Raw genomic sequence first — 72,089 nt, 5'->3', positions numbered from 1 at the left:
AAATCCTTGTTCCCCCAAATTATGTCCTTGAAAAGTTTGACTTTTTTTTGGAAGAACATATGGTTGAAAATAATAGTTTTGTGGAGGCATGGAGTTGCAAAATTGAGCCGAATGTCCTAATTATCCACATTGAGTGCACCATAGTCCTATTGTATGTCTTCCTGATTCAATAGGTGGTAGAAGAGGATTGAGGTTGGAATTTTTAGCCAATCTTGCTGATTGTTTTGTTATTAATTTCAATTGATGAAAGATTTGGATTTGAAATTCTAACTCAGATGCCTTCATCTTTTTTTGAAAATTCTCCTTCCATCTATTATCTTCCTAGGATAAATCAAGGCTCATAAAGGAGGTAGAGGCCTCGTATTTAAAGATAAAAAATAGGCTCTTGGGATTGTAGGAACTAATAGTAGTTATTCATGTATCTAAGAGCTTGATGCATAAGAAAGCTTAACATATATGAAAATGAAGCTAGAAATATTGTGATCTTCTTTATGCCATAGCCTTTCATACTCTCTATTTATTTGTTCTACTTTCTTCACAACATTTTTGGTTACTATAAGATCTTTAAGTTGTTCATGGAGGATTTCTTTGATTGTCTCCTCTTTAGCAAACCTTTGAATGAAGAAATACTTCAAGATATTGTCAGTGAATAAGGTTCCTACAAACCTTATTACCACTAATTCAAATCATTAAATATATGATATAATGTCTTTGTCTTTCTCTTATCTAAGTAAAGATAAAGCAATTAAGTCTACGCTTTATTCTACTTCAGATCAAAATTGCTCTAAGAAAGTATAATAGATCATATTTCAACTTAATAAGATATTAAGAGAGTGATTGCTATACCACTTATACGCCTTTTTTTTTTTTTTTTTAATGTGGTTGAAAATCACACTAAATAATAATAGCCATCTATTATTAAATATTTAGTGAGTATTTTCATAAAAAATTCTACATAAGCTAAAGGATCCTCATCTCTTGTATCTTTGAAGGTGAGAAGGTTAAAAAGCATAGGAGTAGTACTAAGTTCCTCTAAAATTCAAATAGATAAATTCTTTGATTGAATCAAGGAGTTAATTGATATAGATAGTAGTTCTTTTCCTTCTGCTCTATTTGGATCTATTGTCTCTTATCATTAATATGAATGAATACTCCCTTTGTTTGAGTTACTTCTACTATCTATCAAAGGTTTTGATAATACTTTTATTGAATCTTCTTTAAGATCTTTTAAAAAAAGATCTTCTAAAGAAAGATCTTTAAGTTCTTCCAATAGATTTCTAAGCATATTTAAATCAAGTTTATGAATTGAAGTTCTAATATTTGGTAAAAGAGGTTTAGTAGTTCTTAATGATTCAAGATTTTTCAAAGATTGTATTAATATGGATTTATGGCACCTAGTAAAATGTTGCATTAAACTTTTATAATTACAACGTCATGTCTAAAAAATTTAAAATAATTAAATCAAGCCAAATTAAATAACCATAGAATTTAAGTTTTTAATATTTTGTACTTATCAACATACATCCCACTTAAATATTTTTGATAAAGAAGAAAAATCCAAAAAAAATAATCTAAAAAGAGAATGCTTACTTATGTATTACCTCAAGCAAGTCTTTTCTTCTTTTAGACTATTATATGGAATGACCTTGTATGGAAGTGATTCTAAGCAATATTTAGTACAAAAATATATCGTTTTCAATAGAAAGTCTAAGTTTTATTTTTTATTTTATTTTTTTATTTTATTTTATTATTTTTTATATTAATGTAATTAGAAAATTATCCACTACTTAATTATAAAAATAATTATCAAACAAAAGAATTTCTTACATGCATAAAGCCATTTTGAAAGAAAACTTACTTGATTGTACTGCTACCTATCCTATCACTTGTTAATAAATTACCACAAGAAATTTCTAAATAATTTGTTTAATTTTTTATAAGTTAAATCTAAAAATTATAAGGTCAAAGATAAAGAATAAGGTCAAAGATAAAGGTTCTATTTTATTCTACTATACTCAAGTTCTAAAAGAAAAAATAGATAATTACCTCTTTTGCTTCTTCTTCTCAGGTTCTATCCTCCAATTCCTTAATCTTTGCTCTAAGTATATGTACTAAAATTTGAATAATTAAAATAATTAACAAATATTAAGAAAACTATTCAAATTTTATTCTCTAAATGCTAAGTTTCTTCTTCTAGCTCCTTACTCCTTAACTCACAATCAAGATTAATTTAATAAAAAAATTATATAAAAAAAAAATTGTTCTAGGAAAACTTAGCTTAGAATGTAGCCTTTAAATTTTGAATTTTTTCCTTCTTTCTTATTCTTCTCTTTTACTTCTTGTTTATTTTTCTTTTCTTTTCTTTTCTTTTTTTAAAAACTTCTTTATTTATTAGTAAAGTACTCTTGAATAGTATTGAAGAATTCTTTTTTATACTACACCTATGAATAGAAAAAGAATATTAGATAGATATGGTGATTAAATCCCTCTACTACTAAAAAAATTTCCACCAATAAAGAATTTATAATTAAATAAAAAGAGAAGATATGATGGATAGAGAAGGTGATTAAATTCTTCTACTTACTAGAAATGGGCCCTCAATAAGAATTTGACAAAGAAGGGAAGTAATGACCAAATTTGAAGAATAGTTCTATCTTTGATGAAGATCCTTGTTTAATCCTAGACCACTTTTAAATCTTAAAATAATTATAAATCTGTAGTTAAGCTTCCTTCTACTCTCTTAGTAAGGATCGACTTAACACTATAGCACCTCAGCCACTTGAAAGACTAAGCAAGTCTAAAATTCTCAATTTGAGCACTCCTTCTTATTGTTAAGAAGATAGAAGACTTCCTCTATGATCATGCACAACTTCTTCAATTATCTTCATATTACAAATATATATTTATTATTATTATTACTTGAGTAATATGAATAAATAAAAATAAGAAAAAATAGATTAATTTCATAATATCTTTTATGAAAGCTTCTTAGAAGTTTTAAAGACATTGCTTTGATTTTATATGTGTTTGTAGTTGATTGATAGGTTAGAAATTTGGTCAATAAATTAACCACATGCTATACATATTAATAGCTTGTAGAACAAGCTAACTATATAGCATCTATATAAAAAAATTGTCTTCTAAGTTAAAATACATATTGCATAAAGTCAATACATTTTGAGGTATTATAGAATGTTGCCATGTAGATCCTAGGTAAATACATATAGATACAAGAGTGAAGCCTTTTTCATTCTTATCAAATCTTTTTTTGCTTTTAATCTAATTTTAAGAAGTTTCTAATATTTTTTTTTTTATCTTTTGGCAATAGCCATTCTAGTTTTTTTTAATATATATACTTCTTTATTTTTATTTTATTATAATTCTTTAAAAAATTCTCACTTGTTTATTTGTTTTAACTGAATTCTTATCCTTAACAAATTCATAAGAGTATATTTATAATATTAGAACCTCACCTTTTCTTGATTAAGAATAGATTATCTATTTTTCTTAATAAGATATTAGCATATTAGAAATTACGTATTATTCTCTTCTAAGCTAATATCATTTTTTTTGTTCTCAAGTTTTTTTTTTTTTTTTATTTGTCTTGAGTATATTAGACATCTTTTTTCTTCTAATTGTTATTATGGTAGAACTTGTCAAAATAAAGAGTGCAATGGCACAAATGTAAGAACAATTGAGTGAATTATTGCTTGTAATGCATCAATTCAATTTACCACCACAAAAAAGAACAAAAATGATAGAAAGTAGAGATATAGAGATGATTGGAGTTGCTTGAACATCTATATTAAATCATATTCTTTCTTCTATGGTAGAATACTATTCAAATAGTAGAAAACCAAGAATTTTCTTACTTGAAAAGTTTAATGGCATAAAATTTAAGTTTTGAGGATTCATCAATTAAGTACAATTAAAAATTAAACTTCAATTCCAAAGCTATCCAACTCTAGGATCATAAGTTAGACTTATTAAAATATTACTTTTTGATTTAGTGATATTATGATTTTCATCTTTTTTTTAACAATGTGACTAAATATTGGACAATTTAGAAGCTATTTTTATAGATTTTTGATTTATATATGAAAAACATGATGTATTTTATATTACAACAAACAAGTTTCATATTTTCTAACAAAGAAATCAATCTATAACATTATATGCTTTATGATTGATATAACTTGTGATTGATATCAAATAGAATGATACTACACTCATTAGCTAATTTTTTTATAGATTACAATATGAGGAAAAAAAAATTTATGTTTAGTTTATACAATCCTCAAATATTGAGACAAGCAATTGATTTTGTTATAAAGTGTGACAATTAATTTTTTAAATTTTGGTTTGAAAATTGCATAAATAAGCCTCAATATTATGATAATTCAATGGAAATACTAATATCTTTTCAACACATTCCTTTGAAAGTAGAGGATATGCAAATTGATGTGGTGTGTTTCATATTTCTTATTGAGTAAGAAAAAAACTTATTGTTGTTAAGAAAGATTGTGTTTATATTACGGAGAATCAAAGCACACTACTCAATATTATTTAAAGAAGCAATGCAATCATAAAATATAAAGTACAACTTTTAAAAAAGATAATTTATCAAAAAACGAATTTATCTAAGTATAATAGGAAGTATACAATTGAAACCTTATACAATACCTAATGAAGTTCATATTTTCTCCTTAGAATCCTCTCCTTGTTTTACAATAGACATTAGTTTAGGATCTAAATATCACAAAGTCTCTACTTTGCTAGATTCAAGAGCTTCAATTTATTTTTTAGATAAAGACTTTGTCAAAAGCCATAATATATTTTTAGTAAAGAAAACAAAACTTATTCATGTAGAAATCATAGATGGTCGTTTGTTGTCATTTGAAGATGTTATTTATGAAATATTTCTTTTAAAAGTAATAACTAATGGTCATAGTAATTTTGTGGTATTTACTATCATTAAATCTCTTTTTAATCTAGTTATTTTAAGTTTATCATAATTAAAAAATACAATCCTCAAATAATTTGGATTTCTTGTAATTTCAACTTTTCTAAAAGTATAACTAAGACTCAACAAGATCACCATAAAAAATAAGTACGTGCTATCTTTTATATCTAGACTTCTTGATTAGCTGAATCAAATTAAGATCTACACAAAAATAGATCTATGAGGGATATACAATCTAGTATGCATTAAAAAAGGAGATGAATGGAAGACTGAATTTTAAATTAAGTATGGACATTTTGAATATAATATCATACCTTTTGGACTTATAAATGCATCAATAGCTTTTCAAAATCTAATGAATGATGTCTTTTGAGAGTTTTTGGACGATATTATTATTTATTATTTAGACAATATCTTAATCTATTCTAAAAATACAAAAAATTTAAACTTTATATTCATTATGTATTGCAAAAACTAAGAGATGCAAGATTCTATGCCAAGATAGAAAAGTATGTATTTTATATTAGTTAAGTTGACTTTTTAAGATATATTATTTCAAAAGATGGATTTGAAGAAAATTTAAACTATTATAGATTGAAAGATCTCAAAAATAATAATAGATGTCTAATGCTTTTTGAGATTTACCAAATACTATGGGATCTTCATCAAGGATTTCTTTCAAGGTACAACTCCATTTATATGTTTGACTTATAAAGACAAACTTTAATGGAATCAAGAAGCAAAAGTAATATTTGAAGCTTTAAAAAAAAAGCTTTGTTTCTATACCAATCTTATATTGCATTTATTTTTTTAAGTCAGTTTTTATCAAAATAGATACATTAGAATTTTCTTTAGGTGCTATATTATGATAAATGGGAATTGATGATAAACTTCACTTAGTGGTTTTTCATTTTTAAAAATTTTTAGTAATCAAAATCAATTACAAGATCCACAAAAAATAACTTCTTGTAATTTTGGATGTACTTTAAGAATGGCACCTTTATTTAGAAGGTGCTCTTAATCCACTTAATATATATATGGATCATAAGAACCTTGAGTATTTTATATTAGCGTATGTTTTGAATTATTGCCAAGCTTGTTAGAATATGTTTTTATCAAGATTCAAATTCAAGATTACTTATCAATCAAAAAAACAACAAGGTTTTTCAAATACACTTTTTGGACAATCTTACATTGTATTAAACAAAAGAAATGTCACTTTTGATTAACAACAAATAATTCTTTTGAAACCAAAGTATCTTCATCTTGAAGCAATGAAATTAATACTAATTCTTGATTCAACTTTCATTAAAAAAGTTTAATCAAGTATATCTTTTGAACCTCTTATTTGTGATATTAAAAAAAATCCTTCAAAGTATTATGATACTTCTAAGTTTGAATTCAAGAACAATCTATTATATTTCAAGGAATGCTTATATATTCTAGAAGGTGATGTTTAATTATAAGTTCTTTAAACTCGTCATGATTTTCTAGCAGTAAGATATTTTGGATATAATAAGACTTTAAAACTAATATCCAAGGATTTTTGGTAGTTCTAAATGTGGATGGCAATCAAAGATTTTGTACAATCTTGTGATATTTGTTCAAGATCAAAAATTTCTTATCATCAACTTTATGGACTTTTTCAGCCATTATCTATTCTGAAACGACTATGGTCTTTTGATTCTATAGATTTTATCATAGATCTTCTAGTCTAAAGTTCTTGTGACTATATATTGTGATAGTAGATCATTTCACTAAGATGGTACATTTTTTTTCATGTACAAAATCTATCATAAATGAGGAAACAACCAAGTTTTTTATTGACAACATTTATTGCTATCATAGATTGTTTAAGGATATCATATTGGTTAAAAAAACTCAAGTTATATTAAGATTTTAGAAAATAATTTTTAAGATTCTTAAAGTGAGTATAAAACTATCTTTGACTTTTCATCCTCAAACTGATGGATAAACAAAGCATATGAATCAAATTTTAGAGCAATATTTGAAATGTACCATCAACTACCAATAAGATGATCGGACATCTCTTTTGCCATTAGCAAAATTTTCTTATAATAATATGGTATAGTTTTTTATGCAATAAATATTTTTTTTTCCTAATTATGGTTATTATTCATGGCTTGATGCTTTTGACATTTCAAAAGTTGATAATCTTATAGCAAAAGATTTGGCAAATCATTTATCTGAGCTACATATAACAATGAAGGTGCAACTAAAAGAGGCTCAAGAACAACAAAAGAGCAATGTGGATGCTTATCGTAAGAAAAAACCTTATTTCTACTTTGAGATAAGAATAACTCTTGATAGTATTACAAATATTTTGTTTGAAGGAAGTTATAAAAGTTTCAACAATGATTAAATAACAAGGTGGTCTTTCTACCTTAGAATTGAACATTATTAATGGTTGAAAAGATCCATTAACTACTTTCAAAGGAAAGAAAGAACAAAGTATGCCACAAATATAATTTTTTACATCTTAGACTTCCTTGACATGTGATCACTATTCCTTGTAGAACTTGATATTAGAATAGAAGATAATATTATGAACATATGTTTATTATAATTTTTATCTATATAATATAAAAAGATACAAGTAAGTAAAAAAAGATTAATTTCATAATATCTTCTAAAATAGCTTTTTAGAAGCTCCATAGATATTACTTTGACTTTACATGTATTTATAGTTGACTGATACATTAGAAACTTAGTCAACAAGTTAATCACATGTTATTCATATTATTTTTTATTATTTTATTTTTTATTAAAACTCATCTATTAACAAAGTTTCATCCAAAAATGAGAATTCATCCTTAAATAACAATTCATCTACAAATATTATTTCATCTAAAAAATTTAATCTGTGATTGAAATTCATCCTTGATATAAAAAGGTCATCCAACTATATTCATCCATTCTTACCTTACCTTCATTTACTTCAAGATTCGTCCATGTGCAACTGCAATACACAGGTTCTCGCTACTTACGGATTGCCTACAGAGCAACAATTCTTGAAGGGCCTCCGATCCAGTTTGCCATTCGATCGAAAATCCACCACTCCTAAACTGCAACTTCAATTTTTTCAACTTGTAGCAGCTCCACAACTCCAACCCTCTCTAATTCTTGACCAGTCAAAGCACGCTCCCTTCAAAATTGCACCCGCTATAGTCGACAAGCCATGAATAAGTGGATGTAGTTATCCTCAGTCACCAATGATCCTGCAAGGTTCACGAGGCATCAATTGCCAAGGGTTGTCGATCTCCGTGTATTCACTGGGTAACTCGAAGTTGTTGCTCCGACTTCTAGATCGACTGAACATGAACAGATCCACCTATCTAATGAACTGATCCACCTACTAGATCCTATACTGAGGCGGTAACAAGCTCATGTGCTAGATCCTTCGACCGACTGCGATAGTGTCAACGCCTTCTAGCTCCATGGACTCGATATTGGCAATTGTATATGCAGCAGCGATTTCTGCTTGTGCTCTCTTAAGTCAGGTGTCATAAACGATTCTTTTTGCTTTTCACAAAATTTATGAAGCTAAAGAATTTTTAAAGGAATTAAATATCAAAATCTAATGACCATTAATCCAATTCAATCCATTTTGTTGTAGATTACAAAAAAAAAAAAAAAAAAAAAAAAAAACGTGTATGTTCATACGGCAACATTAGTAGAATTGCCGAGAGCTCCACTAGGGGAACTCTTCTAGCTCACTTCCAGTGATTGATACGCACCAACGGTTCGTCGCAAGGAAAAAACAACAAAAAAACCAGAATCCCTTGGCTTCCACCTACTCCACAACAATTGATGAGTTTCGCCTAAGGAGGGACGATAAACCAACTGCTTAACAGTTCTCTACGTAAGTAATCCCGCCACCGCCCGCACCGCAGTTGATGAGGCCGCGGCTTTCGCAAGCAACACACACTCGAGGCCAAGGAAAACAGGGATGCTTTGCATGTGCGAGCTCTGGCCGCAATCCACCGTTGCAACAGTCGACCATCTTGCCTGAACCGCTGCACGCCACAAAAAAACTAGAACATACACAGCTATAGCAGTATAACTCTTGCCGCACGTTGTAGGAACCACCAGGCTCTGCTCCAACCTCGACCGTGCCGCCACCGACGAAACCAGAGAATTAAGAACAGCAACCCCCGCAGACAACAACCACCTCCATCGCAGGACCAAAAACGGAAGACGACGCCGCTCTTTGCCACTTATAACGCAGCTCCAGCACTTCTACCGTCGTAGCCCCACTTCAACGATAGTGAGATTACCAGCAGCGCTATAGTTCCAGTTAACGAATGGAAAGGACTAAACCGTCCGTCAATCAACTATAACTAATAAGAATAACAGAAGGAAGTAAAACAAAGGGTTAGCGTAGGAGTGTCACGACTCCTTTGCATGAACTAAAAGAATAACCAAAAATTGAAGGAGATCGCTTCGGTGCTCCATCGCAACCGACGACGAGAAAAACAGAATCAAGGGATAATGCCACAACAACTAAAAACTGTAACTCTAGATTCCCAAAACTCCACAAGAGAGAAGCAGGGTGACAATTGTCAGGGAGGTATAACCCGACAAATGACGACAAGAGCTGCAGGAGAATGGCAGCTTGATCCCGCTCCCTTCAGCCGCAGTTTCTATACCACCACACACTGCGCTAGTCCAATCCAGCGACTAGCACTCCGCATTGCTCCGCCAGCTAACAACAACAGCTTCCTGGTTTCACAACCAGCGCCTCATCGAACCCGTAGAGCCAGAGAGCCTTGAGAACAAAAAAACGCCGTAATCGCAGGGCCGCCGAGATCAGCAACCAGCTTAACAGGAAAGACCTGTGTTGACACGGCCGCCAGCTTGCCGAAAACAACACAGGCCGCACCGCAGCACAAACTACATAGAACGCACCTCCGCTAGACAAGGCTACACATTTCCGCAGCCAACAATACCATCACAAGCTAAAGTCAACCGCCGTACTGCAACGTCATCCCCCGTCCCTCAGCAGTTCGAGCTCCCAGCTACAAGCAAGAAGGAAAAAACAGCCTGCACAACGCGGAGCTCCCGCAACAAGAAAAAATCGAGAGAGAGACTACACTAAGGCTGGGCCTCCAACGTCTCTGGACACCGTCAGCTCCCTCCTGGGAATCCGGCAAGCACCTCCTTTGAGGATTTCCGGATCAAAAGCCTCTTCCGAAAAGATCAATTAGTAGACCATACTTTATTTTTTTTACTACGTTTCTTTTCTAGTTTTCTTATTATCGTTTCCCACTACTACTCCTACCATTCTACTACTATTTTTTTTCTTCCTACTACTCTCTTTTCTAAGAAAGACAATCTTCCTATATTTATTTTATTTTATTATTGAGATGTAAGTATCATAGGATTCTTTCAAGGTAAGCAACTCCTTGATTTTTAATTTTGATTTCTAAATGTCTTTGATTTTTAGCAATTCTAATAATGAATAAGACAATTGTAGAAGTGTTGTGTCCAAATAATTTCATCTATTATTACCTTTCTATTACAAATACTAGATCTTTAATAAAATTTGCTAATTTCTATAATAATTTATTTAATTACTAATTTTAGGTAATAAAAGTATATTTTTTATATAAAATTCATAAATGAGTCGATTTTGTGACTTACAACTACTCAAATTCTATTACCAAGATGTTGTTATGTATGTAGAATTGACTTTATAAGTATCATAAGTGGTAGTAGGATGCATTATATCCCTTGGAAAAAAGACAAAAATTTTGTTTGAGGAGATAATGACTTGCCAATTGAAACAATGGATGTTGTTTATGTTAATGAGTAAGTAAAATCAAAAATCATTGAGCAAGCCATGAACTCATCTTTTTGCAAGAAAAAGAGTTATGCCATGAAGAAAGAACTTGATTCTTTCAAAGATCGTAGTATATGGAAATTTTTATTTTTACCAAATGATAAAAAGGTTATAAATTCAAAATGAGTATCTAAGAAGAAATTTGCTAGCAATGGCTCCAATAAGCATTTTAAAGCATAGTTAGTTGCAAAGGATTTTACTCTAGTAAAAGGTCTTAATTACTAAGAGACTTTTGTACTAGTTCTTCATCTTATAACAATTTACATATTTTTTGTAACTTTTGCTACTCTTAATTGGAATATGTTGCAACTTGATATTATTTCAACTTATTTAAATGGTAAATTTATAGAAAAAGCCATCTATATAAAGATTCCAAAATGATTAGAAGTTCTATTTGAGTACAAAAGCAAGGTGTTGCAATTGCTAAAGACTTTGTACATTTTGAAGCAATTTGAATATGGATGGAAGAAGAGTTTAAATAGACCTTTATTGAATCTTCGTTATGAATGTTCAAAAACAAATTCTTCTCTATACAAAATTTATATTGAAAGCTTATTCTTTGCAATAATCATCTATGTTGATAATATACTTATTAGTGGCAAAAACTTTGAGATTCCTATAAAATGAAAAGATGAATTGAAAGAGTGCTATAAGATAAAAGACCTAAGTAAACCTTATTATTCTTTGCATTAAATTTTTATAACATAAGAAGAATGATACTATTAATTTGAGCTAAATTAAATATATTTGTCAAAAGTTGGAAGAAGTTGGAATGAAAGATGCAAAGGCAATTGCCACATGGTAATGTATAGCCATTAAGTGAAAGAAGAAAGAAAAGATTTTATTATAGAAGAGCTTAAATAAAAATATTTTAGCATATTATCTTTAAAATGTTTTTACAATCTTGCAACATCCTCCAATTTAATTGAGGTACAAATTAGTGAGAGCAATTTAGACTTAGAAATCTATATACTAGCCAATTTTTTAAGCAATTTAATAGTTCAAAAAGAAGAAATCATTATTGGAAGATCAACATTCAAATTAAAGAAAGAAAGGAGCCAATATCTGAAAGATTTTGGAGGTTTTTCTTTCAATTGATGAGTTTAACCAATTAAGATCTATTAGTAGAACTTATGGTATTGGTCATGGAAATGAATTTATTATAAGAAATATTCTCATAAAGATATTGATATCAATAGATGAAGTTAGAATTTAGATAAAGTTAGGTTTTTAGATGAATTAGGATTTGTATGCAAATTGGTATTAGATGAGAATCTATTCTTGGATGAATTTTTATTTTTGGATAATTTTTTAAATAATAGATTAATTACATTAAAATAAAAATATAATATAATATAATAAAAAAATTATTATCAATACATGAATTTTTGAATGACTTTATTTTACAAGTACAATTAAAGTGATGGTTTTTGTTGACTAAAAGAGGTTAATTTAAAGAAGATATAGAATAATTTAATCAAAATTTAATCAATAGATACAATTTACAAAATTTCATAATTAATTCATTTATGAATTATAAAGAACTTCTAGCTAATGGAGGTTTATTTTAATTCATACATAATAAGACTCTACCTTAGCCATAAAAGGTCTATGAAGATAGAAGTGGCTTAAATTGAGTCATTGATTGGTGGGAGAAATCATTGGAATTTAGCAACAAATTGGAAACCATAGGATTTTGGTAAACATGTTGGAAATCATAAGGTTTTTATAATATGTTTAAAATCACTAGATTTTGACAATAAGTTGGAAATCATAAGGTTTTTGCAATATATTAAAAATCACTAGATTTTGATAATAAGTTGAAAATCATAATATTTTTGCAATATATTAAAAATTATTAGAATTTTGATTGATAAACCATGGTAGTTTACTAATGAGGCCTCAACAACTTCAATAAAATAATTGTATAAAGGCTTAAAATAATTCTAAACTAGATCTACTTAGAAATGTGGCTAAAAATAGTATGTCTTATTTAATTCTTAATTTTCTAGAAATTAAAGAATTAAGAAAAAAATAAAATAATTAGTGATTAAAGGCTAACTTGTGATAGTAGAATAATAAAGACTACTAGAAATATAGAATCACCTATAATAAAAGAAATTAATTATTTATTTAAAAAAATATATTGGTGGTTGTACATTAAATTTCAATAGCACAAAAAAAAATAGAGCAAGTTTATGGAGCCATCTAAGAAAAATAGAGGTTTTTTGGTATTGTAAACACCATTAAACTTGATGACTTTATCATTGAATTTGGAGCTGAGTATAATAGCCAAGCTAAGAAGAGATTAGTATTCAATCCTTACAACACCTAGCAAGTATTCTTCTAATACTAAAAAGGTGCTTCAAAGTACAATCATTCAAAATTTAAAGTCCAATAAAAAGTAAAAATCAAGATGTTCAAGAATTATTGGATGTCAAATTCTAAGAACTCATTTTGAGGACCAATAAAAATTAGTGGTCAAAGAGTTGATATTGGCACTTTATTGATTAGAAAAAATATAGATCCTAAGATGAAGATTAAAGATAGAGAAAGTTTAGAAGGAGATAAGTATAAAATCAAAGTAGATAAGAAACAACAATCATTATTTAACTTTATTTTGAGTTTGTTTGAAGTGCTTTGATTGAACTAGTGAGGCTAGAAGTTGAATAAGATATTAAAGCTCTAATAATTTTAATTGAAGAAAAAATAAACCTATTGTGATGCTTATCATCGGCTCAAGAGGCTGTTAGAAAGAATTGAAGGAGTATTAATTGTATAAGCCATCAATTATTAGTATAATATCTTTGATTTTGAATTCAAGGACTTGGCTAGAGGTAGAATATTGAGATTATCTTCTAGTAACCTACATACAATGAAATATTAGTGAGAAATCCCATGGCATACTTTTACCCTAAACCCTAAATCCTAAATCTTAGTTACTTGATAGTTTTATCTATAAATATCAACAATAAATGTTATTTTGACAAGCAATGGATTTGAATTTTTTGACATAAATATTAGCTATTTTTGTAGAAGAGAAATAATATTTTTACATTACATAGTCATATGTGTCATTATATTTAAAGCTATAGGCTGCAATACATAATCTACCACATCTTAGAATAGATGATATTGTAGCTAAGAGCAAGAAACAAAAGCCATTATAATCTTAAAAATAGTAAAGTATAGAAACACCACTTGAGGGATATTTTGCTATATCTTCCAATAATAATTTTTAAAAATTATTTGTCAATAGAAATGCCAAAACAAATAATGGTATGAGATTTTTGTTGGACATGTTTGCTATAGAAAAGACAAACCATGTATCTATTGAGATTACATAATAACCACTAAGAGTGTCATCTACTTCAAAGAAGGAAAAGCTACTATTAATAGCAGAGAATTGGAAATCAAATATGAGGCATGAAAAGGGAATAGAAAGGCAAGACAAGAAAAAAAAATTAAAAGAATTTAAAGATTTTTTTACTTTTAGATTGAAAGATTTAGATATTCTTAAAAGATAAGAAGTAAGGATTGAGTTGGTAGATGATGCTCCTATTTTTTACAAACCTTATAGGTCTAGTATAGTAAAAAAAGAATTAATAAATCTATAATTAAGGTACTTTTAGATGCAAAATTGGAAAAAAAAAATAATGAAAAATATGCATCAACTACTATAATATCTTCTAAAAAAGACATCTTTAGATATTGGATAGAAGAGTCAATGTATAGCAAGTATATATCTACTAAAAAAAGAAAAAAATTAGATAAATATAACATATCTATTTTTAAAAATATATTTGATATTTTTAGATATATAAAGAACTTCAATACATTGGATTTGATATTTGGATATTATCAACTACCATTGAAAGAAAGAAATAGACATAAGAAAATATTTTAGAAGATTGATGTATTTAAAAAAGATAGATTATATAAATAAAATTTTCTACTATTTAAAATAAAAAATGTACCTGCTAAATTCCAAAAGATGATTGATAGAGTGCTTATGGAACTATTTTTTTGAGATATTATATTTATGATATCTTTTTTTTTTTACCAAGAAAAAGAAAGAATATTGAAAAAATCTTAAAATGATGTTGGAATACTTAATAAATCATGGACTAAAGTTGCATCTAAGTAAATATATATTCTTTTATTCACATGTAGAATATTTGCGGTACAAAATTTATTTAGGAGGCCTTGGTTTTGTGAAGAATAAGGTAGAAGCCTTGGCAAGCATTCCAGGCTACAAAGATATGAATTGAATGAGAAATTTTCTTGGATTAATTAATTATTACTAAAAAATTGTTGCAAATTATAGCTGCATATCAAAGTCTTTAATTATGCTTATAAAAAATGTTCAAGAGTAGATATAGAGTGATGAACGAGAATCAGCTTTAATAAAACTTAAGATAAAATTGGTTAAAGCACCAATCATGCAAAGGCCTATTTCAAGGAGGCCACATCAGTTGCATATAAACTAGATTACTTTAGGTATAAAAGAGAATATTTAGGTACAATATGGGAAATTGTATACTTTCAATATTATTTATATAGTAGTAAATTTTTTTAATAATAAACCATTAACTACTTAAATGGCTCATAGAATCTAATAAACTGATTGAAAAACTTACAAGGTAGGCCTTTATGCTATAAAAATAGGACTTCAAGGTTGTGCATATGGCAAGATTGGTAAATATAGATGCAAATGGATTGAATAGAAATCCATGCCTAAGTCAAAGGAATTCTATATGAGCTAGGTATTGAATTAGAAAGGATAAGGTAGAGGTATCTATATAGCATGCATTGTTGTATCTTAGTTTATTAGCAATAAATGAAAATTCATCAAAAGATATTTTTAATGAAATAGAAGATAGAAAAGAGTCTAAAGGCATCAAAGATGTTTTTAAGGATAGACAAATTTTGCATTATCTAAAGATCAAAGAATTACCACTTGAAATAACTTCTAAAGAAAGAAATAGGATCCAACAACAAACCAAATAATTTAAATGGAAGGAGGCTCATTTATTTAAGAAGAATCCAAATGAGAAGAAATGTGTGATACTAAGGCCACAAGAACATGAAAAGTTAGTACTACACATCTGTAAAGAGTTGAGATATTTTAAGATGAAATAAGCTTATAGTCTTCTATAGAGTTAATATTGGTGGGTTGGCATGCAAGAAGAAATACATCGGATTTTTTTAGGTGGTAAATGTGTAACAAGGTCCATACTTTATTTAATATACTAATGCCAATTTTTCAACCTTTATTTATTATGGGGCTAAGATATCAATCGAATCTAGATTTTACAAGACTATTATTAATGACTAAGAGGCATAACAAATATATATTAGTAATGATTGAATACTTTTCTAAATAAATAGAGTTAAAAGTATTTCTTCATAAATTTAGTAATTTTTTTTTATTAGATTCTAAGTCAATTTAGAGTAAAAAAATTAAAGACAAAATAGATGCACAAACTCACAAGTTTTCACCTATCAAAATATTAAAATAATTAAAAATTCTTAAATATATAAACTCTCTATTATTTTTTTAAAATACAAACCATTTTAAACCCTTTTTATATTAAAAAGCTCTAAAAAATTCAATATTAATTTGAATCACTTAATATTAATGCTTAATCAAATCCTAATAAGTTTGCTCTCTAATTTATTTTTTAATTGATAAAAGAATCACAATTTAGTTGTAGGGGTATGTTTTAGTGCTTGGGATCATATTTCTACCCAGATTCATGACTAATTCTCTTCAAGTATAATGTAATTTTTTCTTCTTTCTTTCATCCATTAGCTGTATTACAACACAATATCAAGTGAATCAAATGTTATAGCAGTTCTTATGATGTACTATCAACTATTATTAAGGTAATTAGAAAATTCTTTTACCAATATTAAAGTTTGCCTATAATAATATGATAAATTATTCTACTCAAAAATCACCATTTTAAGTTAACTATGGTTTTCATCTATGATTTGATCATTTTTTATTATTTTTAAATTGATAGTCTTTTAGCAAAATATTTGGCAAATCAATTCTTAATACTACATACAACAATAAAGGTATAATTAAAAGAAGCTTTAGGATAACAAAAGTTCAATGCAAATGTCTATTAGAAGAAGCAACTTCAATTCCAAGTTGGTAATAAGATGTGGTTATTTTGATGTAATATAAAATTAATCATTCTAATAATGAATTGGATTATTATAGACTTTTTTTATTTTCTATTAGTGAACAAATCAACTTGGTTGCATATTAATAATATGTACTAGAGTTAATAAAGATTCATCTTATTTTTTGTATGACTGTTTTTAACTATATAAGATAGTAGATATACCATAATATAAATAATATGAATATTAAAATATAACCATCATAAAAATAACCAACATAAAAAAATCATATAAATAATATAAATAATAATATATGAACCATCAAGATATTAAAGAATACAAATAATAATGTCTTTAGTATCAAAATTCTATTTAATTCTAAAGTTTTGAACAAATGGTAATGTATAAATCAATTTATTATTTATCATAAAAATAAAAAATGATAAAATAATAAAATATATGTAATATATTTTGTAATATTTTAAATAAATTTAGAATTATTTATTTGATGATATTATTTTTTATAATAAATTATAATATTAAAAAAATAAGTTCGTATAAGCATCAAGACAAATATTCTATATCATATTTTATATTTTTAAAGATTTGATTATAATTTTAAAATTTTAAATTAATATAATTGGTACAAAGTATTTATCATTTGAACATATATAATAATTTTAAAATATATATATTTAAATTTGACTTAGTTTAAATTTTTTGTGATATAAAAAAATAAATATGTATAAGTAAAGTCGTAAGTATGTAATTCAAGAGCCTTTGTTTTAAAAGGTTTTTATAAACTAGATTTGTAGATGAAGAGTTCTCTATATATATAAGTGCCACTTATTGAGATAATTTTTTGACTCCTTGATTGTTATTCATTACAAATACAATTGCAATCTCCATTGTCTTTCATTGTTATACCACTTCATTTATTTTTGCACTTCTTTTGTTTCTTTAATATATAAGGCCTTGTTGCACTCTTCTACTAACATACATACATACCATTATTGGTCTAAAAATTGTACCACACTCACTTAGATTGTTTCATTATTATTATGCATGTTGTTGTATTAAAAAAAAAAAAAAAAAAAAAAAAAAATTATTGAAAGATGGGCTTTTAGTACATAAGGTGTCAATTCAACTTCGTATTAGGTTTGAAATAATTGGTTGCATTTCCAATAGGTGTACCTTATGGGGTTTTGATGTCAAGACAAATTAATTGCAAGTTTTATCTAATGTCAATAAGCAAAAAATCTTATATGATATTATAACATATAAGGTAGATATTTTTGTTTAAGTTTTTGCAAATCATGCTAGTAACACCAATATGGTTATGTATGCCTAAATAGTAAAGTAATATGCTCAAGAAAATGGATTATGAGTGGCATCAATAACCAAAAAGCCATTGTTATCACATTTTCACTATCAAACATATTTGGACTTTGCCAAATAATTCAAGCACTCAATTATTAAAGACTAGCAAAAATTTGTATAGTCTAACCAGACCAAGTTGAGGTTGGATAAGAGAGAAGAAAGTGGAAAGTAATTTGATATTAGAAGCATTGTTGAACCATACTTGTTGGACAATCACCTAACACGGTAGTGGTTTGAAATTGCATGACCACCTATATCATATGTTATTTCACCAAGATTAAAAAGAATATGGATGCAAACTTCTATTACAAAATTTTATTCAAATAGTTCATAGAGACCTTGGATTATTAAAACATGGATATCAATAATGTGATTTTTTAGAAAGACAATGATTTAAAGCACACTTTCAAAAATAACAAAAGAATATTTTGATAAATTTGGCTTGTTGTAATAGCTAGCGCATTCTTTGGACCTCAACTCAATTGAATATTTGTGGGAGCATCTCAAATATTGTTTGAATGCTTGACCAACTCAACTATCTAAGATATTAGATTTATAGGAGAAGGTAGAAGAAGATTAAGAAGAAACAATTAAAAAGTCATTCTCAACCTTGTAGATAGCAAGCCATGTTGTATGGAGGCACTTTTGAAGGCAAAAGTAGAGCCAAGAAAGTATTGACTTAATAGTCAAAAAATTGTTGCAATAAGTTAAGATATGGAATAAGTACAAACATTAAGACAATTTTTAAACTCATTACATGTATACATATGCACATTAGAATTGAGGTCCCTTGATTTGCTTTTAAAATAATATGTAATCCAATGGAATCCTAAATACTTTTGTGGGGATGGAAATCAATTGCTACAAGGAAATTTATTCTTTAAAATAGGATTAGAACAACAAAATTGAGTGGCATGTACATAATAAGTCTTGACTATTTATGAACCGCATCATCATTCCCCATCCTAAGAATATCACTTGGTAACTAGCCTACAAAAGTTATCAATTGAATACAATCTTTCTACAGTGTTCGTGATTAATGCACAAATATTACTTATCTTTCACATCTTACTCATGCTGCACAACATCCACCTCTAGAAAATATCCTATAAACCTTCATACGTTTGAAATGTTCTGTAAAATCTAGACTTGCCGTGACCAAATCCTGTTAAAAAAATCCTACTTCCAAATCATTTCAGTCTTAGAGATATATTTACCTTCATTTTTCCACTAACGCAAGAATGAATAATCCTCTGTCCACTGATGAAACAGAAACAAAGAACACCCACCATCTGTCATCAAATTGGACTAATAATGTATACGAAAAAAAATTCATTATCACACGATAAACGGAGGTGTACAGCAAATGTAAAAAGCCAAGCTAGACCAATCAAAAACTAGATCTTGATTTCAAGTCACGATTGGACGTGACTTCCTAATCTAATGCCTGCAAAATCATCACAAGAAACACATCAATCACTGAAGAAATTCAAGTACAAAATGTAAAACATTCGTGTCTCAACATGATGAAGATGAATATATAAAAATAAGTTTCCGTGATGTGATAAGGCACAACACATCACCGCAACTCCGAACAGTTCTCGAGCATTGAGGGGACTTCAAAAAGACAGAAAAGTAAGATGGCATACCTACCAGAGTAAATTGTCGCAAAAATATCCTGGTTCCAACTTCCGGGTCCAACGAGGACACCAAGCCAAGACACTAATCATACCTTCAAATGAGAAGCCATGGATACTATGCACAATCTCCGAGGACAATTATGAAACTCTTTGACTTTCTGGTACCCACATGCCTGGACCTCTACCGGTCTGCTCCAACCTGAAAACGAAATATCACAGTTAGTGCTAGACACTGCAGGGAATATTGCAACACCTCCAAGAACAACCTGCAGCTGATATAAGTAGTAACAAATTTCACTTTCAAGCTAACGAGGAAAACGCTGGGCTCGTACGTTGGTGCCAGCCGACCAAGACCTTTAAGTTCAACCCCTGTTTCTGCTTCTGTAAGACGTCCATCAATATCCACATTATAAGATTTTCCGGGAGTTCCTGGTAAACCACGCTTCTTCAGCAGCTCCAAGTCTTTATGATGTAGTTCTCTACCGTTTACCAATACTCCAGTTTTCCCATGAGAACAATGCCTAGCCAATGTGAAGTTTAATTCCTCAATGAAGGGCTGCACACATGCGATACTTTGTGAGACCTTGTAACCGATAACAGCTTCAAGAAAGCACACTAGCACTGCACAAGCTTGAAACTTCGTTGAAGAATTTATTTTACTCACCGGAATCATCCCAAGACAAGGTCCCCCCATGACCCCCCAGAACCCAGCACGAATGTCGTACCTGCAAATATTAACGGATCGCGAACTCAGATACTCTCACAAAATAACAGACCTAGCTTGACAGCATAATTTGCTAGCACTTCAAAGATAATCCAATGCTAAACAAGAATTAAATGCAATATATTGACAGATTCTGCCAGAAACGACTCAAACCAGACCAAATCAGCTATGGAATCAAATGAATTCGTACCAATCGACTAAAGAATAGTGAATAGTTAGAAAATGATGATACAATAATAATGCTTCCAAGCACTATAATTGCATCTTTATTTTCTACGGTTTGCAGACAGTGCCACAAGAAGCAAATTCAATGGTGGCAACAAACCCACAGATATTTCCGACTTCAATATCAATAATATTCAAGGAGAAAAAATAATGAAGTACAAGACTTACAATAATCAGACCAATTAAGCTCTAAACTATAGGTGACTTCGAAGCTAAAGTACAAACTATAGTACATGTAATACGTATGTGGTTTAGCAACTGATTATCAGAAGCATACCGAATCACCAAAACTTCTTGACCACATGAAAAGCTATCATGTATGACGGTGAAGCAACTTACCAGTAAGAGCCTGGATGTATGAATCCTGCGTACTCCTCAGCTTTTTTGACTACGTCATCAGGAAGAGCATGACCATTCACTACAACCTTGCGACGATACTGATTGGCTTTTTTCCCCTTTGTCAGTTCCTTGACACTTCGTTTGAAGAACGCTTTAAGACCTTTCAGCTCCTGTCCATCATCAAAGTCAGGAGTATCAAGAGGCCATGCACTCATCGGTGTAGGTAAAGCACTTGGTCTAATTTTTAGATGAACCGAAGCTTTCTCTTCATCAGAATCACTGCTAGATTGCAACAGTTTGCGATCTGGTGATATCTTCTGCTGACGACTTGTCCCTACATCCTGACTTGTGCTGGAGAATGTAGGTGAGAGTGTCGTATGAACTAACTCAGCCTCACTTGATGGAGGCAAGTCAGCATTCTCCTTTCCACTTCGCATTATCTTCTCAGATGGGCCCAAGTCTCCAGAGGTATTTGGAGATGAGGTTTTAGAGGTTTCGGATGGTAGGTTTGAACCCAAAACCATGTTTACTAACTTAGATCCTGAAGCAGCACGTGGATTATGTCGCCCTGAAGGTGGGACGGGAAGGCTAGCTCCTGACTGTGTACGGATCACCACTCGATCCTGAGATCCAGTTTCTCGATTGGACCTTGTGCCGGAATACCCATCAGAGCTGTTCGAACCGAGTCGGAAAGAAGATTCGGGTGAATTGTCACTTGCAGCTGGGGATGAACCTCCACAAAGTTCCAGTAAGTGATTCAAGCGAAAGCGTGATATTTTCCAGCACGAACCACAGCGAAGTTTCTGTACACCTGACTCGCTCGGAGAAAGATTCTGCGGTACTTCCAATTGCAGCTTACAATGTCGACACACAACATGAATACGATCAGGTACATGGAAATTAATTTGCAATCTAATTGTTTGAGATTTCCCCTTCAGCAAAGAATAAGCTGAACCTTTCACCTTCTCTTCGCCAAAACCAACACTATTTGACGATTCTGAAGGCCCATTGAGATTTTCCTGCACCGGTTGCTCCCGTTGATCGCGTGCTTGAAATTGATTGGCACTATAAACTGATTCGGGAGAAAGATGAGGAGAGAAACGAGGAGAACCACTAGATACAACGGGTCCAAATTTACCAGTGACGTCCAAGCGCTCTTCAGAGCTCGAATCAGATCTCGTCTCAGCAAGATCTTGCTCCTCTTCGTAATCCGATCTGCCACTGTCACCACCAACCTCAACTACTTGGTCCCCTTGTCTTTTATGAGAAAGGGTGGGTGGTTTAAGCTCTTCGGAGTGCAGCTTTGAATCAATCGGGTAGGGGTCAGGGTCGTCCACATTGGACGAATCATCACTAGTATCATAGTCCAAAACATCAGGTAGACCATAAACATCTAATTGAATCGAAGGAGTATCTGAGACCTGACGTGAGCGCTCTTGTGATTTCGAGAAGTGCTCTGGATGTAGCTGAAAACCTCCACCTAAATATTTAGGAAAAGAACCAGGTGGAGACATCACTACATTTCGAGAAGGTGACAAATACATTCTGCCCGTTCTCGAGGACTGACCAACCAATAGTTCTCCAGATTTGCGCTCGTCGTCAGAAGGATCCCTTTTGATAACAAGCTTTTCTTTGTGAAATTCGTCGTGACTCAGATCCTTTTGCTGCCTCCACTGGACCAAAGATATATCTCCACCAGATGGCAGGCCTTGTTCTGATGGAATTGATAATTCACTATTTGTGTCGTTCAACTGACTAATAATATCAGATGACGAGATCCTTGCAGTCGAATTTCGACCATGTACTTCCGGCACTTCCTTTACTCGACCGCTTGGTGAATGGTCTCTGCTCTTCTGTTTATCCACTGCCACCCCTGCACTTTGAATAACTCTGTTCATATTTGGCGATAAACGACGCACAGACGACTCTTCCTCGGGGGATTTATCTATTCCCGTGACATGATCTTCAAACCCCCGTCTCCTGATGGTATGGAGACCTGGATGGCCAACGAAGATATCATTTCCAAAAGCGCTGATGGCCACACTGTCTGAGCTCTGTCGCCGATGCAAACCAGGCTTCTCTTCTGTTGGTCCACCTGAGGAAGGACCAGACTCTAGGTTTTTGTCATGAACCAAGTCAGTATGTCTTCCTTCCAAATATTCGTCCCCTAGGGACTTATTCCTACCCCTGCTGCTAGGACCTCCTAGAGAACCACGTGGTGAAAAACTGCTTTTAGGTCCCGGCCCAAGCTTTTGTCGCTCCTTCAGCTTATAAAGTGGACCTGCATTCTGAATCGCAGAAAGAGCTCTCGTGGGAGAAAAATCATTATCTCCTTCATCATCTGATTTTCTCTGCTTCTCTTTCTCCCTGTAATTTGGTGACTCGCTCGCCATATTCGCTGGTTGAGGCTTGGGGCAAGCTCCCTCAACAACCAGGTCTGTAGTTGAAGTCTCCAGACGAGAATTAGTGTTTACATAGGTATGTGCATTTCGAGATAGCAAATCTATACGCCCCATTCTTTCGCCTGTTAGATCATCTACGGCTGAAGAATTCACAGGCACTGCTCCTGGAGGAGACCGGTCCTTGTGATGCACGTGACTGAATGGGCTTCTACCAGAATTAACATCTCCATTCACTGGACTAGAAGCCTTAGTTTGAGGCACATTTGCTGGAGCCTCCCTACCACGAACATCATCATCTCTGTTTCTACGAACTGTCAATGGGTTAGGTGGAGAAAGACTGCGATCATCATGCGCAGACCTGTGATCGCTGTCGTGGTTTACATTCATGTTGTTTGGCATACGTGTGGGAGGTCCAGGTCCAGGATTACCATGGTGTACCGAGTAACTAGGTGAATTTTTTCGAGCAGCGACCGCAGTAGGTCTGTTCATTCCAGTTCCACTTCTAATATCATTACGGTCGTTTAAATTTGCGGGACTTGACATGTGATCAGGTGGCATTGGTTTAGCGGGCAACGACCTAGCATCAACACTATCAGGATGTCCAGCTGGATTACTCCTATTATGCCGTTGCGGACGCTCCGATACTCTTCTAGTCCCAGAGCCCTCAGTTGCAGCATGTTTGGCTGCAAAACATTGAGAGAACAATAATAGACCAGGCTTAACATGCGAATGAGGAAAACACACATTTTCAAACCGAATGCCAGGAAAAAGTGGTATTCAGTACTCAGTGAAGGTCACGAGTTAAAAAACAATTCTGTTGAACCCCATGAGAGCACGAACTCATAATAAATCATGCATGCTACTTATTTCGTCCAATTCACACAATAAAAATAGCTTAATATCGAAATAGTTACTGAGTCTTTGATGAAGATGTTAGGACTGACAACGTTACGCAAAACATTCAAGTGACAAGTTTCCTTTTGATAAAAACAGGTGTTCTCATAGGCCACGTCTCAATGAAGAAGAAATACCTCTCAGGACAGTGGAGCAGTTGCCACACTTGTATAAAGGGGTTCCTGGAGGAGGCTCTTGCAGAAGTGCAAGACACCTAGGACACCGTACAATCCGAGGTCTATCCATTGTAGCCATTGCCCAGCTACAAATCTGCGTAAGAAACCCGAAAAGAGCACTTGAGCTTCCCTAGTATCCCTCGTTGTGCAGGTTTCAGTATACATAGAGAATAGAAACAATTTTAAGAAATCATCGCATCCAAGAAGAACTAGAACTTCGTCATTTGCTAGGATACCTGTTTGCCCTTCACCCGTAGCTCAACTCCACCGCATTTCTTTCAAACTTCAATCCCAGCGTACATCAGCACAGAGCGATAGGTACACATTTCAACCCACCACATTCCTAACAAACTTGACCGCCTGTATAATACTCCAATAATTCCCTGATTGTCCCCATCGCGTTGACTGCCTCTCTTCTGAACATCACAAGCCATTGCCTTCTGAGGAGGTTTGCAACTTGCTCTGCCTCGCAACAACTCGAATCTAAGTGAAAAAATCAATTCAAGAGCACTGATATGGTGACACTAGTCCATTAGAGAGAACTATAAAACAGCAAATTGATCGCTTTAGGAAAAGCAGTAATGAAGTATGTATCATATAAACACTACGGTCTTATTTGTAAGATTTGGATTATACGATTCAAGGATAAAAAGCTGCAACACTCCAGGGAATACACAAGCACTAATTTAATTGCAGTAGGAGTGTATCTAAGGATGTCGGAACCAGAATATGTCCTGACTATTAAATCCATAAATCCGGCAAAGTATGACTACTTACGTTCCGCTATGCTGAGGATGGAGCTAATGTATTAACAGAGGTTCATAAATTGCACGTAACCTTTGTTCAAGCTACCCACAAAACGAGTCGACAACTTTCTTACTCTGAACTTCGATGTATAAGCCGCCCCACGTAAAAAGGAATCAGATAATGACGAACAAAAGTTCTATAACTATATATACTTTGTCGTGTTCTTTTGGATTCAGTATCTAGATTATGCTACGATTCTTGTGCAATGATTACAGATCTTAATCATTCTTCATGACCATTCTTCGGCAAGCTTAGAACATGAGATCTTTAAACGTCCATACATGCATTCACTGCATCAGTTGACAGTTACAGATCGCATTTCATGATCCCAATCCAAGCTGCGAAGTCGACTTCAATGCCTCACTTCTCGAAACCACAACGTACAAGTGGAATTATATAAGGGACATCTAACAGGGATCGGCACCTACAACCTGCCACAGAACTCAAGTGATCTGAAGCATTTACTTAGTTAAACCACATGCTAGATAAAAGCTAGATATGTTGTAAACAATCTTTTCCAATCACCAGCCTGTTGATCCGGCTCCTGGCTTGAACTTTCCCCTCGGAAAACGGAGGCTGATAGGGAGGGTTAATAACAGCGAGGATAAATGAACCTTCCATTTCATCGCTGCCTCGTTTCAAAAGGCCAGGATTGACGTAGGGGACTTCTAATTAAGACAAAGTAAGCTCCATTTCCAGAGCCCAAAACATAACGGAGGTTTGATTTAGAAAACGGATTCACGGCCGGATATGTCGTGGGAGGTATCAACTACAATCACAAAAATCATCGAGAGCCTCAACAGTGAGCAGTGATATTGTTGTCTCCGTCGGGAAGCTAGTGTTGTTTGGTTGACCACACGTTCTGAACGGGAAACCAGAATAGAATAGCTCAAGATGTACACAAAATCTTACATACTTCGAAGCCTAATGTTATTGTACAAATCCGTTACTCACACATAAACATGACTACAACCAACATCGAGAACTAATTTTATCGAACCAGACATATAGACGTCGTGCAGGCCTAGCACTGTCTGATTTCTCTTCGATTAAAACTCACTTGTAGAATTGCAGTGAACAGAAAAATCACCTGATTATTTATGACAGCAGAGCTAATCGCTGTGCTGTAGAATCCGCCTCACACAGTCCTGATCCAAAAAGCAGCCTCCCAGTCGCAACCACATTGAATAGAAGCAGGATGAAAGAAGGGGGGAAAAAATCTAAATCCCTTCAATCTGCTGTGCCACGATCTCCTGGCACAAGAAAATAAGAATGTCGGTAAACTAGTCCGGCAACCAGAAAGACTATGTTAATGCAGCCGTTTTCAAGCACAATATCCCAACGCTCCAGAAACTGCCGACCAGCACCGAATTCCCAACCAATGCGATACGCCCCCCACTCACACCAACGCACTCAACTCAACATCGCATCAACCCAAACCTACCTTCCGCGAAACCATCAATGCCACAAACCACTACTTCCAATCCATCACCCGCCCTTGCATACTCTTACCATGGCGTACTCCACCTGAATAAAACATTAAACCTTGAACCATGATCTAAATCGACTCCAGATCTCCACACCGTAGCTCCCTAAAAAACTTGATCACCGCACTATCCAACACACCTAATTCGAAACCCGTGCTACGCAAAGAAAAACTTGCCGCACCTTCTTTGCCCTACACATCCCGACGCTCCATCTCGGCTTCCCTCACCACAGCTCCACCTTCTTCCTACCTTCCGTCACTCCGCCTCTCCCGCTCTCTCTCTCTTTCTCGCTCTCTGTCGAGGCCACAGACATTAGAGTACCATTTCCAAGAGCGAGAAATTTACACCCTGAAAAGAACGCGAGGGAAGCGGGCTTTAGCGATCTAGCGGTAACCACTCCCGACACGGAAACACGGTTTGGGAGCAAGAGCGTCGCAGAAAACCGAGGCAATGCTTACGACCTCGTCCTCCTCCTCCTTCGTCCTCTCCCTCTCTTCCTCTTCTTCCTCCTCATCGTCTCCCTCCCCACCCGGTGATGCCCGATGACAGCCCGACTCCCCTCGCCCGTGCTGGAATAAAGGTACCCATCCCAGCTGCCCCGTCAGATCACCTCCCCATTCCTTCTTCTCCCTTGCTCGGCTCCATCCCGGTCTCTGGGTTCGGTGCCGCACTCCATCTGGGTCCTGAACGTCCTTCCTGCCACCTCGATGCCACTCGCTCCACCTCTTCCAGGATGATTAGATGTTTCTAGATTTATGCTATTTTGGTAATTTGCAATTTTGAGAGAGAAAGCCATTTGTAAATGTGAGCTTGCTTGTTCGAGATTGCGATGTCGTTTTGTGATAAGAGATTCATTGAGATCTCCACTTTCTATTTTTTTTATGAAAGAATATACATATTTGTGGTTTTGAACAAGTTTGGATATGTTGTTAGTTTCGAAAATAAAAACACGGACAGTTAATGATTATTTTAAGTGCGGTTGATTGTATTTGTATTTACCACTGGTTACTTTTTGTATAAGTTTGTATAAGAAGAGTGTTTACTCTTTTTTGTGTTGTGTACAATAGATAATCACACTCTGATTAGTATGTGCATCACACTTATGTAAAAAAAAATTAAAGACCCACTACACCACCAAAAACAAAGGAAATTCTAAGGTAAAAACTAAAAAGGAAAGAGGAGTTGATTAATACAATCCCGGTTGAATGGGGGAAAGTTATGCAACACTATATCGTCATTCTAAGCCGGCTTCCGTAACGGTACAATACAGTGCGATTACATCTACCATTAACTTTTTCGTGTTATGTACAAGCTATGAACACAAAATATACTGCGAATTAACAGAAGGTGGCTTCCCCCTCAACCTTCAAGGTCCATGCCATCCACAAAGTCGAAGTCCCACTCGGCAGATCCATCATCGCTTGAAGTCATATCCATGGATAACTTGCTGCAATCAACAGGGTAACCAGACACATGTCATCTCGAGAACTTAATCATAAAATTCTAAAAAAAGGCCTGGAACTGCTTTCTGCCCAATCGACTCTGCTGCAAGAGCAATTGTGAAAACCCATTATCCCCACATTTCAACAACAACGTTGTAATAAAAACAAGTACTACAAAAAATGTTAAGCATTTAATAATAGCATACAACCGATGAAATAATGACAGCATATAACTGAATAATGTCTATCCAGATCAGGCAATGCACAATGAATGAAAACTACCTTGCACATCGTGAACTGAAATAGAGTATGCGCTTCTGCTTCTTGTTGTAAAAGAAGTAGTTAAAAGACCATCTAGAGGCCCACGTAACCATTCAGCATTAAAGTGCAATTATATTAAAATACAATTGACCTAATCCTATGCACCATACTTTAGTCGACTGTTTTCTGCTCAACAAAAACAAGTCAGCTACAAAGCAGACGATCTGCTAACCTGCATTACAAGAACTTCTGTCTGAGCTTAATCCCATGGATTGAAGCGTATGGTTATCAAGGTGCATGAAATCATCAGTAATCACTGACAATACTCGGCTAATCAAAATAGGCAAGGTCCAATGTAAGGCTCAACGTAGACTCAAGGATAGACTCCTAGGGAATTTAAAGATACATTTAAAAGTCATGTTTAAGTCTAGCACTCACATGCTGCCAGTATCAGCAAAAGGATCCCCTTCAGCATCAGGAGAATAACTGTATACTTCACAATCCTCCAAAGTCATCACCTGCTAGATGGGGAACATATTAAACTAAGAAAGATGCCGCTACACGTCTAAATTTGTTAAGATCGGACAGAAACAGGAGCTTTATTCACCCTCCGATGATCTACTTCAACGTTGCAGAATTCAGCCCACGAATTAAAAATTACTGCCAACTAATATGGTTTTTAACTTTGACACCTAGACAATCCACAACTGTATCTTCGCTTAACAACTACTGTTTCATCGTAATTTCTAAAACATCCAATACCGTTCACTCTTGAAGCGAAAATCTTTAACTGCGTAAGGTATTTAGTGCATAGTGCCTCAATAAGACATAATGCATTTGCGAAATCAAAATGCTGCACAGAACACGCATGCTAGATCCTGAAATAGATTTTTTAACACTAAATGCAATGTGTGATAAAAGCAAGCATAAACTGAGCTACATAGTAGCTCTCTATAGGACGAAGATGATTGAAGCTCGATTAACTATGAATGTGGAATTGAACCCCAAATGATAAATATTATAACGAAATGGCTTCGACCTAGTGATAGTTGCCAATCTAACAGTACTCCACTCACCTCATCAATGGCATTCCATATGCTGTCCATCAATGTTGTTTCTTCGCCAACTTCTGTGAACCAAATCTGCTATTGAAATTGTGTTAAAATGTACCCACCCGTCGGAAAGCTTCAAACTCCAGTATATTGCCTATCCACTAATCAGTAATAGGAGGCATCGATTGGAACATCAAATCATGTTAGATTCCACTTAACTATAATTACATCGGAAACATGTTGAAATTTTAAGGGAATCCATCAGATCAACCCGTGTGATTCTTTGACAGTAATCATAACGCAGCAAAATTTTACTCGCTCATGATTAAAGAACACTATCATTGGACTTGCCAATTTATTTAATGCGCAATGGAAATAACAGCATTAGTTCACCACGAAACCATTAAAGAATACAAATTCTCCACCAGACGATAGACGATGGAACAATTGATGTTCTACCTTGGATGCCTCAACCAAAGATACGTCAATCTTTTGCTTTGCAGCAAAAACTCCATGTTCTTTAATGAAGTGCTGGGGTCGCAACATACTGATCAGTATATCGACATAAGCATGTCAAAGTATTAGTCAGATTAGCTTTCGACTTCTCCCCGATGTGAAGCTGTTTATCATTATAACTGCTCAACAAGCTACGTATAGGAAGTAATAGGAAATGGAGAGACTTGAACTCTCAGCTCCTTCGGGAGCAACGGTTTTATACCGCTTGTCAACCATTGACAACACTTCCTAATTCCTTTCAACAAAATGGGTTGCCCGCCAAGTAGGCACTGGCAGTACCCAAAGAAACCTAACTAAACCCAAACCAAAAAAAATCGCAAAGCCTGAATGACCAAAGCCTCCTCTGATGACCGTCCAGAGATGCATCATAAAATGATCATAGAGGACTAAAATTTGAATGATGTCAATACCTGAAATCGTAGTCAGGATACATATGATTCAAGGTCAAAATCAGGTAAATTAGTGTCCTGCGACTGAAAACAGATGAACCAAGCGGTTAACATTTCCATGATCACAAAAAAATCATTAGAGACAAAATCTCGCTGAGCCATATAGAAAGAGATGCCTCTGCATCCAAAAACATGTAATCTCACATAAAAAACATCCCACCCACAGGAAAAGAGGACTACGCTGCCATTAAGCTAAATAAAAAGGGACTTTATGAGCACTCTTTCTCAATTGTATACTTAGATACCTCTTCTAAAAAGGAGATTAATAGCATCCACAACAACTAGATAACATTTTTTGTCAAATAATAACTCAAATCGATGGAGTTGTGCACGCTGCATGGTGGTAGACACACAAACTTGCTAACATATCCTTCGAGACGAAATAGACCCCAGACAACGCGCACATGCCAAAATGATCAGGCTCAAGTAGTATAACACGAGTACTTGAGTTTCGAAAGTCAATCGGACTTTGAGATCGATCGTAACTGAGGATAAAATTACCTTGCAGTACTAGAAAGGGACCCAACAGGCGAAGTGGAGAGGTCAAAGGGTAAATATGCCAATGAATCCACAACCTGTAAAACAGCCCGCTCATGATTGAGACAGAAGAGGCAAACGAGACCAACATAAATATCAAGAAATTGCTGAATAAATCATACTAATTATGCAATAATGAAGGGAGAAAAATAAATAAATAAATAAATAAATAAATCGAACACCAACCTCTTGCTCCAAACTTCGTGACAGCTTCTTATCAACTCCTGCAAGCTTGCCTGCACAACCAAAAGAACTAGCTACCTGAGTGAAACCGCTTACCACTATGAAGGATGTTGAATGCACGCTTTAAGTTCGCTTTTTCACTTCATCAAATTTCGAGCTGATAACATCCAGCACAGTGCAACTATTCAACCTACTTTATTTACTAATCACAATTTTAACGATTACACCGTCGCAAAAACAGAGTGTATGTGTATGTGTGTGTGTGTGAATATATATATATATATATATATATATATATATATCCTCAATACTCACGGAAACATTAGGTTCAAAGAGAAAACTTACATGAGTATGCCTCCAAGCCACCTTGAATCATGCATCCTCCCACATCAACATGCGAGAGAAAAGCGTTTATTCTGCCAACGTAGGGTTTACATTGCGCAAGTGACACGGCGCAAGTACACAGAACGGTTACGGCACTAGGCGTCGGGTACGGCAAGGCGAAAAAACACGAAACGAAACGAAGGAATTACGAGGAACGGGAGTAAGAGATAGACGGCAACAATACCGAGCAAGCGGGGTATACTCGAGGAACTTCATGGTGCAGCAGCGTAGGGATGCAACGTAGCCTTCATAAATGGGAAGGAAAGGTGCAGCGGATGCGCCAGAGCAACAGAATAACCAAAACCAAACAGCGGCACGATGCGTCGGAGCGGATGCCTCTACGTGCGTACGTGCGTGCCTGCGTTGGACTGGGCCAAAACGCGATGAGGTCGAGATGATTTCTGAAACGATGACGACGACGAGAAGAATGCCCAATCCTTGGCTTCAATGTCCCCGAACCTCAACCCTCACCTCAGCCTCGGTACCGTAGCAGAGGTTCGGCGGCGAAGATGAGGGGGCACGGGCACATCCACGTAGGTTATCTGGTAACCAATCCACGTGCAGTATTTGTTGGTTGCTATTCCCAGTCATTAGAAGAGAGAGCCTTGACCTTGTTTATACAACTAGTGGGTGTCATCGAATCCCATCGCTTACTTTGTACTTTTAGTCACTTTTCATTGCATGTGGCATTGCAAACAACTTTCCCTTTGACTTTTTCTTTGCATATTAATTCTTTATGTAGAAAATTGGTTTTTTTCATGTGTTATATTATTGACACGAATTCAAATAGCCCTGCTCATTCCTTTATATTAGAGCCACACACTCAAATTAAAAAATAATAAGAATTTCGTTATTTATTTATTTATTTTTGTAAAATATTTAGTATTAATGTAAGCATTTTAAATATCTATAACAAAATTCCAAAGAATATATAAAATATAATAATTCTACTGGTGTATATAAATATTTTAAAATGTGTATTAATTCTACACATTTACCAATTCTATACAAATCATGTATACACGAAGTCAAATTTCAATTAGTATTTTGATTGCATTAGTTATAATTTAACATTTTATTGATACCTATTTTTTCCAAATTATTCACTATTTTAATCAAAAATTTTGTAGAAGATTTTATTTCAACTCTAAACTAACTGATGTTGCTCCTGTATTAGTTTTGTGGGGCCCACGGAACCAACACCAACAGTTGCCCCCATCGTCCACGTAACTCGAACATGTTCATCGGAAAAAGACAAATATGAAAAGACGAAACACAGCGTGAAACAAATCGTGAAAATCGAACTCAACAGACAACCAATTCAATACAGACTATACCAACCATTCATTTCAGAATGCATGTGTGTTCTGTGTGCAAGCTGAAGGACTCAACAGACAACCAACTATTAGCGTGTGCTGCCTTTTTACTACGACACTCCCATATCACATCATCCACAAATAAAGAACTAGATGTTGGAAACCAATGCGTGGCAAGAACCCTTTTTGAAACCTCGGAATATAACAAAATACACAACCTCAACTGCACAGTTGAGAAAAGAATAGCGGAGAACTGAGAGAGTAACACCGCTGCACAACATACCAAACCTCTGTCAAACTATGAGTGTAAACCCCTATGAAATGGTTGTTGACCCATATCCAAATTCAGCATCTAAAAAGTCAAGCAAACGTTGGGTGCGCTGCGCAACTTCACAGTGAAAGGGAAGGGGTGATCTACGCTGAACGCAGGTAACGCCAACGTTAAGCCAAGACAAAGCATGCAGATCTGAAGCCACAGTTTGTAGGATTCGTTGCACTTCCAGTGCTTGTTCCTTCGATTCCACGACTGCTGGCTTAACGCCTTTAGATGACGTGGCAACGCCAGAAGAGTCTTGGGCCGTAGTGGAGGTACCGTAATGGGCAACCAATCCCATGCTCATAGTAGAAGGCCAGTCCTCCTTACTTCTTTGAGCGAAGTCATTAATAGTGGAGCTTGTACCTGCTGAAACAGTATAGGCGGTGGAGACTGGACAAGCAAGCCCAGTGCTTTGGAGCAGCTGTGCCAAAGGGGATTGCTCAGTATGTGGGCATTTCAAGAGAAGCTCCACCGAGGAAGTAGACAGGGGTCGATTCACGTGAGAAGGAACAATCGAATATGACGCCCCCGTCCATGCTAGCGTTTTCACCGTATTTACACCCACGCTCACCACTCCACTTAAAACGGAGCCGGAGCCTGCTGGCCATGAAGGTCCTGACGAGGAAGTTCCCTCAGCAGGTCCTGCAGAAGTATGTTTACGAATATAAAAGATTAACTACACATCCCATAATATGTACCAAAGTATTTTCAAGGACTTCCCTAAATCTTACAAGTAATCGAAATAATAATTGTTACCGTGTTTTGGAAAAGGTGAACGTTGTAAATAAATGAAAATAAACTAGGAGAAGTCCCATGTATTAGGTGTCATACCCTCAGTAGTAGAAAGAATCTGTAGACTCTGATCCACACGCACAGAAACCAAGCTTACACTGTGAACCCATTTGAACATTTCCATGGTAGACTCAGTTGGTCCCATTTGATTCGAAGCTTGATTCTGCCGTCGGTTTAGCCCGGAGCTCATATCTACTCCAGGTTTACTGGAATGAGAAGTCTTCTCGCGTCCACCGAATGAAGAGGACGAGGGAATAGGTGAGGTTGGTCCACTGCCACCAAGGCCAAGACCTCTGTCAGACATCAACCCCATGTCCGATAAACTTCTCGCTCCTCCCACACAACTGGAAGTATGACAGTCCGGGTGTCCTATCTGGACCGGCCACTTTCGTACTTCATCAGCTCCTGCTGCCATTATGACCCGATGCCATTCTGTTTTAGGGTTACAAGACACGACAATTGAATCAGATAAATCGAACACATATATCTGTGCATCCAATGCACATTCCCCCCAAAACAAATCATTATAAAAAGTATGAGTTCTCAAGTCCAAATCAGAAGGTGTTCAAGCGCCCAACTAAATACCATGACTTTCTTTGGCATAAAATCCACCAAGGCGGGTGATATTCAACCCTCGAGATCTACAGCTGCCTGCTTCAACCGCCAAATTCAACAGCTGTAGGCCTTGCTGTAAAATCTGATGAAATAATATCTGCAGACAATTCTCTCTTGTAGTATCAATTCCAGTCAAAGATAGCAATTGGGTGTCCAAAAGTTCTCCTCTAGCATCAGTCCACACTGACACCAACCAATTCCAATCCACTGACCAAGTATAGCAGCAATAAAGGTCAGCAGCCTGTTCAGCAACACCATTTGCATCCGCATCCATTCTTTCCGTTATTGCAGTAGAGTCTACGTCAGATCCGCTACTCGCATTACCAGTAGCCCTGGGGTTGCAACCAGCCACCGCATCACGTATGGCATCAGAACAAAAGGCTACGGCTGAAGCTTGAGCACCACTTCTAGCGAGGATGTACGCAGGCTCATACAGATATCTTACATTTTCATCAGTTACTTGATTAATTGCGGTACCTGCTGGCACAAGAAACACCATTAATGGCTATGAAAGACACTTCATTTTTCATTCCCATCATCTGTGTCGCGGAAATGAAAAATTCAATTTGAACAAGATTAAGACAGAGAAGCCACGAGGGACTGTATATATCTATCTATCTATCTATATATATATATATATAGATATATATGGTGTTGCAATCTGCACTACCTGCACAAGAATACTAAAACATTTACACAAGACTATTCGAAGTGAGCAAATACCTATATCAGTTTGTGTAGATGACTTCCAACCACCATCCCATATGTTGTGGTTCTTACTGGAATTCAATGTAGCAATTGTAGCATGGCCGCTGCCTCGTTGACCGCTACAGTCTTTCCAAAGACCAGGCATGGGGGTATTTGATTGCAATCCCGAAGGATTTACAGTGTTCCCAAACTGACCACGTGCATCAGAAGCTCCAGAATTCTGCAGATACTCTGCCTTTTGAGAGTGACGTGGTATGCGACGAACTTTATTGTACACACCCATTGCAACCTCTTTTAAGACATCTACACATGAGGCTTGGGGTCCACTACTCTTGAATATTGTTTCAGCGGTAATCAACTGTAAACAAAACCGAGGGTTTGAAAATCCTAAAAGGCTGGGGGGCATGGTGTCCTCTCCTGATGTCGATGGTGCATGACGTTGAGAATCAGCTCCTGTTATAGCAGAGCCTAAGCTTGCACAAGCATCAACCATGGTTTGAAGTATCCCAGCAGGGTCCGAAACAGGACACACAACGTAAACAACCTGAAAAAAAATTACGGCCAAAGTTGTGTGATAGGTTCATACACGGTGAAAAGAGTTGAATAAAATTGTTGCACACTTCCAGATCTAGTTCATCACACTTTAAACTGTTCAACTCATGATTGCATGCAGAAATGAGCTCCACTCAATAGACTGTAGAAATAAGCAAATATATGTTAGATAAGCGTGACAAAATACGTACCGTGGACGGGCCGAGTTCTAGTTCCCTCTGATTAGCTGAGGATCCAGATGACAAGGGCAATGCCTTACAAACTTTCCTGAGAGCCTTCCTATATTCCGCCATATTCCAATTCGCAGCCATATCACCCATAAAAGCCTTAGCCAAGCTATAGTTAGATGCGTTGTGGAACTCCCCACGTGCACCTGAGTGAGATACACCAGGCACATCCACAAGAGTAAAGCCAGATAGCGACTGTTTGCTAAAACTTCCGACTGAACCAGTTGGCCCAGCGGCTGTTCCAGACGGCAGGTGAGAGCCAAGCCGACAAATTTCATACACTGCATCCAAAACCAACATAAATACATTATGATTTATTCACAGATAGAGTTGAACTGAACCAAGGCTTGCAATTCAATAGCTTCAATTCAAAATACTCAAAGAGGTATTACCAAGAGATCGATTCAAACTGAAGTCATCTTCATTACTAAACCGAAAGATAAAGCAATTAGGCATACAATAAAATGTACATATTCCAACCAGTTTAAACAGGGAAAGATTAAGTTTAAAGATCACACTAGAGCAAATCTCCGCACTTAAGCTCGCATGGGTATCCTCCCTAGAGTACTAACCACTTAAAATAATTACAAATACACGAGGACATACCAGAGCTGAGTTGCTGGAAAAAATCCGCAGCAGCAGTAACAAGCGGTTCTGAAGCTAAACATATCACATGATAGTTCACCTGGACAACCAAGAATATAAACCGTGATCAAATCAAAGAACTTGATCCGAAAAAAATAAGGCGACCAAATGCAATATAACCACATGAAAAAGAAGAAGAAATCCCTAAATTTGTTCACATCTACACACAACAAGTCTACGATTTTGTCTACAAACCTCGAATGTGTGATTTCAGAAGTTCGAACATAAAAATTAGTTACCTGTTTAGCAAGTGCATATGGTTCAAGCGGAGCCTTCTCCCAGAGATGAAGAGCACTGCAAGATGTCTTTAACCAATCCTCCTGGTAACTGCCACGAAACCATCCAAAAGCTCAACAAAGGATAACGTAATGAGCAATTATCATGCGCAATATGTGCTCTTAAACAGAAGACCGAGCAGATTATTTTGTGTGTGCATAAATATATATATAGATATATCAAAACACGAGTTGATCGATTACGACATACGACCAAAACTATTGGATACAGGTGCACAATAAGGAGTTTTACCACAATCTTGCAAATTCAACATAGCAGCAACCGATAAACTTACCCAACAAGCAAGGATGGTGTGGGAAGAGCGAGAATAGAGGTTTCATTGTAGCCGAAGGCATCAGCGTGACTAACAGCAGAATCATCGCTCAACCCTCTCCTTTGAGAAGGGTCAGTCTGATCCGAAAGAGACGACGAATCAATAGCACGACTACTGCTGCTGTTCCGCCTTATGTCGTCAATGTCAGCCCCTTTCAAACCCCCACCAGACTGGGACGGAGTCATAGATTCTCCCACAACAGTAACAATGCTATTCACTTCTGTATTTGTACTCTCTGCACAAAGTCCACCATCTGAGGATTGCACAAAGCCTTTACACCAATCAACAAGAGCCAAGGGTCCATCGGCAGCACCATCTCCAAAAGCGTTGGCCATTGCCACCCTCATATCAGACTGGAGAAGGTTGGATGCTGTTGCTGCTGAAATCTGATCAGATAGTGGATCAAGTATTTCCATTCCTGACTGGTCAAGACACCTCGTGAAAGACAGCATGCCCCCTCCTCCTTCTTGACTGCAATCTGCACTGCTCTTGCGTTGCTGCCTCTGCACCTCTTGTGCAGCTAACCAGCCAAATGGTCCATCCCCATATCGCCCATCCAGTGAAACATCCACTGCTATAGACGCTTGCTGCGCCAGCATCGGAACAGCTTCTAGAAGCTCCCGCCATTGTCTCTGACTTTCGCCAGAAGCCGTAACATCGTCCATGTCCAGGTCTACAGTAGAGGTCGAGTTTGACACACGCGAGGGAAAATCTACAGAATTTGCATATCTGGAGGTGTTGGTTGATCGCAATGGTTTCGAAACACCCACGGGACGCCACACACCAACCTGAGCAATTCGGCTTCCACCATCATGCATGTCACCATCCGCAAAACCAGCGATTCTCTCTGGTACTTTCTTTTGCCGCTCTCGCTGAGTCTTAGGAAGGCCACTCGCAGACTGAGCTAGAAGGTCGAATTGTACCTATTGACAGTTCACAGTTAAGAACATAATGGTGGTCACCTCAAAAGAAGACAATTTTATCGTGAATTCTGTAATAATAAATACAAATTTTCATTTGAAGAATATGACAATCAAGCCAACAACATCACGAAAGCTTCAATATATTAATTCAATGAACTTGAGCTAAATGGTATGAAGTTAAAGCGATACCAATATCAATTTCCAAGAATAATTGAAAAGCAGTTAACACACCATGAAGAGAGACAGGCCAGATAGTCACGGTGGTAGGAATTGCACCTGAGTGATGTCAGACCCACCATCTTTTGACGGCAACGGAAAAGATCTAGCTGCCTCAATTCCTGGGCTTGCTGCAACTGAATTGCCAGAAACAGAAGGGGGAGAATCCTCTGTGAGGCATTTCATCACCTGCAGTAGAGCACACTCCAACTCGGTTGCTAATACAGCAACAGGGGATCGAATGGATGATTTTGTACTCTCTTTAAGTTTCACAGTGGATGGAAATTGAGCAGAGAAAGGATCCCCTGGAATCTGAGGTCCTTTGCCACCACCACTGGTATCCGCTGACTGCTTGTTAGATTCCAGAGTCGTACCTGCAGCTCTATCAGGACCTTCATCAACAGAGGTAAGCAACTTGCCATTCAGATGCTTGGATCCATGTGCGCCTGAGACAACAATATAATCAGCCGTTAGCTCCTTCCTTTTGGATTCACCAGATTCGTTGGGAGACTTCGTGCTTCTTTGTTCATCCTTCCCAACATCAGATCTTTCGGGCTTTGCGTATGAAATGGGTGCTGCTGAGTACTGATAAAGGTCCTTCTGAACGGACTTGGGAGCATTTCTTTTCGACGCAGGTACATATGGGTCCCTGCAACGAAAATTACCTTGTATATAATTCAACATGAGAAATCCAAGTACAATAAACCCACTCCAAACATTACAATATAAATCACTCCGTACACTCTAGCAACCCACGATCACGACACAAAATTTTTCAAAGTAATCACAACCACGAAACATTTTACACAAGCAAAAGTGAGAAATGAATTACAGCTGTAACGTCTCCATTGTTCACAAAAATTAAATGAGCCGTTATTAGCAAGAACAGGCAACAATTATAATCAATCTGACCTTAAAGTAGACACGCCTACATCTGGCACGCTGGCCATGTCAACAGGCTCAAATCCGGAAGCAAAACAGAGCATAGCTTCAGACTTCAATCGTAAATTGAGCTCAGGAGAATGCCGAGAAGGAGATGAAGGCCCTTCAATAGGAGCCTGAGAAACTTCCATTGACGAAGTAGGTTTTATGTCACTTAGAAGGTCCCCTGTATTTTGATCCATTCCTAACATAGGAAAATCAAGAATAGGAAGCACCAGCGGATCTGATACATCCAAAGGTGCAGTGCCAGGAGTCTGACTGACCTCCCCATAATCCGGGAGAGAGAACATCAGTGCTTGAGATTCAGCTGTGTCAGGGGGCTGCAAAACCAATAGTTTGTTTTTAGAATTATCTAAACAAAATTGTTGAATCAAGAGAGCTTAGATTACACTGATTAATCGTACAGTATAGACCCCTTTACAGGGGGACTCTGGTGAAAAAAGAACTCAACGTCAACAATTCATTCAAACTTCGCCAATTCAAACCGATCATAAATACCTACAGTGAATTTGTGGAGAGTACTCACCTCGCCAAACCCAAGTCCATCATCTTCAAAAAAATCTCCAAAATCTCTGAACTCAGCTAGGATGTCAGCATCACTTTGTATATCCATGCCTAGGCCCATATCAAAGGTGTCATTATTATCCCACTGATCCCAAGGGTTCCCAAGCTGACTTCCACCTCCAATGATACCACCCCCTAATCCGCTAGATTCTCCCAAAAAACTTGTTCCCTTCTTATCACTGTTTGTTCCATCCATAAGACTCAGAACATCGTTACCAATGCTACTGGAGCGTTTCAGAGCCTTCGAGGGTGGATCAAAGGCAGCAATTGATTTTACTTGACGCCCTCTTTTAGTGCACTGTGATATCAACAACAGGTTACCAATCTTGTAACAGCATTAACTTTCCTTGATTGAACTTTGGCTCTTCGTATAATTCCACATTAAAACGATTCCACCCCTCATGTTAAATAAAAGCAACAAGTTCATGGCCATGCACAATCATCCTGAACCTTTCCAACACTAGTAACTACGCTCAAAAAAATGGGCCTAAAAATCCAGCTAAAAATGTTTAATGGCCCAACCTGAGAATAAGCACCATGTGAGTTTTTCATATCACCGATATCCATATCCAGTCCCTGTGATGATGTGGAAGGAATATGCATGTCACTGTTCTTTGAGATTAAAGCTCCAACTCCCTTACTTCCCAAAGAATCTCCATCAGCTTCTATTTCTCCCAATCCTGTGCACAATTCAATCATCAAATGCAATTCTGCAGCACCCAAGCATTGTGGAGCACTTCAATACTAAATGCTGCAGGTAAAATAGCAACTTCATTCATACAATAGCTCAAAACCATTAAACCGCTATCAACCTGACCGGTGAAGTCTTGAAACTCTCCAAACACAGTTCAGAGAATCTCAAAAGCCATACCATCTCCGTCAACATCGCTTGAACTGGAAGTGTCACTACTGCCTTGACTGCTGTCGCTACTTCTACCTCCACTACTATTGCTGCTCATGCCAGGCCCATTACTGTGACCAGGAACAGAGCCATTAACACCAATTCCAGTAATACTTGACTTCTCTCTGCTTTCACCATCATCGAGACCGTTTTTTCTGCAAAAAAAGCAGCCATAAGAACTTCAGTGGGATGCCGTCCTATCAACAGCCTAAAAATGTCCACTTCTAAAATCTGAAAGGATCTGATACTACGGACAAAGTTGCTTCTGACAGGTTGTACACAGTAGTGAAAATCGCTAACCTATTTGAAGGAAGGATTTCCTCTTTCGTCCAGTCTTCCAGCCAAGTTGTGCCTGCCCATTCTTGAAACCAACATCTATGCAGACACAGGAAATTGTCAGAATATTAAATAAAATAAGCCAAGACTCACTTCAGTACGATTCGGGTGGTTTACGAACCTTCGAGTAAGCGGTTGAGTAGGAACTAGCGGCCGCATAGGTGCAAGAACTGCGTCCAATGGATAAACTAAAACATGCCCACGGTCTCCTGCATTCCTTGATTTTCCGTGCATCTTAGTATTTGCAACCTGAAAATACAGTTGAGATAAAATTAAAAAAATAAATTCACTTCTGTCAACAAATAAAAAACCTCCATATTGTCAATACAAAAAGCAATATAAAAGCCAATCAAGCTAACATCTTCGAAGGCCCAAGTGCTGGAGCTCTATAAAAAGTACTCACCCCAGGAGCAGAAGACCTGTTAGTTATTGTGTTGCCTGAGAATTCATCTAACGTTACTTCTGCATAACATTGTTGCACTGGTGAAGTTCCAACTGCTGATGTAGATCCTACGACACGGAACGGGAGGGATGATGCGTCATATGCCTGCAGCTTGCTGCAACAGTGACAGCAGGGGGCAATGTATAGTACTCTAATCAGCATGAGTGGAAACGTACGCAGGTATCACGCCAGCCATCCCAGTATCTGCAGTCCTCCCCAGTGTAATACGGGGTTACATCTGTGTAGCTGGTATAGTCCAGACGCATGATGCACCAGTAAATCATGAGGTTTGGCAACTACCCACTCCACATGATCTACAATGGTGAACTGCCATTAACTTGCAACAGATGTCCTTTTAAAACAGGTATTTAACTGAAAATGATCGTCAGAGTTCTCATACAAGGCCGATCAATTAAGCTAGGGTAAGCACAAGCTTGTAGACTGAACTGGGAGACTGAAAAATACACACCATAGTCACTACGCAAACACAGAACAAAGATGGAAAAGCTCAATTCCGGAAAATCACCTTTTATACAGCTGTGTCACTAAATCATTAGGAGAGCACCCAGTGAGCCGACCAGACAACCCATTTGGGGCCACAACAACTGCAACGACAAAGACAACCCTATTAAAAAGAACCCACTAAAAAAGGCCACCAGATTACAAACTAGTTAAGCATTTGCCAACCTAATCCAACACTCACAACCATCAAAACAGTAACTCTAACCAAATTGTAGCACAGAGAAGAGAGAGACCTGCAAGACTGTTGCCACCTACACCCAAGCTGGATCTCTGCTGAGAAAGTGCTGCCTGCAAATCACTGAATACAAGCTGCCGAACTCTCCTGCGATGTAGTGCGCAATCCGGATATCAGTTCTCCAGCAATATTTCCACATTCACAAGCACGTAGGCTGGAGAATTTGCACCGCAAAAAAAAATTACGACGACCCACCACTCTTAAAATAACTCGCCCTTGGATGACCTCCACTACAGTACAAATGAGAAGACACTGAACGCTTCAGTTTACAACAGACTCACGAAAACTCCTAGCTTAATCAAGAGTGCCTCACAAGGTTCTCTACGCACTTTCGGCGCACCAATATGTGCACAAAGATGGAGTCGCTGCTTGTTGTTAACATAAGATCGCAGCTGAAAAGCGACTTCCTGAAACAGAAAAGAGCGCGGAAACAAGAAAGGCCTGTTAAGTAACATTCAGAAACGACGAAGTCGTATTTTACTTGACTTTCTTGTTCCTACAACTGAACCGACTGAAGTTCAAAAATCAAAGCAACCATGACAAGTATTTCGGATGAATACCATACGGTCAAATGCACCTCAGAAATTAGGATTCCACCACAACAAAGAAGATAAAAATCAGGTTCCTAAAGCGATACTAACGTTTACAGCCTTCAGTATGAAATTAATTAAGTTGCCGTGAGATGAGCTTCGCAGTTAACGTGCAGTTTCAATACAAGAAAATTGATTGTTCTTCTACTTACGCAGGACGCACTGTGGGGCCCATGTCCAAAGCCAGGATAGGATCACAAAGACAAAAAGAAACGGAACAACGCTATCAAGCCATTAACCGTACCTCAAGTTCAACTCGTTGGTACTTTGTCGCAAGCACTTGATAAATACATCCCCAAATCGAACATAGGACACAGTTTGAAGTCCTCTGCAGCAGAATTAACATTGTATGCTTAGCTTCCAAGCGGATTCTGTACAGATCAAGCGATATACTTAACAAGTAATGCGTTTCTTGATGACATATTCCAAATACTTATAATCAAGTGCAGGTTGTCAAATCTTACTTTTCTATTCGATTTCGCAGTGCCCGGTCCAAGGCAAAACCAATTTCAGTGCATTCCCCAGGCGCACGCCAAAGTCCAGAAGCAAGTGCTGCATTAAGCACGCAGGAGCATGATCATCACTATTAGCCTACGCCTGAGGATTACAGATTAAGATCACTTCAATAAACATTAGTGGCCGGGCAACTGACCTTTAAGACCTGTAACTGCAACATGAACCCGGGGGTTGGGGCTGTCATGTCGCCCTGGTAAAAACAGCCATAGTTTTACTTTACCATCTGCACAGAAACAAAGTCTTTCATCAGTACGAAAGTATTTGTAAACAAGCAGAGACCATCCGAGGAAAAGTAAAAGCATAGACTCTAACACAAGTCGACTTGCCCAAGTGGAATAATTTTAAAACTCACTCAGTGAAAATATCTTGGATCTACAATAAGAAACCTAAGATACCTGAAATGGTCCAGCTACTCAGATAACCCGTCTCTTGAAGCCACATGTGTGCCCTCATCATCTGCATTGCAGCTATATCCTGTTGCGGTCTGTCCTTCCTGTCAACAAATGCAACCGCAATTTGGTTAAGATAGTTCAAAGCACCAAGACAAACTCATTTTCATAATGGAAAGTAGGCATCAATACCAGCTGATGCACAACTGATTTCAAATTCTGTTTGTCGAAGTAAGCTTCTCAAATCACAAACATAGTCATAGGAAAGCATATGCACCTAGAAGGAAAATTGGGAGAAAGAGTCTCTCCCTCCGCAAGGAATTGAAACCATGACATTTGGTGTAGTCCTCCCTGCAAAAGAGCCGGATTATCATAGAAAAACTTAATACAGAAATACATGCCTAGATTGTAAAAGTTCAAAAAGCAACAGATAGTATCACTTTCAATTAAGTATTTCATGCCTGAAATTCTTCTCTAATACAGTTCGTCCCAGTAAAACATATAAATCTCTCTTTCTCTTACAAATATACTTTCAGCCCATCAATTCCTTCTTTCTATGTGTCTTTCCTATGCTGGGACAAGATCACAACCCAATTTAGAGGTTCGCACTGCCCCATCTAAAAAACTCTAATTACAGATAAGTTACATGTGTGCTAGCCTATTCTTCTACGCTTACAATTGGATTTTTCTACTGTTACTGTACACAGAAAAATATATCTTCCCGGCTCAGAAAAACCTATTTCCTGTAGAACCACATCAGCTCGAGTTCCAAGTGGATGGCTAATTCGATGAGTGGAATTGGAAGGGAGAGTAGTTTTCAATGCAAAATAAAGCTCGGCTAGTAAATTTAAGCAAGCTTTGTTGACTCAAAAGTGCGAAATTGAGTTTGAAACCACCCCCCCCCCCCTCTCTCTCTATTTCTCTCGTCACTATCTCTTTCTCTTCATGCACACACTCACATCAACAGACACGGAACCAATGATCACTAGAAAATTGCAAGGCTGGCTTCGATTTCCAACTGCTGTAGTGATACACAGTCACATTGCCGACACCGTTGCCTCGGAAACGACCACAAACACGTGCATCATGCTCGAAACTCTTGAGGATTTCCAACAACAGAGTGACCAGCGGGGACGCAATCTCACAATGCGGAAGACATTGGTGAACATGGTTGCAGCTCCGGGCTGGAGGCCCAGCTGCCGGCCTCAGTCACAAGCCACGGCTCCGGCCTAGCTCCCGCCCCACCGCGTACACAACATCTACAACGCACGCAAATCCCCCACTTGGACACAGCCTGCCTTTCCAAACCTCCTCACCCCCAAACCCAACTCCAAAAACTGCACCCAGCACTGTCAATCCGCACTCCCAAACCCCTCCCCTCCCTCCTCCTCCCTTCCAACTACCCTGCACACACACACACACACACAACAAACCCAGCCTTCGTCGCCGATGAAACAGAATCCCAAATCCCAGACACGGCGTAAAAGAGAACGCACGTGAGCAAGAGGGTGCGGACAGGATGGGAGCGAATGGTGGGTGGCGAGGCATCCACCAGGCAAAACCACAGCGAGATAGCGAGAGCGGGTAAGAGTGTGCTGGGCTAGGGTAAGTGGGAACAGTGCACTATTGCACTAGGGCAGTGCAGTATGACGAACCAGGGTGGTGGGTCGGAAAGCTGGGTGGGTGAGAGGGATGACTGACTGAGTATGTGAGTGTGAGTGAGAGGCTTGGTGTTCCGGTGGCGGTGCCCTGCTCTGTTCCCCCTTGTTGACATGGAACCCGCGAGTTGCTCCTTCATGCTTCCGGGGACATGAAACCCGCGGGCGTCGCTTCATGTCTTCCCCAGCGCCTCTACCGCCTATCGCCCCACGCGCGGCCATCACGGCACAGTATGCCGGCGGTGTATGACAAGTACACGGTTTATATTGGGTTTGGCAATTTCGTAACCTCAATTGAGGTGGCAATATTGTCCAGGAAATAGTGAGCCTTGTTCATTTCCAATCCCATGTTTCATTAACTCTTAAATAAAATAAAAATAAAATAAAAAACATGTTTGTGCATTCATAAAAATAGACATGTATAAAACAAAGAAAGTAACAAAAGACAAAACAGACATGGCATTATATATAGTGGTTGTGTTTTAGGAAAAATATTAGCAACTAAGACTGTAGTATAATTTTAGAAGTTTTTTTTGCAATTGATAAATGATGAGGATTTTAATCAAATAGATGTTGTATGACTTTATTTTTGTGTTTTGTTTCAATCTTATTATAAATAATTTCATAACCTTATAGAACAAAACATGTTTAAATTATTCTATTTAAACTTGGTCATTCAAAATATTCTTAATACATATTTTTTTTCACTACAAAGATCTATACTATTAATTTTTTTGAATAAAAATAAATTTGTGTTATAATTTTGAAATTTTTAATCACAAAACTCTTCATAGCAATGTCATATTTAATATTTAGAAAATATGCATTCATCTCAAATGCATTCATGTTATGGTAAAGATTTTTTTTTATTATTTTTATATTTGATTTAAAATTTTTAAGATAAAATAAACTAAGTCTTGAATCTTAAATTTTTATAAAAGTTTAAAATATCAATATTTTAAAGTTGAGATTGAAAAACTTTAAGAAGAAAAAAGATATAAAAAATTGTTGATATTTTTTAATCTAATTACTATGCTTTTTATATGCATGCATTGGCAATATCTTTTATTTCATGTTACTTTGTTGGTGACATTTGCATGTAATGATCTTTGTATTATTATAATTTTTTTTCTTTGTAATAACATCATTGATAAAACTTATTATTATTATTGTGATTTTTAAATTATATAATGACTTATATATAAAATAAAAATTTAATATTTTTTTACAACATGAAATGTTATATTTTTATTTGAGTTATAATTTAAAGAATTTCTTGATTTTATGGATGATTCTAATTAAAGATAGTATTGTAATAATTTTTACTCAAAATATATAAATTATGAAGATATTTGAAAACAAAAATCTAAAATGTATATATAAATTTTCTTATAAATTAGAAAATTGTTACATGATATCATGTTGATTACCAAATCCCATTGGATATATGTGATTTAGTTTGGATTTAGTGGTTTTTCTATCTATTTAGCTTTTTTTGGTACTTGAATTTATTAATGTCAAGTAAGATTTGAATACTTAGGTAAAAAACCTTTTTGATTTGACATTCTTGTCAAATCAAGTCTTACGAGTGATTTTGATAGAGACTTATAAGATTTTGCTTGGCTATAGAGATTTAGCTATTTACTAAAGTTTTAGGATTTTCTTCTACTGATACTTGCACTCTTGGATTCTTCTTTTGTGATGTAAGAGATAGCTTGATTTATTTGTGTATAGATTTATCAACTTTGACTTAATAAGAATGTCTCCTTTCCTTCAACTAATAGTACAACAAATTAATATGGAGTAGATTAAATAAATAAATAAATCTTTTTTCAATTTTTTGAATTTTTGTATTAGAAAGCATTGTTTTGTTGCAAGATTATTTTGCAACACAATACTCTATTCTTCGATACAGATCTAGATACATCATAAGGCACTACATTATTACATGATACATAAAAATCACAGCATTGTTTTGCATTAGTGCTAGGTTGCGTTGTTGTATTACATGAAGTCATACTTGAGAATGTATTAGGCACTTGGTTGTGGAAGGTAAAAGAAATTTGCAACAACAAGTCCTAAAAATTTTAATAGAATTTTATATAAATTACAATTAAATTTTAATAAATATAATTAAACATTGATCAAATTCAATTGAATTTTCAAATAAATTATAAAATAAATACAAAAAATCCTAAATCCTAAATCTAAAAGAAATCTACAAAATCTTAGAGAAATCTAAAAGAAATCTAATAGAAATCTTTAAAAAAAATCTAAAAAAACTAAAAGAAATCGACAAGAATCTTTAAAAAATTCTTAAAAATTCTTAAAGAAATCCTAAAGAAATCATAAATCTTAAATCAATCCTAATTAGATTTTAAATCCTAAATTAATCCTAATCAAATTTTAAATCTTAAACCAAATTCTAATCAAATCTTAAATCCTATCCAAAACCTAAACAATTCAAACCAATCCTAAAGCAATTAAGAATCTCAATATCTATTGACTAAATTATTGATCTTACTTAAAATTTTATTTATCTCTCAATTTCTTAATTAATAATAAGCATAAAAAAATTTAAGAGAATTAAACTCACAAAATGAGAGAAAAACATCATAATCCACTAAGGTGTTGGCCAACTTCTAACTTTAACTTTAATATTGATTTTTCAGCAATAATAACTTCTAATTGAACTATTAACTTACTCTCAAATTTTGCATAAGTCTTGGAAGTCAAGTCAATTATTAGCTTTAATAAAAAAAAATCACTTCAATCTAACATGCAAATTGTTGCAAATCTTAAGTAACCTTGGTAGGACTAAAAATCCAATTTCCAAGATCTTATTCCACTTGAACTTCAATAGCCTCCAATCTAACCATTAAATTAAGTTTAAATTCACAACATATATTTAACACAATTATACTCATAATTTCACAAAATTTATCTATAAATGTAATGTAAAGCTCACAAAATTGTCCAAATAATAAATCTTATTTTATTTCAAAAAATTTAAAGTCACTTAAAAAAACTTTAACTTTGAAAAGCTCTTACAAAGCCATTACAAATTAAAATTGCTCAAAAATAATGCTTTAAAAAATCTTATAAAGTTTTCTTTCATATTCTATTCTTTAATTTATAAAAAAATGCCAAAGTTACTATAGGTGTGTGGTTTTATGCCTCGAGGTCTAATTTTGATCCAAGTTAAAAATTACTCCTCTCTAAATTATCTTTTTCATGTAATTTTTGCTAAAACCAATTCCTAATTCCTTCTTATATATTCTTATATTCTTTATATTTCTAATCTATCTTGTTTTGTCTTATTTATGGTTCTACAAAGTAAATAGAAGTCCACTTTGTAAATAAGTAGCATTTGATCTTTTAGTTTACTACCCTTTGACTTTTATTTATATTTCTAAGCTAATTTTTTATAATATTTTGAAATAAATTCTTCTAAAATATAATATTTTTTGCACTCTTTTACCTATTAACCATGTTATATTACAACATCTACTTTTCTTGAACTTGTGCATTTTTTAGCATACACCAAATTTCTTTAACATATTAATATAGAATGCTCTTCATCTTTATCGAATTCTTGATCTTCAATTTATTTTTTTTTAGTCTCATTTCAATTTTTTATAATATATTTTTTTCTTCATTAAAATAAATACCTTCACTTCTTTGTTTAAATAATTTGATTTGCTTGCTTACTATAGGTACCTTCAATTTTATACTATCAAGTTCTTATAACAAGTATGTTTCATTATTGTATATTTGTTTGATAACATAAGATCTAAACCATTTCTTTACAAACTTCTTTATTGTATTATGTTGATTGTCTAAGCTACTATCATAAATTAATAGCCAATCGCCATTTTCAATTGCCTTAAGTTATGGTTGATGTTTTTTTTATTAAATATTTCTTTATTCTTTTTCCTTGATTCTTTCAATCTCTCTATTGCAACTTCAATATCATTAGGTCTTCTTTCTAATTATTAAATCTATAATGCTAAAAGTTCTTCTCTATTGAAATCATCCTTCTAAGGCAATATATCCCATGTAGGCCATATTTCTTCTATTAGAATTATTGATTATTCTCCATACATTGATTCAAAAGGTATATAATCTATTACTGAACCATGAATTGTGTGATTTATCCATAGTACAAGTGATAGTAGTATAGGCCATTGATGTACTTTATCATTACATGACTTTATGAATGCTTTAACAATAAGTGAATGTCCTTGTTCACTCTTTCCATTACCTTCTAGATTATATGCTATTGTCAAAGAAAATTTAATTTCTATCCTACTAAAGAATTCATTTGCTTCTTTTCCATCCAATTCGTCTCTATCTACAATGATTTTTTCTTATACAATCATAGTAACAAACAATGTCTTTTAAAAAAAATCAACATACACTTTCAATACTTTTTGTTTTTAATGCTCATCTTTCAACCATATTTAAAAAATCTTCATCTACAAGTACTAGATACTTCACTTGACCAAGTTCCATAGGTATTGCTAGTAAATCTACTATGAACTTATAATGTAGTATTAGAGGATAAGTTGGATATAATCCATCTTGATACCAAATATTTAAATATATTTATTAAGTTTCACAAGTTCCTACAAAATTTCCTATGTCTTTATATATACCCTTCTACAAATATTTTTCTTTCAATTTAGTAAATGTTGTTCAAATATTCCAATGTCCTATCCATAAACTTTCATGAAATTCCTTCATAAATTTTTTTGAACTTCTAAACCACATATAACTCATTGTGGTATTTTTCTTCTCATCTTTTGATACTTCCATAAATATCCATTGTATGATAAAATATCCATAGGATTTCTTACAAATTTTCTTAAATTCTAAATATGTTAAGTCTTCTTCTCACTTTAATGTGATTAGATACTTTTTAACATCTTTTTATTTTCTTTCATATAAATTTCTTGAAAGTATTTTTAATAGTGTATTCAAATATATACCTTCTCCTTTTGATAATACATTAGTATAAAAAGTTGTATCCACATTATCTTTCAAATCAAACATATCTTTTTAATGTACTTAGATACTTTTTAACATCAAATTAATCATATCTTGAATAAAGATTTCTCATAGAATAATTTTTTCTCCCCACAAATATCTCTTCAAATTCATCCATAATTGAACTTGAACCCATATTTTTAATAGTTGCTTTATTTACTAGTTGTATATCTTGAATAAACCTCAATGTTCTATTTTTCTTAGGTACTATGAACCATCAATTAAAATATGATGTAATAGATGGTCCTAAAATTTCTATCATAATTTTTTCATTGAGCAATTCAACTCGCTTTGGCAAATGAGCCTTTAGAATTGGAATTGGCTTCAAATTCCATGGTTCATGTATAATTCTAAAAATAACCATAGGTGCTACAATACTTGAATTAATACATCCTATTTTATATGATTCAAATACAAATGCCTTATTATGTGGTAAAAATATTTCTTTGAAACATCTCTCCTCATTCATCATTAAAAAATTCTCACAACCAATTTTCAAATCTTCTAATATCAATTCATCCTTGAATTCATGACCTATTTTTTTTAGATCTTTTAAATTGGATTTTATAGAATCTTTTTCAATCTTTTCATAAAAATCCAATAATAGTATCAATGCTACTAGTTTAATCTTCTTTTCAATACTCTTATATTTTGTATTCACCTTCATTTCATACTTATCTATATATTCTTTCACTTCATCATAAATTTCCTTAGAATGCATATTTATTAGCTTATCACCACCTTCAAAATCTAAATCCAATAATATTTGAAAAGTATCTATAATATCACCAAGACAAGATTTTTCACCACCTTTGATATGTAATCATCTTCATCAATCACTTTGTATTTTTTTCAATTCATCTTCTATATTTTTTATATTTTTTTCTCTATCTTTCTAAAATTATCTGTATTTTTAAATGAAATATATCCATTCTATGATAATCCTATAATGGCCTCACTTCTTCTACTAGGTAGAAAACCATCACCTCTTCTACCATTGCAACTTTGCTTTATAATGGCCTTTAGTAAAAATCCTTTGAATTTTTAAGATCTTCAAATTCTTTGTATATTCTTGGCAAAGGATGCTTCTTCAAACTATTCCAATTACTTTCATGATTTGTATAAATTATTAAAAATTGCATTGCCCTCTTTCCATCTTGACTTCTTAACTTTGCATAGGTTAAACCATCATCCATTATCTTTGTTTCTATTTGTATAGCAACAATATATGTTTGCCTCAATATAATAGAATATAGAGACATATCTTGCATAAAAAAATATTATTCATGAATAACATCTCCTATTGTCATCTTGATATTTGGATAAGCTCCATACAAATCTTCTTTTGAATTATTTACTACTCTTATTAGCCACCTATATTCAATATCAATAGGCCATTTTTTACTTTCATATAATTTTTTTGATATCAAATTAATTTAAGAACCGTAATCAATTAATACTACAATTGGTTTTTTAAAATTTTCTAATTTTACCAAAAAAATTATAATAGCCCTTGTCTAATAACTTCAAGAATAATTACTAAAAGCTTGAATTAAATATTTCTTTTTTTTTTATAAATCTTACTTGTAAGATATTTCTAAAAAAAATCATTTCATCTTCTTCATCTTTATTACTTTTCATTGTGCTTATTCCTTGTACATTTGATGTCATAGTATCTCCTATAGATTGTCATTTTTTCTGTATTGTATCAATAATAACTTCATAAAATTCATGCTTTGTGATTCTTAGGATTTCATCAATTATAAATTCAACCTTTCTACTCAAAATTCCTTCCTCTAATACTTTCTTCAAATTTGTAGTAGCTTCAATATTTGATTGTAATTTATAAGTATGAACTTTTGCTCTTTTTTTTTCACAATTTTTTTTTCTTTTGTAGAAATATTCTCTATTCTCTCTTTATGCATAGGATTCTTTTATTGTCATGTTTCGTTTTTCTTGTAGTACTTTTTAATGGCCTTTAATTATTTTCATATTTTTTATTTTTCTTCTATTAATGCTTCATATTGGCTCCTTGCAATATAAACATATATTGATAATCTACCTATTAGATTATTCCACCTAATAATTTTCTAAATATTATTGCCAACACGTTTTAAATTATCTTTAGTAAATTTTTTCTTTTTAGCATAATTCATTACATTTGACTACAAAGAATTAGATTTTTTTTTAGAAATTTTAAATTTATGGTTAAATATTTATCTAAATTTTCTTCTATTCAATATATTGATGCTTCATTACTTGAGATCGTATATATTTTAAAAGAATTTTCCACAAATACCTTCATTCCTCTTTTATCAAAATTTATTTCTAATATTTCTCCACTTTCTTTTAAATGTGTCATACCTTCTTTGAAAAAAAAATAAATAAATACATAGAGCCTTTGTAAAATCTTCACATTCCCCTCTTAAATGATCTATGCTATCACACCACATATATGTATGTACTACTTTTTTCATTGGTCTTAAATTTTGTTTTATTGATACTGTCAATGATTGACCATTCTTTCTAAGTTTTGTAAATTTTATTTGAAAATCTCTCATTCTTTATATAATTTCATCAATGTATGTTTTTTCTTTCTTTAATGTAGCCATTAAAGGTTGAATCATATATGTATGATGGATACTAGGCATTTTTTCCTTAGATGCTTGTAATGGTCTTTGAATATCTAGCCTATCCATTCTCCTTTCTCTTTTTGCAAGCAATTCTATAGCCTCTTCTACTTCTTTCCAATTTTTTGTCAATCCTTCATCATTTTTTTATTTTTTATTTTTTATTTATTTTTTATTTTCAAGCAAGATTTTCAACTTCTCTTGCAACTCTCTATTGGCTTCTTGAAGAAAATACTCTACTTTATTTGAATCCTAAAATTGCCTCTCTTTCTTTGATAGATAAGAATATTGCTTTTCAAATTACTTTAATAATTTTATTTTTAGAAGATCCTTTTTAGGCCTTTTAATCCATTCAAAAAATGGCTTTTTTATAACCTTCTGACTATCTTCTAAAAAACATTCATTCTTTAATGCTTGATATGATTTTTCCCATGAACCTCTAAAATATCCTATAATATACTTCACATGATTTTTTATTGCTAATATAGTAGCCAATTCAAATAATTGAACCATTTCTTTCTTTGAAACATTCTTTAATTCTATTTTTTTTATATAATACTTTAAATATTTTGTAATATCCTTCCCTTCAAATTAATAAATCTTGTCTAAAATTGCTTGTAATGCTTTTTTTGCCATATCTTCTTTGAGATCTTCTATATGTTGTTGTTACATGAATAGGAAAAAAGCCTCAAAAATGCTTGCGGAGTTGGAATCAAAATACATATCTTGTATTCTACTTGTAGCTCCACTTTTAACTCCACTTGCAGCATTAATTGAAATACCACCAACAATTCCTCCTTCTATTCTTATGCCATCTTTTTCTATATTTCAAATAAATCAAAAAAAATTCCAAACCTCTTCCACACTAAGTTTTTTATGTTTGGTTTACCAAATATATTGTATTATATGAAGTCTTGCTTGAAAGTGTATCAAGAATTTGATTGTGGAAGACAAAAAAAAATATTGCAACAACAAGTCGTAACAACTCTAATAGAATCATATATAAATTAAAATTCAAGCTTAAAAAATATAATAAAATATTAATCAATTCCAATTAAAATTTGAAATAAACTATAATAAAAAAATATAAATATATGTATTTTTTTAAAAAATCCTCAAAGAAATATAAAAAATATCCAAAAAAAATCCAATTTTTTTTGAAAGAATCCATAAAAATCTTAAAGAAATCTGTATGAAATTCTAAAGAAAACCTAAAGAAATCCTAATTAAATCCAAAAAAATTTAAAGAAATTCTAAAGAAATTCAAAAGAAATTTGAAATCCTAAATCAATTCTAATTAGATCCTAAATTTTGAATCAAATTCTAATTAAATCTTAAATTTTAAAAAAAACCTAATCAATTCAAATTAATCCTAGAAAAAATTAGAAACTCAATATCTATTTATTAAACCTTTGATTTTATTTAAATTTTTATTTACCTTTCAATCTTTTAATTAACAATAAGGACAATAAATTTGAAAAGATGGAAAAATAACAAACTCAAAAAATGAAAGAAAAACATCATAATCCACTTGGGTATCAGCTAGCCTCCATCTTTGACTTTAATGTTGATCTTCTAACATCAATAACTCTTAATTGAACCATTAACTTGCTTTCAAATTTTGCACAATTGTTGGAGGTTAAGTCAACTATTAGTTTCAATAATTCCACTTCAATTCAACTAGCAAATTTTTACAAATCTTAGATAACATTATTAGGCCTAAAAATCTAATTTCCAAGATCCTAATCCACTTGAATTTCAATAGCCTTCAATCCGACTATTTGATTTAGTTCAAATTCACAATATATATTCAGCACAATTATACTAACAATTTCACAAAATTTCATCTATAGATCTACTGCAAATTTCATGAAATTGTCCAAATAGTAAGTTATGTTTTATTTCATAAAATCTAGAGTCATTTAAAACAACCCTGACTTTGCAAAGTTCTTACAAATTTCATAAAATTTAGAGTCATCTAAAATAATTTTGACTTCATAAAGCTCTTATAAAATTATTACAAAATTAAATTGCTTAAAACCAATGCTTTAAAAAATTCTATGAAGTCTTCTTCCAAATCCCACTCTTCAATTTGTAAAAAAACCATAGAATTGTCGTAGGTGTGTGGTTTTGTGCCTTGGGATCTAATTTTGACCTAAGTTGATAACCACTCCTCTTTGTATATCAATTTTTTTTTTATTTTTGAGGTAATTTTTGATAAAATAAACTATTAATTCTTCCTTATATATATATATATATATATATCTATATTCTTTATTTTTCTAATCTATCTTGTTTTAACTTATTTATGGTCCTATAAAGTAACTAGAAGCCTACTTTGTAAAAAGGTAGTATTTGTACTTTTAGTTCACTATCCTTTGACTATTATTTATGTTTCTAAGATAATTTTCTACAATATTTTAAAAATATATCTTTTAAAATATAATATTTTTTTTCAATCTATCACCTATTAGCTATGTTATATTACAACAATATCTTTGGAATTGATTGCAGCATCAAAGTCTAAAGTTGTGAGAGTTTATTGATGCAATAATATTGTAATGCTAAGTAATTGGAGGTTATGGTATAAGAATAGGTAGTATTGTAATACTGAAGGTTTAAATCATAATACTATAATACAATGTGGCTATAAGGCAAAATAATGAAACACTTAGATTATAGTTTAATTGGAGCTACAAATTAGAATTAATAGACAAACAACATTAAGAACACAATATAAGAGTAGATCTTCATGTGATATAACTTGAATTCAATATTAAAGAATTGACATGGCATCAACTTGTTTTTTATTTTATTGCCATAAGCGTTATTGTCCTAGTAAAGAGTAGATTGCTGGTCTTATTTGCATTACAATGTGACATTGCACAAGCATTGCAGGTAGAGGAACACAAAGAGGAGTTGGATCAATAATAATTTATAGAAGCAATTGGTAGCTTGCAATGATGAGCAATAAAAGAACATCATCTTTTAATATCAATCTACATTGATAGGAGCTTAACACAACTTTAGGCTCATATTGTAATTATAGGATATAATAATAATAGAGATACATAATTATAATATACTACAATAATATATTATATGTAATCACAAGATCTATATAATGATAGATAATTATATATAATAATAAGATTAAAAATAGACAAATAAATAAATTTTTCTAAAATTCTTAAGTGTAAAATTTGGAAGTTCACTTAAAGAGCATATGGAGTCAAAATTGGACCATTTTTGAATTATTTTTATTTAGAAGATGCTTAACAAAGCCAATGGTATTGTTGATTTATGAAGTAGAGATCAATTGGAGTATCGAAATGGTATTTATTCAATGTCAATTGCTTTCTAAGTTAATTTTAGATTTTTCTTATTTCTTTGTATTTTATTTTATTTTTATTATTATCATTATCATTATTATTTATTATAAGTTTTTTGGTTCTAACTATCAACTATAAGTGGATGCTGATTGCTCTAATTTATTTTTAATTGTGATTTCAACTACAACAGGTCCTAGTTATTTAATTCATTTGTTATTTTTTCTTCTATATTATTGGAAATAAAGATCTAATGTAGATTTTTGGATTTTGTCTTTGGTATTTTTACATAATTGTAAATATTATTCTTAGAGGTTTTCTAGTATTGTCTTATTTTGTGTCATACTAGTCAATGTTGATAGGCATACTATAAGAGTGAAGTCAAATTGATGGTCAGCAAGATCTTTTTGTTTGTTGATTTGTTGGATCTCTAGTAATCTAATATTATTTATTACTATTGTATTGTATAAAGCCTTCTTTGAAAATAAATTAGATATTTAATTGTAGAAGATAAATTAGAAATTACAACAACAAGGTCCTAACAACTATAATAGAATCTTAAATAAATTTTATTTTATCCTTAACAATCCTATTCAAATCTTAATCAAATCTAAAATAAATCTTAAATAAATCCTAAATAATTTCTAAAAAAATATTTAAAAAATTTATAAAAATCCTAAAGATATATCAAAAATAAAAATCTTAAAAAATATTAAAAGTAACTTTTTAAATTAAATTCTTATCAAATCTTAATTAAATCCTAACCAAAATTTAATAAAATCCTCATAAAAACTTAAATAAGACATATTCAAATGTAAAATAAATCTTAATTAAATCTTAATAAAATCTTACATCCAAAATCAAATCTTAAAATAATCATAAAATAACTTTAATAATCCTAAATCCTAAATCGAATTCGAATTAAATCTTAATCAAATTTTAGATCTTAACAAACTTTTAACAAGTCCTATAATAGATTGAAACCTCCATAATTAATAATCTAACTATAGATTTTGGCTCACATTTTGTACAAATTTTAATTACTTACTTGAAAATAAGCACAAACATTTTGAAGAAGATTAAACTTATCAAGTAGAAGTTAAATCTTATAATCTAGCAAAAAAATGCCTCCAACTTGTTTCAAGAATTGATTTCTCACCATGCTATAAAGATCGTTCTTTATCACATAAAATGTAATATGTATATTATGTGATATTCAATGGAAATCGTATCTACGTGCACTGGAAAAGAATGGACTCTATCTGACTGACTTCACACCTACCACTTGCTTAGGAACAAGAGCACATCTCTGAAGTGAACTGGTTGAAGTTGTGCATTCTATACCACACTCGATGCAAGGTTAATACTAATTAGCATAATATTAGATGGCCTGCATGTGTACTATCAACGGACTTGGCTGCAATTTCAAACAATGCACTCACTGCAAGCTTGAAGTGACATCCCGAGAGAAAACTATTGACAACAGTAAACTAAAATCATAGCAACTTTTTTAAAATATCGCAACTGTTCAAAGAATCGACAGCTACTGCTAATCGTACTAAAACCGCAAAAATAAGTGAACAAGGTAGTCTTCAAAACCTGCCTATGTCTCCACGTTGTCTTTGTAAAAACCTCCGAAGGTATACCAGTTTGAAGATCAAACAGGTGAAAAGACACTCTAATGCCAGTACCTTCAATGAGATGTGAACGGTTGCAAACAAAGCGAAAAGTACGGTTACAGGGAGTAGCGAACTATTTATGTATGCTTCGACACTCACTTGCGGTCTTTAATATGAATACCGGTTCTGTAAACAATTCACAAATTTAGCTTGCAGTCGAAACTTCATATTCTGCGCAAAACACACACTCCTTTCTGTGAGCTTCCTAGAGGTCGAGCAAGTTGTTAAAGGGAGATTATCCCTTACTAGGTTGAAGCATAGAATCTCCTGTGTTGCAGGTGAACGTTCCAGACGTTTGTTGTATAAGGACATTCTTGTAGCTTCGCATCCTCACAAACGGTTAATTCGACTCTCTGAGATCATATTGACGAAATCCGTAGTTTGCCGAACTTCAGAGTTTTGATGGGAACTGCAGAGAGGAATTATACTTGATTTTTCAAATCAGGTTTGCATCAGTTTTGGTAAACTGAAAGGGTGAAGGCTAAGGAGGAATGTTCTTCTGCTACCAGATAATGAATATCCGCGTCTTCTCTCATGACAATACTCCAAGGGAAGTGACCTACGATCCGTGAAATCGGTTTCCTTCTTACTGGTGTTGGACAGAACAAATCCACACCAGAATCCACGGCACACCAAGTTGTCGAGTGAAAAAATTACCGACCTTCTGCACTTGAGAGGCCCCTCAAGTTTATAGGTTCTTATACACTTACAAGGAAAGCATGTTGCTTCGTCGTAAGGCACCGTATTCTACAATTCTTGTTCTGATCTGTTGCTAGTGTTTGCATGTGGCCAATACTGGTTACGAACAGATTTTGTGCTCGCAGCTAGCTTTCTGTTCACTATTCACCTCCGTTTTGCCATGTTCCTGACTTGGTCAAGATACGTCTCTTCATTAGAGATTGCGCATCCTGTGAAAGACTTAGTGTCTCCTGCTCTTAACTCACACGACATACTTCATCAACTGCGAAGTCACAGCACCTGTTCAGCCACAAGTACAACATGAATATGCTCTAGTCCAGTGAGGGACGAACTTGCAATCCAATGGTTGTGGCAACCTTTGGGGCACACTAACAGATTCCATGTGCATCCCATCTCAAGTTCAAGAAATGCCGACAGACCAATCTTGTGCATGTATTTATGCCTCAGAGGCAATATGATAGTGATGTGGCATGGCTCCCACGTACATTTATTCCCATACGGAGAAGGAAAAATATATATATATATATATATATATATATATATATATAAAAAATTATTATAAAAAATTATTATAAAAAATTATTATAAAAAATTCGGCGCACAGGTTTCTCCGGTTTCGGCCAAGTTTCACATGAATTGCCTTGTTGCTTCAAGAAAAGGGAGCCAAATTCGATTCTAGAGCTTATGGGTTGTAGTTGCCTCCTCTGATTGAATGCACCGTCTTCTCCTGCGTGTCGCCAGCTCCACTGGTTCCTCTGGTTACGCTGGTTCCTCCTTGTTACGCTGGGATAGCAAGATGTCAGGCTTTAAGGTTGGCCGTGACTGGATTGAAGGAAACCTGTCGAAAAATCTGTGGTAAACACGGTAAGCGGCACTTCAGAGCACAGAAAACTTTGCTGATATGCGCCTTTGCCTTCTGTTGTTTTCACTTACAGTAGTGCACACCCTCAACCTGTGTTTGGCCCGTCTATGTTCTCAGGTCGATTGTGTTAGTTTCGAAACGCTTCTTTCCATTCGTCTTCGCAGTCCATTTCGTGTAAAAGCGGTGGCATATGTTTTCATCTAGTTCACTGGGTAGTAGTCTTTACTCCGGATTTCTATTTAATTTCTGGACTTTCTCACTGACATAAGATGATTATTTTGTTTTCTGGGCCTTCCTATGTGCTTCCAATGTCACTTGATGGTGCACTCACAAAGATCACCAACTCAGGATTGGCCATTCCCAGGCAGACCCTAAAAAACACCAATCCCTGCCCGCAGTTGCGATTGGCGTGCAGGTTTCGATTATGTTTTTGTTTTTTTGTTTTTTTGTTGTTTTCGTATCATTCTCGCAGTGAGGAGCTACGCATTTGCTTCCTCGCTATGCTGGGATAGGAAGATGTCAGGCTTTAATTGTCCTGCCACGAATTAAGCTCTGTGCGCGTACTCTTGTTTTTGGTCGATTTTGTTTCCTTTTTTTGTTGCTTGTTGTTTTTGTATCGTCCTCGCTGTGACGAGCTACGCACTTGTTTCCTCTTTACCACGCTGGGATAACAAGATGTCAGGCTTTTAGTTTAGGAAAACCTGGCCGTGACTGGATTGAAGGAAACCTGTCGAGAAATCTGTGGTGAACACGGTAACCGACACTTGAGAACACAGAAAACTTTAGCTGCTATGCGCCTTTGCCCTCTGTTGTTTTCACTTACAGTGGCGCACATCCTCAACCTGTGTTTGGCCCGTCTATGTTCTCAGGTCGTTTGTGTTAGTTTCGAAATGCTGCATGCCATTCGTTTTCGCAGTCCATTTCGTGTACAAGCGGTGGCTTATGTTTTCATCTGGTTCACTGGACTTTCTCACTGACATAGGACGATGATTGTATTGTTTTCTGTGCCTTGTTACGTGCTTCCAATGTCTCGTCATGTTGCACTCACAAAGACCACCAACTCAGGATTGGCCATTCCCAGGCGGACCCTAACAATTCCCAATCCCAGCCCGCAGTTGCCATTGGCGTGGAGGTTTTGATCCACTGAGAAGATGGTTGAGTGTATCTGTTTGTATTTTTTTGTCCGAGTGCATCTTTTAAGGGTATCACTTCTTGTGTCTATTCAACGCTATTATTCGATTGGGAAAGGTAGAGAGATTCACTATCCAAGGTCTGCACTATATATTGTGTGTTTTTCACTTTGCAAGAAACAGACAACATTTTTGTATTTCGGTAATATTGTTGTGCTGTTGTGATGATATTTTAAAATAACAAGCCCCTACAATAATTAATTTCTACTTCACAAATGTCTAGAACCCCATTTCCTTAACAACGGACTTCCAAAGCAAGAGTTCAATTGCTAGTTGTCCCATACAGAAGCTTGCAAATTGGCACTGTGGCTATGGTTCCAGGGGCTGTGCTAAATGATCGTTGAGAATCCACTGTGCTACACCTGTCCTTTGTACACATTGACTTTTGGATTGTTATCAAGGCGGTGGTTTTCATTTGACATCGGGTGTCATCGTTTCGTACCCGTCGGCGGCGTGTAAACTTAACATAAATATGTGGCGGTGGGACTCTCTTGCAGTGGACCGTGTGGTTTTCTTTGAAGACAGCCCACCCATCCACTTCCGTACCCTTTTCGGGTTCATTTTCGGCATCCTTCATTGTTGTTCTAGTCGTCCTCTCTCACGTGCTCAAGTCCTGACTTGCAGGTTGGTCGAAGACATGATCCCAAACAAAATTGCTTGTTTTCAACTACAAACGCATCTCATCGACGCTTGGACGAAACAGTAATTATATCCGAAATTGCACGTTTTCAACAACAAACAGGACTGAAGGGTAAAAACAAAAGAGAAACAGGAACACATATTCAACAACTTATTAATGTCAGCATTAATCAACTAATTGATTGGGCATCGATGTGAGCAGAACTTGAAAATACCGACTTGCTTATCGCCGACCATTCATATCCATACGCCCCGCAATCTTTGTTGAGGCACTGCACCCCTGCATGAGTACGAATGCGTTGAAACACAGTGCTCAGGAGGTCCAAGGCGTAAGTCTTCAGCGTGGATGACTTGGGAGTTGCGCATGTGTCCCAGTTGACGCAGCGCGAACATCAGTTCCGTGTGTGAGGTTCAATATTTCATCAGCTTCGAGAGTTGCGTAGGCATCGCGTGCTGCAAAACTGCCCCGGTACCATGGGTTCCAATCCACTTCCACCTCTTATCCCTCTACACCCCGGTCTGACGTTCCTGCCCTTCGAGATCGATTATCTCTTCTATGCAGGCCCTCCTGCCGCGCCTCCAAATGACCCTCAAGTTCCTGCTCATGAAGTGGAGCCCGACCAGGCTGATGTTGCAATCGACATGCCCGTGTAAACCCCACCATCTCATGAAACAACAAAGACCATGGACTTGGTTCTCTTGCGTTTGCTGGTACACATGAATTCAGCAAAGGGTAACACTAGTTGACACTGTCGGAGGTTGTTGTTTGATTTACAGAGCGAAGCACTCCGATTCATTCTGATGCGAATGTTGGCAACGGTAGAAATATGAGTCACCACCGTAAGTGGTGACGACTGTTCAGATGACAGTAGAGCTTGAAGTTGCAGAACCAAGTCACGCACAGCTGTTGATGGACTCCACGTCTATGAGGGTAGAGTCAAGACTGCTGGCGAGAGGGTATTGCAACAGCGACGAATGTGGTGCAATTTCCAACAGCCGAGAAGTGGTGAAGTCCAGTGGGTAATAGTGTACATGGTAGCTCTAGTAAAATAATGCGGGATTGCATTACTTTGATGCGCTGCATGTTGTCCAATAAGCCTCTTTATCACAAAATTTGTCTTGTAGAAGCTTACCTCTTCTTCCCCTTGTCGGTTGGTACACTTCAAGAGATGAAAAGACTTGTGAACTTTTCCTGTTCTTGCTATCTTCCGAAAAAAGAATCGTCAATTCACTTTTCCCTGGCGATGCCCCTGTTGTGTAAATTGTGTGATGACTCTGGGTGAACAAAAATGTTGGTTAATCGTTATTCAATTTGTGCAATGTGTGGATACAATTCTGATCCAGTGAGTGCATTCGTAGTATACCTGGAATGACGTATGTCGGGGCTTCCGAGCAACAAAAGGACATCCTCTACCGCTCTTGACTGGATCTCAGGAAATTTCTGAGCCACTGCTCAGTCCTCGCCTACCACCAGCTCCATCTTGTGATCTTCTGTCTACGCTAATCTTGCGTCAACAGAAAATAAACCAATAACATCCCGAAGGACGCCCTCCACTTGCTAGATGTGCTACCTATCTGCTTGGTCACGAAAAGATGTCCTGTCCTGTGAGCTCCCTGGCGCTGGTGCTGTGAAGGTTTACACCCCTGTGATCGAGCTGCATCGTCCACCCATGCTAATCAGGGTTCGCCGGAATCGTGAATACGGACATGAGTGCATCCCTCTTTGTTTTTAACCTTGTCTGTAGTTCACAGGCCCGTTAACGTTGATCGTATCAAATGACTAAGTTGAAATGCATGATAATAATTTTTAGTTGCGGCGACTGTAAGCATATTATAAACCTCACACGATTTTAACTTGGTCTGTGGACCGCTACAGGGTGTTTCCTCTCTCTTTTACACTTTGGTGAAGGACAAGCGCTTTCATAGGTAATTAGCTTGTACACTGTTGTTCCAACTGCCTTCTTGACTTTTTTCTACAAGTGGAGGTTACTGTTTTGGCTTTGATCGGCCTTTCCGTGTTTTGTTGCGCATTCGAAGACGTCTTTTTACAGAGCATTAGCTTCAAGTTTTGCAACGATTCGCACAGTGGTGCTCTGGGAAGGTTAGAGAATGCAACCGAACGTTTGTCACTGGCAGGAAGGAGGAACTGATGGTTATTGTGATCTAACTAATTACGCTCACTGTTTTTTATGACAGATTTCAGGAGTTCATAGTATTTTTTGTTCGGTGACAAATATTTTTTGAAAAACAGTTATTTGATCGCCTTACCAAGGTGTGGCTCTTTGTGTCAATGGATGTGGTTGGAGCACACCTTGAGCTTAATGTCAGCTAGACTGGATCAATCTATCTCATTCATTTCATAATGCAGGGAACAGTGAGGATGCGGCTGAGGGTTAGGACTGTGGTAATTTAGTGAATGAAGTGGTCAGTTGTAATTACATCTTCATTACCTCACACCAGAGTCCGGCATTTGAGATTTCGCATTCTTTTGGTAATGACATTTGTCCTGCAATCATATTTGCGAATGCAATCTGGACTTTTCATTTTGCTGACAAACTCCGTCTATGCAAATAGAGGCTGTGAACTGCGTGGAAAAGCATCACAAAATATAAACACATTGATGAACCCGTACTTAAACTGATTTTGTATGGTACAGATTACCTCTTAATTAAGAAATGGGGCCTTAAATGCAATGACGGGGGTTCAGAGTACGGATTTTTTCAGAGCGGTCTCGCAGTCCGTGCCATCGATTCCGCACAGGGTTCCATCCCGGCAAGGGCTGAAGCACATCGATCGCCACCCGGATGAGTGGTGCCCGCCGTGGAAAGATTCAAGCTAGGACGCAGCAGCAGAGTTCAAAAACGATCCTTTCTCTCAAAGGTGAGCCCAATGCAACTCTTCCTGTCTGCAAACCCTTCGTTCTGAGTCCACATCAGATTGGCCTGATCACAGAGCTATGGTGATGAGCAGCTATGCGAAGTCTGCAGCGAGGGAGAGCAGTATACAGCTGACGATCCGTGCCAACCCCGAGGACGAGGTCCAGAACGAAGTTTATACAGTTTTATGGAAGAATTGAAGTACTATGCACATAATAAAGATATCGAGTATAAAGTATCAAAGATGTTTCGTTCTGAAGTTGAGACCATTTACCAGAGGAGCTATTTCCTTTATTTTGCTTATTTTGACACAGCACTATGAGTTTGTTAATGTGGAACTGTGCATTGAGCCAGAATGGGCATCAGCGCGTTGTTGCAGATCACCATCAAATTTGCCGCAGCCAATGGCGTAATTGAGCTCATTCACACCTCATTGCAATGGTAGCAGAAGCTCATTTCAATCAACAGAGGTTTAGACTTCCGGACGCTTGCAAGTCAGCCAAAAGCTATAACGGAGCATTGGCATCATGCCTGCAAACATGTTACAAGTTCATGCATCATGCTAGATTAATTACATTCTGTCATGATTGAAATCTGATACTTGAAGCCATATGGTTTGCCTTTCACAAAGAAAGTAACCACGGTGTCTTAATGCCTACAAAGAGTAGCAGGTTCATTGGCTCATTGTATAACCCATAGGAAACAGGACACTTTCTATGCTCCATCGAAGTCAAGTTCCCGTCCAGCAAGGCTGACTTGCTACTATCGCTGTGGAAGTTCGAGAAGATTTCAGCAACACGAATCCAACCCATAAAAAGGAACAGTTGTGGAGATAGACAGTCTTGACATGTGCAAGGCAACATTCTGGAGAGATTATGCTCCACCGACTTGGACCCTCATTGCTCAGAGACCTGACTTCGTGGCGTGGCGATTAATGTTGAGCTTCATCCAGGTGAGGACTGAACCGGTGTTGGTGTTCATTTACTTTGGCCTACTAGCATCCCTCAGAGTGGTTTCGTAGTGTTTGCTAGTTCATGGATGTTGTATGAGTGGAAAGGAGTGGAGCACCAATCTGTGTTTCTGATTTGATCGTGGAGTCGTGAATGTTATTTAGAGAGTGAAATCAGCATGAGATCTACAGCAGTAAATATCGTAGTTAGGATGTATCAATCTTACAATTGAAGCGTTTCACAGGAAGTAGATGTATGTTAGTATTTTTGTGGCTATTTCGTCGACCGAAACGTGCTTCTGACGTGATGTGATTTGGTGGAACAGCTGGGGCGAGAGGGTGACGAAGCGGGAGGCCAAGACCTTGGCTGGCGGCGGAGTGTTTGATGTGTTGGCCACAGTGGCGAGGCAGATTCTACAAGGGGCGGGAGGAGAGGACGGTAGCAGGACGTTCCAGATTGGACATGTTTTTGGCTAGCATATTGTGGGATTATTTATCAACAAGCCCGGTTTGTGCCACTATGTTGGTTTCTGCACCCTTTTTCTTTAATGTTAAACACCTCGGTTGGATGTGATCAGAAGTCCTTCTGTCTTACAATGTTATAAAGGAGTTTGTTTCTTTTTTTTGTAGACACGAAATTAATGCTGGAAACTTGAAGTGACATTCTCTTTAACAACAATAGCTTAACGGCGCTAAAAACTCAGAGTAGCCACAAGGATACATCCCAATGGTGCAAAATACTGTCCGTTTCCAGCACATTTCATAGTTTGAAATTCCCTCAAAAAATATTGAGACCCCGGATATGATTTTTGGAAGTCTCACTGAAAGGTAGATACATAACATATACAACAAAAAGTATAGATTCTTGAAATTACACGTGTTAACTAGGTAATATAGTCACATGTGTTATGTGACTAATCAGATTCTTAAGATTCCATGATAATGGCATGGGTTCATTTAGTTATCAATTAATCTAAGAATAGTAGTTAAAGAATATTGAATAGCTTGGGTACATTAGTAATTATACATAGAATTGATATATAATTGATACATAATTAACATTATATTAATATACTTTGTATAAAAGTTTAATAATATGTTTTGACTTAAAAGGCTATTATCATAAGATATTTTGAGATAGTTGTATGGTTTTTACCATTATTTTAGTCCAAATTATCAATAGAATGTATTGCAATTTAAATCCAAAAAATCATCCACATATGATATTTATCATCTATATAATAAGCATAAAACCATGCACAATATGATATCAAACATGATATATTTTTATTTTTTTTGTATTTCTACTTTCTTTAGATTTGATAACTCTAAAACTTTAAATTGAAGTAAAAAGTGATATTTGTAATATATTAATAAACTACCAACTTTTGTTGCAATAAATCCTTGATTATCTATCAACTTTAAAACCACCTTACAATAAATCTGCAAACTTTCATTTTTAGAGTTGTTACAGAATTCATATAATTCACTAAAATACTATATTTTTATATAATACAAAAGAGAGTCACTTAAAACAATATTCACTTTGTAAAGCTCTCACAAAGTCATTATGCACTCAAATTTTTCAAAACCAATGCTCAAAGAAACCATATCAAGTTTGCTTGATTGGATATCAATCTAAGGTTTTTTTAGGTAATTTTGTGCTAAAAGCTATTCTTTAAATTTACCTAAAGATGTGAATATTTTTATTTTTGCTAACCTGGTTCCATTTGACTTGGATATGATATTATATAATAAGTAATAGCTATTTTTTTTTGTTTATCAAAAAGCAATATATGCATAGTAGATGTTCTTTATAATCAAATCAAATTCTTTTGTCTATTCTCCTATGGGAGTAGATTTAGCTCCAAAATAAATCACTTATATATTTTTTTCTTAACTAGTTTCAATATGGTTTGATTTGTGTGCATTTGTAACAAGTTCCAACAATTAGTATAAGAAAGAAAGTGAGTATACAAGTATAAAAAAATGTAGTTGTAAGTGCAGCGCAAAGATGTTAATGGAGCTTCCAACATTGGAATCGTGTTTCTTGGTTGGATATTCATTATAGCCTTGATAAAAGCTTGGTAATCAAAAGAAGTGAGTGATTACTTGGTTGTCTTGACTTGATCTACTGTGGTGTGTAGATATGTTTTAGAAACATCTAAACAAGTTTGAGATTGATCGCTTGAAGCAATTGAATGATGAGGCTGTGTAAGTCTTCAATTTAAATGTGGCTAGGCTAATTTTTTATATTTTAATGGGCTCTATTAGTCTTACAAACTTGGATTGAGGGGGAAAAAATGGCATCAAAGATCTCAAACATGAATTATGATAATAAGTGACAATGACTAAAAATTTTATATTTATGTATTTGTAAGTTAATTCAATTATAGATATTATTTATTTATAATAAATTAAGTAAATAAATATATTTTAAAAAATAAAAATTAGACATATGATAATAAATAAATTAATTCAAAATTCAAAATTCATATGTGTTTGGGATAATAATCAAATTCTTTTCTTGATGTTATGTTAAATTATCATTGATACATGAAAATTGGAAAACATTTATCATATATCATGAGGTTGGTATTCTATGTAATTGATAAAGTGAATTCTCTAATATCAAATACTTAAATTTATAAAATGATGAATTTCTTTGCAAGAATTATAAATGTATATAATATTATGAATATATAAAATTAAATATTTGTGATGTTTCTAATATATCAAATAATATTTTCTTATGTAGGTTTGAAAAATTGTTGTAAAATCAACAGGTATCTATATCAATTTAATATGCTTAAAAAAATTATTCTTGAAATTTTTTTTTAAAATTTTTTTATTTTAAAAAAGAAATATATATATGTGAATACTTTCATGTTTTTGATAGAAGAAATCTACCTTATTGATACTAACAATGAAAGAAATAAAAAAAAGCTGTTATTAATTAACATTTTTTTGAATCATTAATAATAACGTGTTATTTATTGACAATATATAAATATATAAACAAAGCAGATTGGATTGTTTTACATGTGCAGTTCATTGTATGTTAAATCTATGACCTAATTTGTTAAAGATAAACTATCTCCTGCTACGTTTCCAGAGTCTACCGATTTTTTTTGTTTCTAGACTTTGTTGTTATATTAATGTAAGATCAGTTTTGAAGAACATGATTGCAAAATTTTCCAACTAATATGCAAGGAGAAGTGCTTAAGAAGCTGAGATCTTGATATCAACAAAGTGAACTTTCTAGAAATCCATATTAGGAATCTGTAACAATGGCACGGATTCAACTAGTATATACATACATACATATATATATATATATATATATATACACATATAATGTATCAAGTAGTTCATACAATAGATATATCCAATAAGATTGTTATAACCTTTATAGATAATATGCTATTTTAAAAAATTTGGTTTTGCATATCTTAATCCTAATTGTTGTTATAAAAAATATAACAACAAAATCATTATTTTGAAAATTTATACTTATTTTTAGTAACTAATTTAGTTACATATTTGATTTTTAGGTTTTAAATTTATTATTTTGTTTATTTATTTTATTTTATATTTTTTAAAATAAATTATATTAGTTTACTCCCATATAATTTAAAATATAAACATATATATATATATATATATATGTGTGTGTGTATATTTATAGGAAAATGATAAAACAACCCAAATTTTTATTAAATCAATCTACAAGTTTAAACCATCATTGTATCCTATCAACCTTGTTTTGAGCCATTCCCTTGTTCCCGATCGTTGCCCCCACTTCCAACATTCCTAGCCTCTCCCCTCCTTTAGCAATGGTTGGGAACAAGGAATGGCTAGGAACATGGATGGGAGCTGCAAAGGTGAAATGATGATTAAGATAGAGTAGGTTGCTTTTGAAAAAAAATTGATCATTTTATCTTTTACATATATATATATATATATATATATATACATATATTTATCCTGAAATATAACATAATAAATAAGATAAATAATGCATTGATACTAAAATAAATCAATTAGATTTTAATTAAGAATGCTTATTCAATTGTGTACATATTTTGATTACTTTGTAATTTGATTATAAGATAGGAAAAAAAAACTTTATAAACTATTTGAATTTTTTTTCTAAAGCACTATATTTTATTTTTATTTTTGGTTTACAAAAAGATTTTTTTACATAATAATATTTCTATTATTTTTAATATTAACATAAGAGCTCAAAATTCTTTAGAGTGTAGCAACTTTATACTAATGCATAAATTGATTCAAAAGGTTGTTTGAATTTTTGGCACTAGAATTTATTATTCCAAACAATAAAATATACATATCTTTATACAAATAGGAATGTTGTCTAGTATGGCCATCATGAAGATAAAAATAAACATTAAAAGTTATATTTTTCTTAAACTCTGGAGATAATTTTAATAATGTATATAAGTTTTTAAGTCTAATTAAGTTTCTTGATTGGTTTAGATATATATATATATATATATACATACTAAATTGATAAAATTTTAAAGAATATTTTATTGTTGAACAAATTCCAGAATATTAAATATTTATAAAATACAATTTAATATATTTTCTATAATAGATAAAATAATTAAATCAAATGAAGTTTTGAATAAGGTTTGGGTCACCTTTGGTAATTAAAAAAAAATAAAAATAAAACCAATCTAAAATTTTGTTTAAAGTCTTTTAATTTTAGTGTTATTTTGGTTCGTACATTACAATTCAAATATCCCATATTTCTTTATGTATTAAGTATTCTACTCAAATTAAATCATAGGGATATTTTTAAATTTAGATGTGGAAAAAAAAAAACTCTATTTTAATTTTCATTACTCTATGTTATATATGCTTATTTATTGGTTACACCAGTATTTTAAACTTGTGATTGTACAATTTTTAATAATTATATTGCTCTCAACATTAACTTTGTTGCACTTTAACTAATTAATCCATTACCAGTGGACTGTTTGTCACAAATGGGCAGTTTAAATGGTTGTTTGTTACATAGATTACAAAGTGATTTTCAGTGAAGTTAGTTTACTGACTAATCTTCACACACAAAGCATCCAATCTGGGGCTAATGCAAGATGATATTAGCACATGGAATGTCCACATGGCATCGGGTTTCACACCACAGAAGCATTCAATGAGTGAGTCTAGTTTGCTTCTTCATTGTGTTTGCTCACCTACATTATAAAATAAATTATTTTTACTACATATAATGCTTGTGTAAACGTACTGATTTTATGTATATTTTAGATGTTGTATATTTTTGTGTGTATATATATATTTATATATGTATATATACATGAAGGATTAAATAAATTATAAATAAAAAAATATATAATTTTCAAAATAATTTAAAAATAAAACCAAAATCAGTAACATAGTTAAAATACTATAAGATAAATGATTTTACTTTAAAATTCTAAGATAACAATGATTTAAAAAAAAAAAAAAAAAAAAAACAAAACAAAACAAAACAAAAAAAACATTACAGATGTTAAAATAACATAAAAATCATGTTATTTACTCGAAAAGGGATAATTTAAAGTTTATTTTATATTTCATCTTTAATTTTTTCAAATATCTAGGTTCAATAATTTATTTCATTTTTATACTTATTTGATTAGAATAGTTTTAAAGCATTCGATTAATTCCTAGTTTACATATAAATTTGTTCAATTTTTTTATTTTATATAACATGTTGTACAAATATATAAATTATTTCTAAAGTGATAAAATTAAATAAACTTCTACATAAGCGTGTGTATGTATATCTATATATATAGAGAGAGAGAATTTAATATAAATATTAAAAAAAATCTAGTTTGTTATTTGTTGTTCCAACTATATTCCATTATCAAAACCATAAATATTAAACAAAAACATACAAGAGATTAGTTATAAATCTAAATTTAATAATATAATATATTTCTAAAAATCATTTTTTTATTATTTCAATTATAAAAATATCTAAATTTTCATATATGTATATAATATTTTTATGCCTATTATTTTATTGATTTTATATTAAAATTAATCATTTCATAATTGCCAGGTATGTAATAATAAAAATTATAATACTAAAATATGCTTTAAAATTATTTCTTAAACAAAATTTCATACAATAATTTTTTTTTGAAGGTTTGAATGGTTTGAATGGTTTTTTTTTAAATAAATAAATAAATATATATATATATATATATATATATATATATATATTTAAAGGTATATGTAAAAAATATGATTAAATTATTTAATTTTGGCATTT

The 72,089-nt window shown here is 34.1% G+C and overlaps 3 protein-coding genes and 1 long non-coding RNA gene across 10 annotated transcripts; 1 reads left to right on the top strand and 3 right to left on the bottom strand.

Moving 5' to 3' along the window:
- Positions 1-19,658: 19,658 nt before the first annotated feature.
- LOC112284806 (uncharacterized) lies at positions 19,659-27,609 on the bottom strand. 5 transcript variants are annotated; one of them, XR_016504081.1, is made up of 9 exons: positions 27,217-27,609; positions 26,639-26,801; positions 24,978-25,157; positions 24,703-24,835; positions 21,270-24,354; positions 20,646-20,706; positions 20,314-20,537; positions 19,995-20,180; positions 19,659-19,788 (listed from the first exon to the last, which is right to left on the bottom strand). XR_016504081.1 is itself a non-coding variant. In XM_090251700.1 (8 exons), the coding sequence occupies exons 4-8, from the start codon at positions 24,818-24,820 to the stop codon at positions 20,120-20,122; spliced, it is 3,549 nt and encodes a 1,182-aa protein (XP_090107826.1). In that variant the 5' UTR covers positions 24,821-24,835; positions 24,978-25,157; positions 26,639-26,801; positions 27,061-27,475; the 3' UTR covers positions 19,873-20,119. The 5 variants fall into 5 exon arrangements, 1 of the variants encoding a protein (XP_090107826.1); XR_016504082.1 differs by having other exon boundaries at positions 19,991-20,180; positions 27,217-27,529; XR_016504079.1 differs by having other exon boundaries at positions 27,061-27,508.
- A 591-nt stretch (positions 27,610-28,200) lies between these two features.
- Positions 28,201-33,078, bottom strand: LOC112284807 (uncharacterized). The gene is made up of 11 exons (XM_024525061.2): positions 33,017-33,078; positions 32,044-32,301; positions 31,821-31,891; positions 31,479-31,528; positions 31,257-31,330; positions 30,717-30,779; positions 30,250-30,337; positions 29,815-29,880; positions 29,177-29,256; positions 28,760-28,831; positions 28,201-28,482 (listed from the first exon to the last, which is right to left on the bottom strand). Exons 1-11 carry the CDS (start codon positions 33,076-33,078, stop codon positions 28,395-28,397), a joined length of 972 nt encoding a protein of 323 aa, XP_024380829.2. The 3' UTR covers positions 28,201-28,394.
- Positions 33,079-33,331: 253 nt separating this feature from the next.
- LOC112284497 (mediator of RNA polymerase II transcription subunit 13) lies at positions 33,332-45,747 on the bottom strand. 3 transcript variants are annotated; one of them, XM_024524335.3, is made up of 25 exons: positions 45,362-45,747; positions 44,494-44,567; positions 44,223-44,320; positions 43,964-44,050; positions 43,776-43,863; positions 43,556-43,639; positions 43,051-43,128; positions 42,720-42,808; positions 42,491-42,569; positions 41,926-42,079; positions 41,644-41,771; positions 41,487-41,561; positions 41,157-41,341; positions 40,808-40,965; positions 40,248-40,583; positions 39,692-40,041; positions 38,840-39,428; positions 37,602-38,563; positions 37,270-37,357; positions 36,992-37,070; positions 36,350-36,666; positions 35,622-36,150; positions 34,869-35,375; positions 34,323-34,715; positions 33,332-34,133 (listed from the first exon to the last, which is right to left on the bottom strand). In XM_024524335.3, exons 1-25 carry the CDS (start codon positions 45,383-45,385, stop codon positions 33,490-33,492), a joined length of 6,195 nt encoding a protein of 2,064 aa, XP_024380103.1. In that variant the 5' UTR covers positions 45,386-45,747; the 3' UTR covers positions 33,332-33,489. The 3 variants fall into 3 exon arrangements, with proteins under 3 accessions (XP_024380103.1, XP_024380104.1, XP_024380105.1); XM_024524336.3 differs by having other exon boundaries at positions 35,679-36,150; XM_024524337.3 differs by lacking the exons at positions 44,494-44,567; positions 45,362-45,747 and having other exon boundaries at positions 41,926-42,168; positions 44,223-44,316.
- Positions 45,748-59,965: 14,218 nt separating this feature from the next.
- LOC149988521 (uncharacterized) lies at positions 59,966-63,194 on the top strand. The gene is made up of 2 exons (XR_016504078.1): positions 59,966-60,124; positions 61,937-63,194. It is a non-coding gene; the product is annotated as an uncharacterized LOC149988521 (long non-coding RNA).
- Positions 63,195-72,089: the final 8,895 nt, after the last annotated feature.

The sequence above is a fragment of the Physcomitrium patens genome, chromosome 7 (genome assembly GCF_059467195.1).
Source record: "Physcomitrium patens ecotype Gransden chromosome 7, ASM5946719v1, whole genome shotgun sequence".
In the NCBI taxonomy this organism is placed as follows: domain Eukaryota; kingdom Viridiplantae; phylum Streptophyta; class Bryopsida; order Funariales; family Funariaceae; genus Physcomitrium; species Physcomitrium patens.
Note: the sequence above shows the minus strand (reverse complement) of the source record. Positions and strands in the feature narration are given on the sequence as shown.

What these genes read in the sequence shown, in the direction of transcription:
- LOC112284806 (XM_090251700.1), bottom strand. Translation starts at nt 24,820, where the DNA reads ATGGCTACAATGGATAGACCTCGGATTGTACGGTGTCCTAGGTGTCTT. An exon ending in CTGCTCCACTGTCCTGAGAG is followed by an intron (nt 24,355 to 24,702) that starts GTATTTCTTCTT and finishes AATGTTTTGCAG; the next exon opens with CCAAACATGCTGCAACTGAG. An exon ending in ATACATCCAGGCTCTTACTG is followed by an intron (nt 20,707 to 21,269) that starts GTAAGTTGCTTC and finishes TAATATTTGCAG; the next exon opens with GTACGACATTCGTGCTGGGT.
- LOC112284807 (XM_024525061.2), bottom strand. Translation starts at nt 33,078, where the DNA reads ATGGGGGCAACTGTTGGTGTTGGTTCCGTGGGCCCCACAAAACTAATA. An exon ending in TCCCTTTCTAGTACTGCAAG is followed by an intron (nt 30,780 to 31,256) that starts GTAATTTTATCC and finishes ATCTGTTTTCAG; the next exon opens with TCGCAGGACACTAATTTACC. An exon ending in CTTTGGTTGAGGCATCCAAG is followed by an intron (nt 29,881 to 30,249) that starts GTAGAACATCAA and finishes TTTCAATAGCAG; the next exon opens with ATTTGGTTCACAGAAGTTGG.
- LOC112284497 (XM_024524335.3), bottom strand. Translation starts at nt 45,385, where the DNA reads ATGTTCACCAATGTCTTCCGCATT. An exon ending in TCACCAATGTCTTCCGCATT is followed by an intron (nt 44,568 to 45,361) that starts GTGAGATTGCGT and finishes GCTCTTTTGCAG; the next exon opens with GGAGGACTACACCAAATGTC. An exon ending in CACATGGTGCTTATTCTCAG is followed by an intron (nt 40,584 to 40,807) that starts GTTGGGCCATTA and finishes TTGATATCACAG; the next exon opens with TGCACTAAAAGAGGGCGTCA.